General features: G+C 42.3%; 1 protein-coding gene across 2 annotated transcripts; it reads right to left on the bottom strand.

Moving 5' to 3' along the window:
- Positions 1-6,881: 6,881 nt before the first annotated feature.
- Positions 6,882-52,973, bottom strand: PELI1 (pellino E3 ubiquitin protein ligase 1). Of its 2 annotated transcripts, XM_062571431.1 has the most exons (8): positions 52,708-52,793; positions 40,109-40,272; positions 15,539-15,680; positions 14,424-14,553; positions 12,727-12,828; positions 10,632-10,829; positions 10,337-10,525; positions 6,882-9,296 (listed from the first exon to the last, which is right to left on the bottom strand). In XM_062571431.1, the coding sequence occupies exons 2-8, from the start codon at positions 40,161-40,163 to the stop codon at positions 8,730-8,732; spliced, it is 1,383 nt and encodes a 460-aa protein (XP_062427415.1). In that variant the 5' UTR covers positions 40,164-40,272; positions 52,708-52,793; the 3' UTR covers positions 6,882-8,729. The 2 variants fall into 2 exon arrangements, with proteins under 2 accessions (XP_062427415.1, XP_062427416.1); XM_062571432.1 differs by lacking the exon at positions 40,109-40,272 and having other exon boundaries at positions 52,708-52,973.
- Positions 52,974-60,948: the final 7,975 nt, after the last annotated feature.

Below are 60,948 nucleotides of genomic sequence, written 5' to 3'. Positions count from 1 at the left end.
CAAAGGGCTGCCAGAAAGAGGGAGGAAAAAAAAGCTACTGCCTTCACATCATCTGGGGAGGAACCAAGTACTCAAGTGCTAAATCTCTCCTGAAGATCCAGGTTCAAGACGAAGAGCAATGTTGTACTCCAAGGGTGGTTGAACAGAGGAACAGATGGCCTGGAGAGGTTGGAGAGCATCCATTGTTGCAGAGTTTGAAAGGATGAGGTAGATGAATGCTTGCAAGCAGAGTATGGGTAGAGCTGACCCTGCCACAGGGCAGACTAATGCTGTGGAGGATCCACGATTACCTTCTGAACAATGTATTTTTAAATCAGCTGATGCAAAGAAACTTGCATTTAAAATCTAACAGTTGGCTGATAAGATCTGGAAACCATTTTTTTTCTCCCCTTCCCTTGAGGTTGCAGGGAAATTCCCGATATCATAAAAGCCAGTACTCAAAGGAGAGTCAGAATTATCATTGTGGAGTAGCTCATCTAGCATCCATACTGGGCAAAGTAACAGGAAAGCTGATCTGAGCTTCATGTGATGAAGGACAGCAACATACTGCCAATCAACATGGGTTTTTTCCAAAGAGGAGAAACTCCCTTGTGAGAAACCTGCTTTCCTTTTCTGAGATAACAAGGCTGGCTGAAAAATGGCAGTTCTAATTGAGTTTCGCAAGACATTTGACTCAGTACAGGGTGACAAGATGACTGAAAGCTTCTAGCAGGGCACGTGATCCATCAAGCCCACATTGCAGGGTTCAGAGGTGCCCAGCCAGCAGCTCTGCTGCGGAGGTGATTGCTGACAGTGCCTATGCACCGTGGAAGGACCAGCTCTGGCAAACCGGAGCAAGGACAGCAAAGTCATTCAGAAACAGCTTCTACAGCAAACATGCTGTGTGCATTACCATTTTTTGGAGTACCAAAAAATCAAAGGAGCATGGAGGAAGTAGGGTCCTGGGTTAAACACCTCCAGGATTGGAGTCTTCCATAGCTGCTCTTCCTTCCTGGAGGAACAGGCTTTACACAAGTGTCCTGGAGGGGCCATCTCTGGCATCCTACCTTGAAACGCCTATAATTTGAACCAATTCCTAAACCACCCCCTGGAAGATGTTTGGAGCCAGCATTGCCTGAGCCACTTGCATGATAGTATTCAACATACTTTCATGGCATGAACGTAAATACAGCCTGGCTTTATTAACCAGTAGCCTAAAAAGATAAAAATATAACAAAATGCAGACGTGCACGCTCTATAAATATATTCACACTGTCACGAGGAGCACTAATCCCAAGCCTCTACGGCATGAAAAACACTCCCCTGTATAAACACTGTGCATTTGGCAGCGTTGTTTTAAGGATGCAGGGGCTGCGGTGTTTTGTTGGTTGGTTTTTTAGGGCTAGCACCATCCCCGTTCGGTGCCTTTTGCCGCGGCGCTTGCGGCTGCTCAGGCGGCCGCTCTGCCAGCTCGGCAGCCGCCCAGGAGTGCGACACGCGCCCTGACTCATCGCCGCCCAACGCGCTCACACACCTCCTGCTTCCCAGGCGGGGTGAGATTTCCAAGCGATATAGAGTGACACGTGCCGAGCAACGCCGTGAAAACACCCGGGGTGACAGCGGAGCTGAGGTCTCGGGGATGGGTAACCCTCCCTCTCCAGAAAGCTGCCCTGAATCTGTTTTTCCTGTGTCCCACAAGATGGTATTTCATGGTTTTGGTGAAATTGGCTTGCTCAGGGAAACCTGGGCCATCCCCCGCTGAAGCAGGCACGGCTGCTTCTCCATCCCACCGAGCCCCGTGCCAGCCGCGGAGCTGGTGGGAAGCACGGGACAGAGACAGGCCAGCTGAAAAATCAAGTTTTCTCCCCATTCCCCAGGGCTAGCAGAACAGATGATGGCATTGCTGGAAGCTGCGTTTGCTTTTAATTGTCCTCGCTCCACTGAATAGCTAATTCTCCCTCCTCCCACACAACAGAAAAAAAAAAGCATGCTTTTTTGGAAAGGATGAGTTGACTCGATTCCTCTTCTACAGCGCATGACAGCAAATTGCAGTTTTTAGCCTTGCATCTAAGCAAGTTTAGAATACTGGTGCATGCTTTTTCTTTCCTTTTATTTTTTATTTTTTTTAAAAAAAAAGTCTTCTCAGATCAGCTAAAAAATGTTATTCTGAAGAGAAGAGAGAATGGAAGCACTACAGGCTTTGTGTCGATTCTGGTCCTAAACCAACCCAGTGGAACAGCACCAGTAAAATTCATTTGTAGGGTGGTATATAAAGAAGTTATTTTAAAGCTCTCACAGCACTGAGGCGTGGGAGGTGCTGAGACTTGGTGGCTTTTGAGCAAGATCTGGAGAGAGAAACAGATCACCTCAGCCCAGAGGTGAAACGCTAGGTTTATGTACCCAGGCAAGGCTGATCCTTCACGTGGCTGTTCCCCAGGAGCACAGGAGAGCAATTTGTCCTACCTTGCTCTTTCCAGCTTACATTATCCAGGAGAGACTGAAGAGAAACCCTGCTCGGCTTGAAGCATAAATGGCGCATGCAAAAGCAAACAAAAATAAAGTTTTGAGAAGCTTAAGTCCAGCTAGCATGTTTCTCTGCATTAAAATACATGTCAATGGAAACACTTAAAAATCACAGTGAACATGGCTGAGAAACTGTCAAATGAAAGAAGCACGGAGAAAAGTGAAACTGGCTTATTTTTTTTTCAGACAAAGCAGAGACAAGCGCAAGGATAAAGACACTTTAAATAAGACACGCAGACAAGATGGGATCTTGGGTGTTGTTAGTGAAGAATATCCATGAGGAAGCTATTCCCCAAGTGATTTAACCATGCTCTGCACTTCTGCCTCCTGTCCAAGTACGTGAAATAGCACTTCCCACCTACCTTTCCCATGCCACGCGTGCCAGCACAACACCCGGGGACTCCTTAGGAGAACATCACATGCAAATGCTTCGCTTGGAAGGGGATGTCTTTTGTGTCATCCTAGTGGAAAGGTCTCATAAAAACAGGTGACCCCAGCATGAATTAAAGGTGTAACTCTGAAGGACTCCACTGCTGCCATATATCTGAGACAGCAGCTCTCCCTCGCGATCTCAGTTCGGAGCTGGTTATTATACATGCAGACATGGCAGAGGAAGGAAATCAGCAGACTAATAATTTACTCTTGCCCCATTCTTGCTTCTCCCAAGTGCATGCTTACATTCACTGCTGGAAACCAAACAGCGGGCTGGGTGGACCTCGCTCTACCTAAGAGCGGTTACTCTGGATTTGAACGCCGTAATACATGAGGCAAGACCCAGAGGACGACAGCGCCAGCTCTCCCAGCTCTGCCGTTCAGCTGCCCCGGGCAGCAGTGCTGCACCCACGTGCGACAAAGCATGCCGCAGCGGCGGCACGCACCCCGCGGCCGGCACAGCTGGCACAGCTACTCGGGAGCAGCAGCACTGCAGGAAGCGCCACGCCAGCTGCTTTTCCAGCTGACAGGCGGCAAAGCCCATTTCCCTGCTTTCCTCTGACCCAACCGGCTTCTGTTCCCATTCTCACTTCGCTTTTTAACGCCGGCCGTGGTTTCCAAGCACTCTCCTCCACTGGATCACTCTCATACTGCTTCCAGCATCTGTATTTGCCCCACATTTCCTCCCCCGCCAGCCCCACGGCTGTTTCCCTGCTGCTGTGTGTGACAGGGCCGTGATGGACAGAGATCCCGGGGGAGGGCTGGAGCCAGGGAGCAGACAGGGAGCTCCTCACTGCTGGAGCTGGCACTTTGCCTCTAGTTACTCATCCGCCCCCGAGCTCATTCTCAGGTGCTGCAGCCTCATCAGATGCCTCCTGCGATCCCACACAAGCCAGCACTGGGCAAGACAAAAAGACAAAAGCCAGCGACCGGCTTTTCCTGCAAAGTTGCCTGCTTGCCGTGGCAGGACGGTGGCTGCCAAGGGCCGAAGAGGGGCCGAGGCGGAAAAAAGGGAGCAGCAGCTGCCCCTGGAGGGATGGAGGCAGGAAAGTGAAGGTTTAGGTGCTGCGGACAATGACTAACACTGCTGCAGAGCCACACGCTGATGTCCAGCCTGGGCCCTGGGGCTTCCCCGCAGCCATCCAGCACACCTGCAGGCCCCGGAGGTCGCTAACAGGTATCGTGGGGGAACACACTCACTTCCTACAGCTCCATGAAGCTGCTGCCCCTTTTCTTTAAGGGAGGCGACAGAGCCAGACGAACAGCCAGCAGAAGCACCCCCTCATTTCCAGTGCAACAGCATGCCCAGGTGTTTCCCCCTCCCCGGCTCGCAGCTGAGGTTCGTCACCACAGGGTAGCATACCCCATGCAAGGTCAGTGTGGCACTGCAAACACACCCAGTGCTGAGCTGCAGCTGGCACCCCAGAAGCAGGCCTGCTCGCTCCTCCCTTGGGCACAGGCCATGGCAGCACTGGTGTTAACCATCACAGCTTGACAGGTCCTTCGCCACACTTCTTCCCAGGATGCACAGTTGTGCAGGCATCTCCTCTCCTGTACCCACAGAAAATCCTCAGAAGCTGCATTTCCAGGAAGATCACAGCCTTTGTGTTAAAGCCTATTACTATGATTAAAAACAGACCAGCTTTGCTAGTGTTTTTACAGAAAAGGAAGGCAAGACTAGGAACAGGAATCAGCCCTAAATCAGCAGCAGCCAGGCTTAACCCAATTCAGAAAACACCGTGCAGGCAGGTAACTGCAGGCACCACAGTAGCTTTATATTGCAGAACACTCTACACATTTTTACAATTGGACCTGGAAAGCATCTCTTCAGAAAGACAAAATAAGCAAGAGCAGAGTCACTATGGGATTTGCAGAGCACCTCAAACACAGGACTGCCTGGGTTACTTCACAAGGGTCATGCCATCAAACCTGCCAGGAGACAGGCGTCATTCCCACAAGTATAACAAGTCTAGCAGAGATAGGATTTAAAAACTCTCTTCCGCAGCCTCCATGGCTGGGCCAAGATTCACACGTCTCGGAGCGCCAGCACACGCGCACTCACCGATGGCTGAGTCAGCAGAGGGAAGGAGCGCTCCGCAGAGGCTGAGCTTCCCTGGCAAGGCTGCGGGTAAGTCCCCAACACCCTCCCCGTCAAAATGCTCCTGACCTCCTGCCAGTCAGCACACCAACAGCCACCCTGCTTCTGCTCTGGAAACCAAAGGGCTTCATTAGCTAGCTGCCGTGCCAAACTGCTGCCTTTTACCAATATTAAATCCATGCAATTTCCTACAGCTGAAAGGCAAATTAGCTCATTAAATAAACTGCATAAAAACATCACACAGAACTGTGCAGAACACAACAATGATGCACAAGTTGATCGCAAAAAGCTACTTGATTTTCAGTTGTCTCTATGTTATGTAGCCTGGCTAAAGGACACTGCATTTCTGCTGATCTTCACAAAACCAAGGCTAGAAAGCAGCCTATGTTTGCCTCACTTCCACATGGATTTCTGCAGCAATTCCACATACCTGCAGCCATCTCCCAGGGAACAGTCACATGCCATTTGCCACTTGCATCATCAATGCCTCTTCCCATTTGAACAAGCCTTTACAAGCAGGTTAAGGCCACAGATCTCATTTGTGTCTGTTATTGCAGGTACAAGGGACTGATTTAGGCTAAACACTGTAAGTGGAATTCATAATCATCTTAAGGCCAGCAAGACTCCACCTCTTGCTAACAAATGCACTTCCCCAGCTCCAAATTTGTTGTGTTCAGAATCAAAGGCCTTCAGGCTTTAGTCAGTTGCTTAAGTAAGAGAGATCATTTTTCTCGTCATTTGACATTTATATGTTACAGAGCACGAGACCCTCCGTTTGAATTGTTTATTGACAAACAGAAGCCTAGGGAACTCGAAAAGGAAACCAAAGTTGCTGCTTTTTGTTAAGTTTGTGTGTTTTACAGGTGGTGTTCCTCAATCTACTGAACAGCTGCTATCCTCCTGCCTTTGATAGGGGGATTTCCAGTGGCTCAGGCTCTCCAATGTCCACTTAAAAACAGGATTAGCAAGCCCATCTTGGATCAAGAAAAGCATGCAACAGGCAGCCACAGTATATAGCAAAGTATAGGGCTCTGTGAAAGTTACCTGAACATAATACTACCCCGAGAAACAGCTGAGTCTGCTGAGACTACACCTTCTTCTGTAGTGAGGCTTTCTTTTGGGGTAGGGAATGGGGGGAAGGATGGAGCATCAGGGAAGCATAAACTATCATCAGAAGGGGCAGAAGCTTGGAGACACTCCAGTGCTGCGCACGAGCCCCTCTGCTCCTTCCCCTCTACAGCTGGATGTCTGTGTGCCCAACTCCACTCCTGAGTTCAGCTATGCCCCCAGTACAGGGCAAGTACATTGCTTTCTGTGCTTACTCCAGCACAGGTCTCAGACCGTTTCCACAATTCCTCTTTGTATTACAAATATTGCTGTGTGGCTTTCATCATTTCCTTTTCTGATTTTTCATATCCCCATGGTCAAGAAGATCAGGACCAGAGAAGAAATACCGTTCTGACTTTGTGGAATATGAAATCAAGAGCTCTCTTTAACTTTTATAAGCCAAAACTTTAAGCTAATGACACTTGCATTTCATTCTTTGAAGCTTTCCCAGGGAGGAAATCAGTTAACGATCTCTTCTGAACAAGAATCTTACCTTAATGTAGGGTTAAGTATAAGACAAATTAACAAGCCATATCTGAAAGGAGCTATTCCAATCTAGAACCAGGGTGACATGCGAACTCTTTACAATTACTTGTTACCTTTATCTACACACAAACCAGACACCTTCAGTGACAGCAGAAGTGTCATCTCCAGTCAGATTTCCGATCTCTTGAAAACAACAGCAACAAAGCAACAATCCCAGAACTTCTATTTTTGAAAAGTGTTTACTCACGTAATTTGAATAAATTAATTTGCAAATAAAAATTAAACTACAGTATAATAGAGTCTGAATTAAATGATTAGAACAACTACAATACAGGGGTTTCTTGCTGCATAAGTTTCATTACTTACTGCATATAATATGGAAAATGTCAAAATCAGTTATATTTCTATGAAAAGGGAGTAACAGCAGTTACTTGTACATGACAGCTAACTGAACTTATAATACAGGTTTCCTGACACATGCATTTCCTGAGTGAACCAAACAATATATATAATTTTTTTTAATGGAGAAACAATTGAGAGTCAAAGTAAATAATTCATGACATCTAAGCAACACAGGTCTCTAAACCAAGAAAACAGCTTTGAAAAAAATTAAAGTTATGCTATAAAGTACAGAAATTTACTACTGTCAATTATACAGTACATATTTGGAAAAAAAGTATGAAGCGGGCTAAAAAAATGTTCAACTCAATCCTGGAAAGATCAGGTTGTGTATTTGCCATGAAGCATGGTGGCTTAACAGCAAAGCTGGATGTAGTGCACTGGCCTTTTCTGGTGGATACAGAAGGGAAAGGAAGGGTACAGAAAGGGGAACATTTCTGTGGTGCTGAGCAAGACCTGCTAGAGCCCACCACAGCGTGGATGGTCTTTATGCAGGCTTCTCAAACTAAGGTCTACAAGTTCTACTCGGTCCCAGCTCAAGCTCTTCTCTAACAGACTGCTGGTTGTGCCAAGTAACACGGTGATGCTAGGACACAGGCAAACACCCATTAAGTGCCAGGCTTCAACCAGGTTCTGTCTGGGGCCTAAGTGAGTATGTGTCCCTGGCTCCTTAAGGCAGACAGGCGAGCGTATGACGCCGGTTACCCATGTGCCCGAGCCTTCCAGGCTGCAATGGGCCACACTAAATGCAGAACACCCAACAGACAAGTCCCCTTTCTGGCTGCTTCTCAAGCTGGTCCCTGCTCCCTACACATGCACCTTCTCTCCCCCCAAACAGCAAGGAAAAAAAAAAAGGAGCCTTATCTTTCAGGTTTGCCAATGCTGAAGAATGAAAAACCCCTCACAAATGTTACTAATGTTAAATGAAAACATATGTTAGCATGAAGGGAGAAAAAATCCTTAATCTAGACTAAGTTGCATATTCTAAGAGTCTGGTAAATATTTTCTCACAACCAGATCTTACAGTCCTACCAAAAAGACATTTTAAGAAGTCCTTCTTAGCTACCTTTCACATGGTTAAAGCACATCTTTATGCCAACATAACTTGCATTAACTTTAAAAAGCATTTTAGCTATTCTAAGAACTCAGTATTTCAGATTAAAAAAGATTTTTCTACCATTTCTGTCTCATATCCATCTCCATCCAGAACTACTCTACACATCCAATTGCTGAATGTAACACACTATGACCATGCTACTCTAAATGCTCTAGATATTTTCAATAATAAAGATAAATAGAAAAGAGTTAATATACATGTTATATTTTACAATGTTTGCATCCAAGCTGTAAACTAATGTTCTTTGAATTATTTACCTTCCATATACAAAAAGAATGAAACAACTTTCAAACATCATGGGCATATAATTCAAAACTATTAAACTGAAGGCATTGAATTTCACTCAAGAACACTTTCTTCACCTCTTCAGAAACAGTGAATAACTAAAGCAGCAAGAGTTCTCCCCCTTCACCTTCCATTTCTTCCATTTCCAAACTTTTCTTGATAGAGAGGGATTTAGCTGTTGTAACAAAAACAAAAATTCTTCATCTTACTGCAAACCAACAAAACCCAGAGAATAAGAAAGACAGTTTAAAAATCAGAATCGCTTAGCTTATCAGTTTACTGTAGTCCTTGATAACACATGTGTTAGTCAAGAGGTCCTTGGAAAATGAGTCTGATGTAACCTTGCTCACCAGCCAGCTGATGCGCACAGAATGGACAGGCTGCATGAAACGTGTGAGTACCATGAGGAAGAGGAATTTGGGACCAGTATGCAGTTGTCTTTTCTGAGCATACATGTCCGCATGGGCTGAATGCATGAGTTGGAGGTCCTGCATCCACATAAAATCCTGCTTCACATCCAAGCCACAGAGGCACATAGGGGCCAACAGAGCGGCACATGGGACACTCTCGATCCTTGCCGTCTCTCTCTTCTTTGTTTCCCCAGTTGTGATAACCGTGAACATGGCCACAGTTCAGATACACCCATGGTTGCTTCTCATCTACAACATCTTTTCTCTTCATGCTAGGAAATGCCAAAGTATTAAATCCTACAGGACACTGAGGTCTTGCTGCATTTATTTCTTGTCTTAGTGCCTCCAGGTGTTTGACAGTAGGAGTACGTGACAGGCCTTCTGCAGTGCGCCACAGCAAGGTTGCTCCACAGAGGTCAATTAAAGAGCCATCTTGGAGTTGGTTCGTTTCGTTCTCTACCTTTTGAAGGACAGAGAGGGAGGGAGAGAAATAGCAAGAGGTCACCTAATATTATAAGAGTAACATGAGACACTTTTATTAAAAAAACACACCTGCCTGGAAGGTCTAGACAAAAAGTATGAAGCATCTACTGATGCTTAATGTCCTATACAACATACCTATATAAAACCCAGTGTCAGCTCCTGCCCACCTTTAATTTTTTTCTTCAAAACAATCCTCTTAAACAGAAAATTATCTCAAGGTGCATACAAAATTAAGGCCACAAAAAGCTCCTATCTATCCTTTATTATTCCTTTCAACTCCTTCCCAGGAGGACTCCCAACTATGCTATATGAACTGCATCAAGGAAGAATGGCACAAAGCCAGTCTTGTTTAGTCCTCCATCATATTTTAAACTGTTTTCTTCACATACATCTGTACATGTGCCCACCTAAGCCTTCTCTCCCTAAAGAAAAAAGCAGCCACCAGCATTCCTAAATGCATCACTTAGCAAAAATACATACAACACTAACATTTAAATAAGAGATCAAGTCATAGAAGTGCAGTCATCTCTCCCAGGAGGATACGCCCTGCTTTAAAAATAAGGAGAAAGCTCGGAACACCAAGGTGGAGATGGATAACCAGGTATAAAGGCATGTGTCAATAAAACTATAATTGTTCTTTATTATAGATTCTTAATTACTCTATAATAACAGGAAAAATGGGAAAACTGAAAAAGCCTAAGCTTAAGAAGGAGAGTCAGGAAAATACTCTTTAAGCACAGGACTGTCACAGCTTGCAGAAGAGCATACTAGACTACTCAGTCAACGTAGGAGAGCAGTCTAGATTTGCAGTTAAGTTTAGAGTCAAATTCTGCTAGTTATTCAGGTTAAGCAACACGTATGAAGACTCACACATACACACACACACAGAGTCAGTGCAACTAACTGCACAGGCAGTATAGGCATAGAATGAAGCACTTCTGTCTTGGCCCAAGCTACCTAGCTTGTGGCTGTATCCATTTTAAACATGCTGCATAAAACATTGGTTACTGCTCTTACCATTTTACCCCTCTGCTGAGCTGATCTGGTTTCACGGAGGCTGAACACATTCCCACACACAGATATCTCTCTCCACACCCCTGGCTTGGAGTCTTCAGTAAATCCATTACGGGGATGCATAACAAGAACTCCATTTGTGGTTAGTCCATCCATCTGCCCATCTGATGTCTTCCACTTTGCAGCTTTCTCCTAAGAGAAATGGTATCAATGAAAATTTTGATTCGTCTGAAGTTGAGTTACAAAATAGTTGAAGACTGAACCTGCATCGACCTGGGAAAAGAACGTGTTTTCTTACCCCAAGAAAGATGTTTTTTGAGGAGTCAAATCCTGCAGCATATATTCTTGCTGTAAAGGGAGGGTTCCGCTCACATATGATTCTGCAAGCAAACCTTGATATAGTGCTCTGCACGGACTGCGTATCGGAATTACTTTGACTTCCAGGAACTGTATCTGTCACAACAAAGTCTATAGGACTCTCTGTTGACCGACCAATCTGGCAAGGAGTAAAAACCACAGTGTTAGAAGTTTGACTTTGGGTGTAGTAACATTCAAACCCCAAACATTTAAGTGACCAAGAAAAAAAAAACAAAAAACATGACATTCCATTTTGAAGCATCCTCCCCTCCCAGTCTAAATTCGGGGGTCTGAAGCTTAACTGAATGAGTTATTCTACCTCCATCTGACCAAAGCTATTGTGAAGCCTAAGTACAGTCAATTGAAGGAAGGAGAAATCAAAAAATGTAATTAAGTCAAATTCAAAGGAATTTTTCATTGGAAATCTTCTCATCACAAAGGTTACTCAGGTCAGCTGACCTGGCCATAGCAGTACCAAAACAGCTAGTTAGATGGAAGAAGTGGTGTTCAGTCACTTTGCAAGCCCAGAATATTCTGAACAAAACCAAACCAGGTGGAGGCACAGATGTAGGAAAAGACTGCCCAGATCATGTCTGCTGATTCTCCAGCTCCAGTGGGGCTGGAAAGCGATTAATCTGCCAGGAAGACCAGGTACCAAATGTTTGTGGCAGAGGGTTTTACATTAATATGCATAGAACAGGAATATAATATACAACTAACACCCATATAACATTTAAGAATTAGCAGGCTGCAGAGTTGCTATGCCTTCTTTTCTGGTTGTATGGAAGGATGTCAGTTTTGCAGTCCCATACAAGTCTACCAATTTTAATAGAATTGCATAGGTTCAACTGTTCTTCCAGTTAGCTTATATTGCCATTTTCCTTTAAAAGCATAACGGGAAGTTTTATTCCTGTCCTAAATGTCCACATAGGCAGGTTTAAAGCCAACTCATTCAGGAGACCTTAAGCCCAAGGTGCTTTGTGATGAAGGCTGGAGAGCTTTCATTGAGACAAACTGCATTGTCAGAATGTATTTTTCTATTACTTTTTAGGCAGAATAACCCATCAGCACATATGGATTGCCACTGGCAATTTCTGGGCAGCATACAAGCCACAACATGCCTGGACAAAGAACATTTAGGATTCAAACAGTAGCTTATGCTGTGGCTAGTTTGTTACAGCCCTTTTGCTCTGCTGTAGGGTATGTGCAACTGCACAGCAACTTCCTCAGCCATACACAAACACCTCCTACCTTAGATCCTGCAATGTCGTCACAACTAAACGCTGCGACAGCAAACTTTCTTGTCATAAATTGGCAACAACAACAACAAAAATCAATGCTAGATCAGCCCAGGTATCAGAATGAACAACTCACACTAAGAAAACCCCCAAAACAAAACCCTTCCTTTTGAGAAAAACAGGAAACAATTGTAAGATATGAGTACATCACAGCTGCAAACATGTGCGGTTCTTGTTATACATACAGGAACTGCAGCAAAGTTCTTCTGAACTGATAGCACATCAGAATGGGGCCTCCTCTCTCAACACTTCCCAGCACTTCAGATTTAAAGACTCAGTGACTATTTATCATACTAGTTGTGGTAAAAGCTATTTTCTAATTTCACTTTACATTTCTACCCCACCTCCTACTCATTGATTCTGAATTCCTTTATAAGCATTTGTAGCTTGGCTTTGAACATTTATGAATATTGTGCACTTTATTCTTCATTTTACAAGAATGGAATAGAGACAGGTTAAGTGACTTGCACAGTAGCAACCAAAGGCAGAACCACAATCGTGTGCATTAGTCATAAAAACAACTTTCACCTCTAACCAGAGAAGCTAAAGGAGATGCATAGATACATAGTTTTATTCATGAGATGGCCTTTGGAATGAATAGAATCAAACACCTCTTCAGAGTGAAGTGCAGAAAGTGACATATGCAAATCTTCAGGTCTAAGGGAGAAAGCCTGTTGAGAGAATGTCAACACAAACAGCACAGAGAATACATTTAAGTACATTGTTTATTTCACATACCTGGAACATATCTGTGTTGCTGTCATGTGTATATTCAACTACTACTGTCTGGGCCCGAGACAAAGTGTAAGATATGCTGTGTTGGTCCTTGTTACTTATTGCCTGTGCAAAAACACCAGATATTATTGAATCCATTAACAACTACTATCAAATAAAGCAGCAAAGTAGACAATATAACCAGATTCTTGCTATGCTCAATTAATGTATTAAGTCACACGCTCATTAGTGACACACCTGTAGTTAGAACTTCACAAAAAACAATCCTACCCATTAAAGAAAACTGCAGGATTGATTCAGCAACAGACCAAACTGGTCTCTACCACATGCTGCAACAAAATCCCTGTAACCAAGTCAGGTGTTAGTCATGCTTAGCATTAAAGCAGTGTTTGCCTTGACACAAAAGACAAACAAAACAATTGAGTGCAAAGACCGAAACTGAATGCAACCACCTCTACAGCCTTTTTGGCCCCAACTTTTGCAACGTTAAAGCGAGGATTCTCTTCTAGAGAAGCAATCTGAATTCATACTAAAACTCAGTCATGGTTAATAAGCTATGTGGCCAAAATCTAACAAGCATTGCTGGAAAAACAGGGAAAAACAAACCTAGCACAGGATATAAAAGTTGTACCAAAGCAAATTTAAATTTCAGTTTGTTAGGCTAGACTTCAGTTCTAGAGATTTGTGCTGTACTTCATATGTGAAACCCCAATTAGTTCCTAGTAAATGAGCAAACACCCTCTTATAAAGTGCTTCTAAATAGCACTTGTCACTTGCAGGCCTGAAGAATTAGCAAAAAATATTTCTTCATAGATCTCTTAAAAATGTAATTTTGTCTCAGTAACTCCATTTAGCTACAGGATTTTAATTTTAGAATATTTTATGCCATTCCCTAATTTTTAAGAATTAATATTGCTAAACATCAAGGTAGTTAGAGTCAAAAGACTCAACATCATGGTATTCGTTCAAGGACCTGATCTCAATCACACTGAAGAGCTCTAAACAGCAACTAAAAGCACCCTCAAACTCCCAACAATTCTAGTGAGTTGAAACACTCCTTTTCCATGCGCCTGAATCATCACAATATAGCAAGAATTATCTTCTTTGATAATAGCTTAGTTAGAATTTTCTTAGTTTTGACATTAAATATAATTTCCCCTCAAGACTTCACTTTTGTTTGTTACTGAGAACTATAAACTTAATTATGAGCCATTTAAAAGCATGCAAAACCCACCTATCCTCATTTCTGGGGATCTCCCACCCATTTGGGTAGCATGTGTATGCAGAGCTTTGCTGAGGGACCATTCTAAAGTCAGCTGCACATGAACAAAGCTAGCCCTAAAATATGAATGAATGAAAACAAGAAGTCTAAAATATGTATTTATAGCAAGTTTGGAAAAAAAATAAAATAGAAAGTGTTTTATGTGACTAGCCTATGCCCTGAACACTCATGTTTTAAAAGTAAACATCCTTTCTCTTTCTGGACATAGCAAGGGCTGGGCACCGGACTTGTTTTGCCAAATGACTTCCTTTAACCCTGAAAGGTATCAAAAACCTGGGATAAATACCAATCATTTTTTTCACAGCCAGAGGACTTCATGTTTTTCACATCATTTCATCTCAGCTTAACTGTATTCATTCCACTAAATTCTTTAGACTGCACTAGAAGAACTAGACTTAACCAGACAAATCAAGCTTACCTTTGCTGCTTGAGGGGTACAGGCAATATGCACAGTGCTAGGTTTCACCCCATTTGCCTTGGGTCTTTTAAATAATGCAAATCTACTTTTTCTTCTTCCTCTATCTCCATTTGGGAGAGACCCATTGTACCTATGAAAAAGATACAGATAAGAAAAATGAAGTCTATCTTCACACTGGGCATCTGCAGCTTCTCATGAGCTGCAGACCTGCAAGAACTTCTGTTCTAAGCACAAAACTTCCTTAATTGGCATGCTTTTGAAAAAAAAAAAAAAAGATTTCCAATTACTTACTCTGAAGATGAAAACAAGTAAGCCAACATGTTTACTTGTTTGTAGCTTTATCTTTAAATTATTTGTTCACACCATAAATTAAAGATCCTAAATACTTACCAAGCCTGCTGAACAGTTATTATTATTTCATAGAATTTTGATAAAAAGCCTGTGAGATATACAGAGGGTTTCAGAGGAAACTTAGCTGAATCCAACAGAAAACTCACTTTGAGCATGCCAGTATCACAACAACAGATCACTTAGTATGCTTTATAAAAATTTCGTTTGCCTTTTGGTGTTAGCAATGTTACTATGGCTTTATAAGAATCCTTTCATTTTATAGTTCTAGTGATCCTCTTTCTACACTATCATATTATCCATCTGTCTAGCCCCAACTAGAAATCACTTTGGAAACCCCTCACAAATTGGCTGCCCTTGTCATGAAAGGCTTACCTGGAAAGAATATAAGAGCTGAAAATAAACCTAAAGGTACTCAACAGTTCGAGCCCTTCCTCTACGCTCGCTTTGTCACAAAGAAAAGTCTGCATGGCACAGTGCAGTTTTCCAGCAGATCATATTGTGTGTAACACTGGTTACCACTGAAAATGGCAGCCTTCTCTGGGCCACGCATTCCAGCTCCCTTCCTGGCATGAAATCAGCTACCAAAAAAAGCTGATCAACTCACCATCTGCTTGCACACTCACTAGTTACAATTCAGAAGAAGGGGTTTAAGGGAGAGGTAGTAGGACTGCCTCTCACAGCAGCCTGCAGTTCAATTGCTTTAAGTACACCCTGACACTCTTGCACTTATACCTTCATTCCTTAGTTCCAGGCAAGTCACTTACCCCAATACAATCAATTCACCATATTTTACTGGTGCTTTTGATGGATGATTTTCTTGATCAGGAGAAAACATGAGCTTAGTTAATGACTTCTCAAATTTCAGGTCTCTGATCAAGAGCTGTGGCACACTTTTTTCATTATTTCCTGTAAAAACAAGAGGTAAAGCAAAATGAAACAGAGAAGATTCAAATTATCTGTTTCACAAATCTCTAAACCTATTTTTTAGTTTTTCTGACCTGATAAAATAGCTACATTTTGTGCTTGCTATTTTCTCTAGTCCTGAAATCATTAAAAATGCTACATATGAAAACATGGTAATTCAGATTGAATTGCCTGGAACAACAATAAGAGCACAAAAATACAAGTGCATTTAGAAAATTCCAATATGGCCTTGATAAAACATCCACATTGTTTTCATTCATGATAATTGTTTAGTATAAATGGTATATGGCTTAATTCAGCATGTTGGTGCAATTACCAAGAGAGCCAAAGATTAGATTTAAAGAAAAAACACAAAACCAATCCATTAGCCAAAGAGGTAGAACTTTTCATGAAAGTGTCTTATTCAGAGCCTTCTAAAAAGTTCTGGATTTGCAAATTGTAGGAATTTGCATGAAAACTTGATAGTGAGTCAACCATAGAAGTTTGATTAAGCACAGAGACACTGCACAGTCCAGGGACTGAACTGACACAAACAACTCTTTAAACTAGATTTCCATGGGGAATTCCAAGAGCCAAATTTCAGTATTGGTTGGCCAGAAACTCTTCAGGGTCTTTCCTTTGTGATCCCACAAAGAAGGGCAAAACAGAAAAGACAAAAAGCTCTTTTTAATTGAAAGATATCCCAAGTTATTCTTCTGGATTTCTTAATGAGAATGGTTCCTTAAACCAAAAAGATAATAAAAATTGAGCTTCAAGAGACCATTCACACTAGAATCTTTTATCAATTCCCTCATTAGCAACTTTTCTGACCTTCCCACAGAGGAAACCTACCCAACACAAAACTCACTTGATAAAGCATTAGGCTGATTCTAGCCTGTTTGAAGCTTTCCTTTAAAAGGAACAAGAACAGTCCCCTGATTCTTCCATACAAGCTTTCACATCACCCCCCAAAAAACTATTAAACTTTAATTCAGCACTTTCAGAATTGATCATTAATATGCTGCCTTCTGTTCAAATAAACACATTGGTCCACATGCTATTTCTTGTATCCTGTCAACTTACACAGATATCACCATTTTCTCCAGACTCACCTAGGCCTTAGATACTAGCAGGAAAGACACCACACAGACTTTACCTACTCACATCTCAAGTCTTAATAATAGATAAAACGATGTGGCAGTGCTTGACAAAAGAAATCCTACCCTGCTTACATTCATTCAGAAGCTGATGCAAATATTGCCTTTTCTGACCCAATCTCTATCTTCCCCCCGCCTTTCCTCCATCAGACAGAAGCTAGGCCCTCGTCTTCTCTCGACCTACCCATCATTTCTAATTCAGCATAGATATGTTCATTCCCACTTGCAAAGCAGCTCATGATGCTATCTGAAAATGTGGTATGGTCTTTCATGCTTTCTTGCATGCTATCCCATGTATTTGAGGACTTCACACAAATACCCCCGAAGACATGTTACTGTCCTCCAGACTTGCTGTGATGCCTGCAGAACACAGCTGGGATGCTAAACCAAAGTCTGCATGTTTTTGCCTTACATATCTCATTGTTTTCTAAAATTCCTCTTTTGCTCTCAATTTTGGGTTCTGCATATTTCATACTGCTTGAAATAGTAAATTAACTGAAGACTATCTTTTTTGTTCTACTTATGCATAACATTACCACAACAGCATTCTGATCCACTGTTAGAAGTAAAGTACATAGTAATAAGCCTCATCTGCACCACGCTACTGTGGAGTGGCTGTATGCTGGTCTACATGATAGTTACACTAGTATATCTCCACTACTCAGGAGGCCAGGCACATTTTCATTGGACAGTTCAGCTAAATCAAGCCTTAGCGTAATTATCATTTGGCAGGTGCACAGAAATGCGCTGTACTGGTACAATTGTCCCCATTTGTTGCTCAGGAATAGCAACAACATCGCAGAAGAGTGTAAATGGATATAGTTTGCTCTAAAGTATTTCTAGATTGCTGGCCTATATGTAGCAGTAAATTAACTCATGTGGTCCATGAGCGAAAGGTTTTAAAAAAGTAGCAGCCCCCAAGTCCATTACTATACGGCCAGCTTATTAACATTGTTCAGCAAAATTTCCCTTTAAAGTTCTAAATTGGAAAATCTAAAGCAAACTGGTCAGATAAAAATTTGGTAATGAAACTCCTACTCATGTCAGTAGACACAACACGAAGCGGAGAAGGTCCCACCTGATAAACAGAGCCCCAGGACATTACCTGTGTTCACAGACAGTTCTCCCCTAGCTCTGGTCATCTGGGGGCTTGTTTGTTCCCTGGCAAGGCAACTCTCTTGGAGCATCACAGGAACAATTCCCTGAAACCACGTGTGTGTCTTTCAAAAAAAAAAAAAAAAAACTACAGGGAAAGTATTCTGACAGTGATACTAGACCATCTAGCTTTGAGTGTTTAAGGAAATTTGGTGCTTTAACAACATCTCCTCTGCCTATAAACATAAGGATATACTGTAAAAATATATTATTAATTTCTATTTTTCCACAACTAACCTAAGCATTTCTTGTTTTGATTTAAAACATTCTTGCAAATATGTACCAGCAATACTAGCACAAAACATATCTTAATATAGATATATTAATGTGCAAGTTGCTTACATACCGCCTTAAAAAAAAGAGATGTTTTAATCTCCTCCCCAATTAATCTATTTCTACTTTCATATAGATCTCCTCAGCAGCCTCCCCCTCACTTCACTCTTCTCCACATACAGCTAAATTAATCTTAGCCATCGCATTTCATATGCTACACTTCACATTTCTTTACTAACGTAGACAATGATTGCCCTTTGACTTGACACCTAAGAAATGAGAAAAAAAACTGCTATTAGATCTACAGTACTACCCCTTAGGAAACAGCATAGGACAAGTAAATGCTATCACAAGTTAAGAGATTTGAATAACATCCACCATAACTGATACTGCTCAAAATAGAACTAATCAACTCACATCAAGCAGATGGCAAGACAAACATTAAAAAAATAACTTAATCTTTGCCACTGGTAGGAGAAAGGTCTGTCATAACCTCCCCTCTGTTCGCTCAGGGGATAAATTTCATGGAAAGCTAAAAAGATATCTCCAATCACAGAGTCAGCTAAGTCTCATTAAGAGTAATTACGCACAAGCAATTATAGGACACTCCTTTAATGAATCACTTGAACAGGCAGCCAGTAGCCTTCTTGAAGAGCATGACTGAGCAGAAACCAAAAAAGAAGCCAACAGACTCATGTAACACACTTCAGCAGTGCAAATAGTTAACTAGAAAAAATCTTAATCCAAGGAAAAAGTGTCTGACTGCTAACGCTCAACTCCTCTGTAATACTTTTTTGTTGTTTCACAGTTAAAGAAATCCAGCCAACTTTGTTTTGGGGCCAGCGTAAATGATGGAAAACCACTTGTTATTTGACCCAAGGAAGGTTCAAGAATAAGAAATCCAGAGCTGTCATTACTAGCAAAATTTGTTTCACCCTCAAAAGCATGACTTGAATGTTTGAATTTTGTTTTTTTATGCCCTAGAACCTTTGAGCCGCATACACCACACTCACAAATAATAAGAATCTGTAACTTGAACTCAAACACAATAAAAAAAAATTCAGTCCCTAAAAAAAAAAAAGCGTAACATATATGCTAATATACATGTGATCTGCTTGACATATTATACCCAAAGACTCATTTTGTTCTCAGAGCTAACAAATATTCATCATATTGTTCCAATGACGTTCCAAAAACTAGTACAACTGAAATCTGATGCCAATCAATAAAACCCAAATCTTCTTCCATTCTTCCACTGAAGAAAAGTCTAAACAAGCCACAGGATAACATCGTCACTCTTGAATTGGAAAAAAAAGCTGGATAAAAAAACGTTTAAGAACATACAAGAGGGAACCCTCCTGAGATGTCAGGAAAGATGCACCAAGTTACACAATGGGTCTTCTGTTATTGGTATAGAAAAAGATCTGTCCACACAGTATGTTTTTATTTTTAGAACTACTGAAAACTCTGAGTTTGGAAAGGCTAATTAAGTAAGTTAAAAAAGACCGAACCTGGCACTGTAAGGCCAACAGACAACTAAGCCACTGACTGCTTGAACAAAATATGTGCAAGTTAGCTTTTTGTCATGACCATTAATTTCGTAGCAGCATCTCAGGCCACAGCTGGATTAGGCTTCATTGAAGTACGCTCTGAACAACGCAGACTGCTCTAAAACTCCTTCAAGGCTCTTTTCGCCATTGATGAGGAATAAGGTGTTAATTACAGGATCCCAACCTTGTCCTACATTCTTCCTAACTTGTAGCAGCAGACCAAGTTTTCACCTCAAGCTCTCTCCTGCCTAGTTGGAAAAAGAGACAAAAGCATGAAAAACCCTATCTGTGCATAGTCTTGCACTACAGAAGTGAACAGCTTTGGAGAGTAAAGGAACTTGCAAACAGAATAGTTTTTGAAAGCCACTACTGGATCATTTGGTAAAGGTACTGTTCAGTGAGCACAACTGCCTGCAGTGAACACACACTATGATGGGTACCAATTAGCATCCTTCAATTGCAAAATAAGAAGCTAGAATAGGAAGAGAACATGAACAAGTAATACCTTGTCACTCTGAAAACTGGTTCCTTTGGAGCCAAGAGAAAAATCATGGAAGGTAACTTGCACAGTACTGTCATGCATAACTGAGGGAATGGAAACAGATGACATCTAAACTCAAAAGTTTTAAATTCATTTAGAAAGGGCAACACAAGTTTCTTACAAGCCTTTTTTCTTCTTCTTAAATAGTCTCTTGAGTCACAGCAGAAAGCAAGCCACATTTCTTATTACCTTCAAAGAGGGAGGAACAGCCATATATATCACTGGCCTCTCTCCTGTCACATCTGAAAACCAGTCTCCAGATCTGGAGACACTATTTTCTGGGAAGAGCTAGCAAACCACATGTTGTTACAGCATGTAGTAACAAAAGGACTAATACTCATTGAGCACTGCAGATCTGACATGCTTTTAGTTACTTAGTGATTTAAGTTAGATCATGTCCAGTTCAACATCAGGATCTGACCTATTTGTCTTCATTCACTACCTGAAGCTTTAAGTCTTTGGGCACAGGAAAACAATGTTTGCATGCTTCAGAGTAGATTCAAATGAAGCTTAAAGGTCTGTACACTTTTGCTGAACATGCCATTTTCAGTGGAGTACCCAGAGATATATTGAGGTTTGGTTGTTTCTGAACCATAAGCTTGAGCTTACCATTTGTTCTCAATCATTCAACTGTCTTTTCTGATCATGAGATAGCATTTATGATTAATCTCTAGTGGCTTCTATGAAGAGTATTTAGATCTTGTTCACACAGGGGCACAAGACCGAGCTAACTAATAAGTTAGCTATTTAGCAGACTAAGTGCAGCTTTCAAAAATGCAACTAGAATAGCAGTATCTTAATGGTTAAAATGGTGTAGGGGGAAGGGAAACGTTAAATTCAATGAGCTCAAGCAGAGATTCATTAAACACTCTGCTGTGAGCTAAAAATACTAGAATAAAAGTCTCTTTGTAATAAATTACCATCATTTTCTAAACACAGAGCCAGCATTATAGGCTGTTAGCAACTGTAGCTAGCGCCAGACTAGCCCTTTTCTAAAATACTGCATTAAAAACACTTCCACAGTATAAAAAGAAGTCCTCTGTCAATGAGTAAATTAAAGATACACTGATTCAAATGCAAAGAAAAGTACATTTTCCCATTTTTACTATCTTTTGTATATTCCCTATCTGCATATTTTAGGGTTCAGGGGTGTTTTGGTTTATAGAAATAAAGCATAGGACAGTTTCTCTACTTTTTTTAAAAAAACACAATTTGCTATTTGCAGTTCTCTATTTACAACCCTTGCAGTTTTCATATCCAGCTCCTTCACTTAGTAATTCTGTATTAAGTCAGGGAGGGTACAGACAACATAGATGCTGACTCTTGTCAGAAGTATGGAGTGACAGGACCAGAGGTAACAGACAAGCTACAACACAGAAAATTCTGTTTAGCCATTAGGAAAGCAGAATTCAAAGAGGCTGTGGGATCCCTATCCTTGGAGATGCTCAAACCTTGCCTGAACACGGCCATGAACAACCCGATCTAAGGCAGCCAGGCTTTCAGTGCAGGGCGAGACCAGAAGACCTCCGAGATTCCCTCTCAGTCTAAATTATTCTAGGCCTATAATTCATTTTAGGAACTCAAGACATTTTTAAGGAACAAATCCAAAGAACTGTTAAATACGTACCTTAAGCACATTCTTAGTCAGAGACAAACAAAGAGCAACTTCATTAGTGTTAAAGAAACAAAATGTTACCCCTCTCCTCCACAGAGTTGCGTGTTGTTACAAACTAAAGCTGTACTTGAATGCAAAAGCCTAAACTGTTCTTTGATCGTGTACAAAGAATTCACATTCAATAGTGCGATTACCTGACTAAACACAACAGGGACCCAAGTTCGCCAGTCTCCATTCACACACTTAAGCTCCTTAGTAATCCAACCAACTTTTACTAGGCAATCTTCTAACTGCAAGATCAGAAACCAAAGTCTTCTTAATGCATGTGCAGTATTTCAGTATGTGTTTCCTCTTCTATGGCTATGTCTTGCCTCTTCAAAAAAAAAAAATCTGATTTCCCAATTTAAAGGACTGGAACATCAAAGCTAAAGTAACTGAGAGACAAAGCAGCCTCGTGGAATACTCATCTCTCAAGCTGAAAATATTTGCAAGTCTAGAAGAAGGAAGAGATGATAAGCAGTCAGAGGGAAGTAAAAAACAAAGTCATTCCCAAGAGACAGCCTTCTTGCTTGATAAGGAGTCCCTCAAGTCCAAGTTGCCAGATCGGACAGACACAGTCGGAAGGTAGGAGCATGGGAGTTTACAGACACATTACTAGACACATTTGAAATAACGTGACTGTGGTAGCACATTTTGGCAGGCAGACCACCGTGTATGAACCACTCATGGAAAGGTATTCTTCCTTAGTCTTGAAACACCAGTATCTTTGTAGGATGCTGTGCTTCACCAGAATGACTGTTTTGTACATAGATTTGCTCATATTTCATATTAATGTCACTGCATTGATACAGATAACATTACTGCTGATCTACACTGATGTCAGAAATTAACTCCTTACATCACTGTTTTTGAAAGCAGAGACAAAGATTTGGAAATCATCTCCTTACTATATGATGCTTAAATAGCCATTGGAAAGTCATTCAGCAATAGCAGACTTTCTCCTAGGTTCCCTTTCATCTGAGTAAAAGAGCATACAAACACACAATAGTCTTCTGTGATTTACCAGCCATAGTTCTCATATTTTTCTCAGTTTTCAATTAACAAACAGCTCATGTTCACCCTTCATAAGCATACCTGGAGCTTTAGGCTCTGCAGGTTTTATATTCCACCTGTGAGATTAAGGCAGATTCTGTCTATAGCTTGCATCCTTCTCAGCAGATGTATACAGAAGGTGTAATGATGCAGCTGTTAAATATTCAGATTGTACTGTCAGTTTGTATCAGTAGAGCTAGTTTACCTTCCTAAGGAATGATCATTCATTTTCCCCTCCTGTCTAGGGAAGTTTCTTTAGTACCTAAAATGATACAAAACAGGTCTTGGAGCACGGAAGAGCAGCCCAGCCTTTTGCCTTTGTATGGATTATTTTTTCCTTAGTTTGTAACACTTGACCTTTTCTTTAAAATCTAAATAAGCTTAGTCATCCACTATATACAAACAAATTGCATTTTATTTTTCAGTGCTTTCATATCTTTAAACTGGGGGGGGTTGACACAGAAAACTACAACCCCCACAAGGCCAAACTCAGAACCAGGCAAACAGTCTTTCCTGCATAGGACACCAAACATTAAACAATGTAAGCAGAACTGTCTGCTTCTGCGCCTTGAAAACATCTCTAAAATCCCTAACAGAAGGGAAACAAAATGAAGCATCTTTTTGCTAAGGACACCTGCCACTAGTAGTTAGCAATCTTGGGAATGTGGCGTGCAAGAGTCACAGCATGAAAAGGGCACTTTGTCTGCGGACTGTTCAAAGGTGTGTAACTTGAGACACAAGAGCCTACTGCTTTGCTCCAAGACTCCAGCTAACTTTCTCCAGTCTCAGAAACCACACTTTCATTTGGGCTGGCATTCAGTGTTCCACTTCAAGTTTTATTTGAATAAAGTGAATCGAACAGTTCTCAGCAATTTTATGAAACTTGGGAACTGTGCCATGAAGACAGGTATTTTCATCCAATGAACAGGGCAAACCTTTCAGACCAAGGCTTCTATTATAGGCTTATGTATGAAAATCTGTACGTGCTGACAGTACTCAAAAATACCATTCCTTCCATGAAAATGGAAAAAATCACCTAAGTACCTGGGCCAGATTCAGTTCAGGGTCCTCCAAACTTTAGTAGTGTTATTCTCAATTGCCGTTGATGAGATCAGAAGGTGGCTAAGCATATTAAAGCTAAAGGGAAGCAGTTACGTAACATAATGATCCATTTTAACAGATTGACAAAAATCAATTCTGAAAATACGCTCTTGAAAAAATCCAGCATTTTTCTTCAGTTATGAAAAGTAACAGCTGATCCTCCCCTGAGGAAACCATGATATCCTCCTACAGATTATAAATGATGTAATTCAGACTGTGTGGGGGAAGCTGAAAACATTTGTCTTTTAGCACAAGGTGGCTATTTTAAAGCTGTCACTGCAATATTATCTATAATCTTAATTAGCTGAGAAAAAAACCTCTTCACCAGTTACAATCTGCTACATTTGCATGCAGTTTACATCTCCTTAATGCCCATGCCCACCAAGTCAGCTTTCAGATAAGCCTGTGACAGAACATAACCTCACATAACACAAAGCTTATCAGTTGGCTACTTCTGCAGCACCAGGGCCAAATGAAAGCTATACTTGCTGAATCAGCTGAGATACCAGGCTTGTGAAAGCTATTCATGTGAGTTACTTAGGAAGCTTAATTTGCAGCTTTCTGCACAAGTTTTTGGTCAAACTTGTGCCTTGACTGTTGCTTCAAACCATGTTGAACAAGGATAGTTTTTATTTCTTACTCAGATTTTCAAGTGAAGATTATTTATATATGCTGTAACTATGAAGCCATAAAATGACATGAGGTGTGAAAGGATAATGCCATGTGTTCATTAATCATAACTCTACCTACCTAAATCCTCATAGTGTGTGTTACAAAAGCAGCAACAGGAAAGCTAAAAACTTTGTATATTTGTACCAAGTAGTAGAAATAAGGACTAATTTTCCTGACACAGCGAACTTTGCAGAGTCCTTTAACATTATTATGGACTTTACTGCCTTCAGACCAACTACACAATGTTACCCTAAAAACAAGCAGTCCCTACTTTCATTTCAAGTCAATGACAGAAGCACAACTTCCACATATATATTGATTAGGAGCTCATGTCAAAATACAGACATTCTATTTTGAAAAGGACAATTTAGCAAATAGATGGAGTTTTTTATGCTTTGATGACTAAGCACAGCGAGATCTGCTGTATGATGCATCTGAACTAGAATATATAGCAAAGAACCCCATCCTTGCACAAAAACACAATGACTTCCTGTTCTACAAACCTGAATATCAGTTTAGCTTTTTCTGAGCTTCTGATTTCCCGACAAGGCAGTTTATGTACCAGATTATTATCTGCTCAATAAGTGTTTTTAATCAGAATAAAGCCTGTAACATAGCATATCATCTTGCAAAAAGACCAGATATATTTAATTCATTCTTGGTCTGGAGAGCACAAATATTTAACAGCTTTGTGAGAAATTTTCCTTGGTATGACTTCATTAAAGTTAACGGTTTCAGGGCACCTTGCTCTGCACCCTAAAAATAAGAAGCAACTGACACTTGTTACAGAACACAAGCATTCAGTAAAATACACACTCTGAATGACTTCCTAATTCAGGTGGGAGGGCAGCAAGCATATTGCCTGTTCTCACATTTCACATTGAGACTACCAACTTCTCACTGAAAAAAAATACTGCAATGGAAGAGGCTTTTATTAAAAAAAAAAAAAAAAAAAAAAAGAGCAGCAACACATTCGAACAACAACAAAAATAGATGGCATACAGGCACTTACCAGTATCCTTCTGTGCTTTCAATACTTCTACACAGCAGAGAAGAAACAAACCTTTGGTCTTGCTTAAAAACCACTCGAAATCCCCTAACTCTTTTAAAACCCAGCAACTGCCAGACTGAGTGCCTCTGCTGTGTGTGCTTTTACTTAAGCAGTTGGTAATGCAGTCTGACTAAACAGGGGCCGGCTCTGCCTTACTTAAGCTAGGTAAACAGCACCACGCAGCACACCATTGGCTGAAGTCAGAGCTTGCATCCTGCTTACCATCCTATAAATTCATCAATCTCAGGCCCCAAAATGGAAAAAAGGAAGTAGAGGGTGTGTTGAAAACTCTATTCTACAGCCCAATTCCCCAGCAGTTCTCTGGATTAGGTTCGCAGAGAAACACTGTTCTATTTCCTTCTCTGCTTGTCTTACATAACTGTACCCATGCACGCTATACTATTTTTTTTAATTATCACTTATTAGCCCAGCCAGCTTTCCTCACCTCCCCCACAAAAAGTGATTTCTTAATACAATAAGAATTAAAACAGCAGAAATTTCAGGCATTGGCAGCCCTGTTTTGACTAAGACTATACAACTTGACACAATCAAAAACACCTGCAGTTGCCACCTGTGTGTAGCTACTTTCAGCCACTGGCCTCCCATGGCCAGTGATTTCATAACTGTTCGTTCCTATAGGATGCACACGTAGAAAGACGGACAAATCTGCACGTGCCAGGTCAGACTGAGCTCATCTTGTTCCACTAAAACTGAAATCACTGTACCAAGCCAGTGGGTTGGATCATTTAAATGCATGAGTCATAAAACAGTGATCAAGTTACCACATCTTCTGAGTTACAGCCTGATAGAACTGATCACACAAACCCTCTCAGGCTGCAGCAAACAGGTTATAACACAGTAGTTTAGCCTTCTCACCAAGTTTTACATCATACCTGTGGCGGGCCAAGGAGGCACACACAGTTACCCTGGCTCAAACGAGGCATATTCAGGCTGCAATTTGACATAACCAAGTTCTACAGCTGACTGTACTGCTGTCACTTCTGCTGCTTTTTTCTGTGCAGCAAATACAGTTCATATTTCTATGAACTGCGGCTCACCACCTCAATTCTGCAAGCACAACTGCACAGATAGGTTTTCTTGATCTAGTTCACGGTGAAGGCATCCGCATTCTACGAGTTGGTTTATCCACTCAGTTATTTTTTAGCTGGATCGGCTTCCCTGTTCAGCTCACAGCACAGCTATGCAAACAGTTGTACCAGCCGAACATAAGGAGGGAGGGGAGGTGCATTACACAGCACCACGCAAAGCTAGTACTCTCAAACTTTTTTGTTCATAATGCTTACTATAGCATAAATTGCAAATCCACAAACCAAGCTTCATTGCTAAGGACAAGGTTAAAACATGTATTTTCCTCTCTTCTCAATCTGTACACCAATGTTAATCTCTTCCAAGCTATACTGTGAGGTTGTGCTGTTACATGAACCTGTCCTGTCCCATGCAAGGAAAAATAAACTATAAGATATTCTGAAAAATAAAAATGAACAGAGGCTCAAAGGCATTGCACTATTTTTTATTAAATACTACTAAGCACAAAAATACCACTTTTGTTTCAGAAGTCACTGAGCCACAAACTGCTGAACACTGGGAAGAGCTTTGGAGAAGCATCAACACATGCATGTTCTTTATTTTGCTCTTCTCTGGGCTTCTGCTTCTTGCCACAGATGACACTCCACTGAATACAGATTCTAAATAGGATGGTCATTCTCATAGGAGAGAGATCACTGAACTGATAAAACCAAACCAAACCACCTTCCTACCTCAACCCTTCCCCTCAGACCTCAACTATTTTAACCCAAATCATCTTCCTTTCTAAGCATTTGTGGGGTTATTCTGCAAGTCAGCTGTGCCAATACAATTGAGAAGACAACCTCCTGAATCAGTTACATCATTAAAGCTGGAAACTCATCAAGCCACATGAAGATTAAAGTTTAGCTCTCTTCCCTGCCACAATCAACTACCTCGCTGTATACTAGCACATAAAGCTAGTTTATCCACTGATAACTATTAGAACCTTAAAATGCCACCTTTCACAGTGCTGGAAGTGTGGTCTCATCTCATCTTCCCCATCACCCTCAAATATTTTTCTTCTTAGCCCTACCTACAAAGGTTTATAGTTTTCATTCTGTTTCAGTCAAGGCTAAGAGTGGCTTTTAGTACCAGGACTGCATAAGTATCATTTAAAACAGATATGATCACACAGATAAAAAAGTTGCTCTATACTGGAGTAAGTTATAGTGATAAAGTTACATTGATATGAACGCTGTTAAGTCGAATTATTTTTGTCACACAAATTATATTACTTGAACTGTATCATTTTGAGAATGTTCAGTCTGAAAAGCAGGATTTGGATTAATTTGCTTTTAATAGCTCATTTATTTTTATTGTATACACGTGTTTCAGGTGCCACTGTTCAGAGCCCAGATTAATACACCTGTAGATAGTTTTACATTGCAATCACAGAGGCAGTTACAGGGTCAAAATACCCCAAGATAACTTAGGTTCTTGCAGCACTCTAGATGGAGCAGCAGGATTTGCTGCAGACGCATTTATCCTATACCATGTAATTCCCTTTTCATAGCTGATCATGCCCCATCTTAAAGTAGGGTTTATTTGGGTTTATTTTGCCACAGTTGCATTGTTAAGTGGCCATTTTGGAATCACCCTGCTGAGGGGCTGAACACTGTTTTCCAGCTTATGCCTATTCGCAGCCATGTTCTAGTCATCTGTTCTCGTGCCAACTTTGTTGTCCTTTAATTTCAAAGGAAAGGTTTAATGATTTCCACTCCACCTGCAAGGCCCACACAAGAACTGTGCTCCGGGTTGGACACTGGAAGCAAGGGCCTCAAGTGTGCTGTCACCAGCCAGGTGCTCAACTGTACCCTGAGCAGAGATGCTGCTGACCACGTCAGACTTCAAAACACTTGAATCTGTAGCCCAAGATATCACTAATAATTTCACGAAGCAATGCTTAACTGCAGGGGAGGTTCCTTCCTTGAAATTGTTAAAGAAAGAACACGATGATACACCCCTTTATATCTGACTCACAAGCAGATGCTGTACAGTTTGATATAATTACATGATTTCACATGACATTCAAAATGAGCTTGAGAGGAATGCACTTCTAGTCATGTCAACTAAAGGACAGCCTTGCAGGTAGGTGCTCTAAAGTACAGATTCCTAAGAAGCCTGAGTACCAAACTCTTCATCCTAGCATTAAACTGATCAGTATATTAATGCTAAAGGCCAAGATGGAAATCTTGAAATTAGCAAAGACATGTTTAATAAACCAGGCAGGGAATGGAGTAAAAAAATCCTACACAGAATAAGCACGTGAAGTTATTGTACACAAGAGACTGAGGAAAAGAGACTGAAGGAAACACAGAAAAGAGGGCAAGAAAACTGGAAGAGTAGGATCTGTAATGGCCCAAAGGGGAAGCATTCAATACTGAATGCTGTATATACCCAGTTTGTGAAAAAAGCCATCTATGTTTTTCAATCCATAGCCCGCTTATACTCTATACATCACCTTAACTCCATTACCAGTGAATCAGTGGTTGAACTCTGCTCAAAGCCAGCAATATCAAAAACAGACAAACATTTCATGCTCTTGAAAGTATTAAGTCTGTTACAGGGTCCTCACGAACCTAATAAAAGGTGCATGGGGGGGAAAAGGGAAGATTGCTGACTGGGCAACCCCGCTCTCTAATTAATCTTTCATTGTGTTATGTCACATGCAATCACTGTGCAAGGAGTTCCCATCTTATATAGTTAAAGACATACTACAGTGTTTTAAGGAGATTATAAATGGGGGAAAGCGGCCTGAAGCCAAGAACATGCTAATTAGTGTATACAATAGAAATGTTAATCAAGTAATCTGCAGGAAGAGGAGGAGGGAAGGAAATGACCTAATCCCTTGCACTACTGTGTGGTGCCTAATGAGAAGAACTGTAATTCTTTTAAGGGCCAAGCAAACAAAGGTCCATTGTTATATGTACAGCTTCCAGGGAAGAAGGTTTTTGCTGTGTATCAAGCTACCGCCAACAAGTAAAAGGTTCAACTTCATATCCTCCATACACTACCAGCTCTGGAATTGGCAGGAGAGGCTGATAAGATAAATTTACAGGAAGGCTGAGAAAAAAATCTTTAAGATGAATCCTAATTTCTGCAGACACAGCAAATTCTCCCTCAAACTGGATTTGCCACCTTTAAAACATCCATCATCCAATGATCACCGTGATCCAGGCATGACTGTGGAGCTTGTTAAACATTTGAAAGTGTAAGAGCCATAGCATACCCTATGTTTTACAAAAGCTTCACAAGAGAAGTGCTTTCTAATAAGCAGTTCAGTGCTATCACTACAGAGCTCTATTTACAAGGATAGGCCAAATAAGATACTCCACAATCAAAGTAGAGACAGTCCTTCATTCAGCTTTGATGCTTCTGATTGTTAGGCTTCTAATATCCAAGACTGAAAGGATGATAAGTGAGGCATCATTGGAAGAAAACACATTCAGAAACACGCAAGTATAATTGCATCAGTCTTCTTCTCAAGACAGTAAACTTTGACTTTCCCCCTTCCCACATACCTGGAAAGAGCTACCTAAAAGATTTTTTTTTCCTTCTTCTTCTTCTTTTCGTGTTCTCTGGGAACATTTCTGGATCTTGTAAAACTTTCCAAGCCAAATACCATATCCGCAAATTCAATTAACAAATTCTTTGAGGTAGTATTAGTGCAAAGTTTATTAGCTGTAGTTCTCCTGACTTCTTCATCCAAACTCATAGATTCACTAAGTTTCAAGCTGTTCTATTTTTCCTAAAATTAAGAAAAAGAGGCCCAATTCAAATTAATTTCCAAGATTATTTTTTTTTTACTGCTAGCAAAACTTCTAAGGTACCTGCTAGCAGAACTAGCCAAACCAGCATTACCTGCAAGTTTTCATTCCTACAAAGTCAGATCGTTTGGCCAAGGACTTCTTCAGAGAAAGTTAAGGCAGTAACTAGCAGTGTTACACATCTTTGTGTCATAATTAAGCCAAAACCTTTCACAGATTAGGAAAAAAAAAGCTCAGAAATGTACTAAGTTTTAGAAATTTAGCAATAGAAATTCAGCTACAACATACTGATAGTTCCCTTCTCCCTGCACTCTCTAGGAAATGAAGTCTGAAGAGGAACAAGATTTAAGAACCATTCAATATAGTTTTTATTCTCAACTTCCACACCACACAAATGGATATCCTTAAAAGAGGCAATTACCTTTTAATCTAGAAATGTCTTGAAGCATGAAAACAAAGCTTACCCATTAGAAAATTTCCCTCTGATTTATCCTAAATTCCTCACTATCCAGTTACTACTCTTAACACTCACCATTTCAACTGTAGTTAATTTGCATTTCCAACAAAAAAAAAGTATGCTGGGCAGCCTCCACCCTGCTCTCCTAACCCCTGCATATGAGCCTTCCATGTATGAACTACTAACCTGGATATTTTGAAAGTCACACAACCCTCCTGCAATTCACTGTTCTTTTAGAAGACAACTAAAAAGTACACCATCTTATTGTATGGATTCCTCCTAACTTCAAAACTTTTTCTAACCTTTATGTAAGGTCCAAAATCTGGGTCTTTCTAGACATATCATCGGCAACATTTACACATAAAAGCATATGACCTACATAACTCTGGATAGCTGTCAGAAGTTTGTCTACTCTCTGCAAGCCAAGTATCAGTTCTTTATAAGGGCCTGACACGCTAAGTTATAGCTCCAGACATAAATTCAATGGCTAGTTCAGTACTTAATTTTTTTTCAATATATTTTTGACATTCAAGCATCTTTTTTTGAGGGCTATTTTAAATAGTGCTGTGTGAGCGCAGGTAAAGGACAAAGCTTACTTTAGGCAACAATGCAAAAGGACAGGAACTGATTATGTCGCAAGATGCACTTTCTAAGAAAGGTATATTAAAATATCTCCAAATACATTGAAAATTGTCTCTAAATGAAAAAGGTTAGCAAGTTATGTTTATTAATACACTGAAGATTACATTAGCACAACTTAACTTTTGGTATGCTTATGTTTCCATGTCAGTAGCCTTCTACAGCCACCAACTCAAACCAAAAAGTTCAAACAGGCCTCCCTCCTAACCTCATGTTTCCTTAGATCACTTACCGGTTCCTAGCCAGTTATTGTTCAGAGAGAAAAATCCCATAATATTTGATATCATCTTTTGTTTTCCTTTAAAATCCCATGGGAAATGCATGACTTAGCATATCTAAAGAGCAGCAATATTTTACCTCCTACACTTCTAATCCAATTTGGATAAGAGGTTTGCTGCTTATAAAAACAAACAGGCAGTTGCACTTCAGAGGATGCAGCAACCATTCACTTACCTCTGTGTGGGCACTAACACCCAATAACACACAGGTCACTCTCAAACAGTAGCAAAAGATCAGTGCTAGGGATTCTATCCCTAAATTTTATTCTTTGGTCCACACAGGAATCCTACTTCTTATGCATAGGCGCAAACAGAGCTGGTGGATACTGCTGGTTCTTTCCACAACTCAAAGTGCAGTCAAGCTTCAAAAATTCAAATACAACCTTTCTTTCTTTCTTTCTTTTTTTTCGGGGGGGGGTGGGGGTGGGGGGGGCAAGAAGAGAGAAGGACAAAATCTTCGAGCTCTTCCTGAAATCATTTGTAATTAAATATCAGAAAATCAAGCAGATACACTACAGTAATGTTGACACAAACATGCAGGCAGAACAGTGGCCCAGTCAAACTCAGTAAAAACTACCATGTGTAATCTTTCTGTGGGTAACATTCAGCATCATAATGGGTATTATCACCAAGAAAACCCAAGGACAGAGTCCCTCAACCACAGAGACTGAGATTAGATGCTCTATCTCTTCTACAGAGACTCAAGAGACTTTGGTCTGACCATACAAGCCAGTTTTATTTAAGAGCTAAGCAAATTGTTACATGTTTAACATTTGACTTAAGAGTTGGAAAGCTTTCAAATCTACAATGTTAGGCACACACAGAGAAATGATATTCACTTCAAACAAGAGAAACTACCCAGCTGAATATAACAACTGTTTTTATTTATAAGAGTTATAGTCTCCAGTTACAACCATAAGAACTTTGAAGGTATTTTCATGTGTGGTTCACAAAATTCATCTTTAAAAACAGGTATTTTTGAACCGTGATAGTGGCATGCCTGTTTTTCTTTAAAAAAATAATGCTCTCCAGAATCTCTGTTGTCTGTAAGAGTATGTGGCTGAGGAAAGCAGCAGACAAATCTAACATATGCAGGCACAAAGAATTTTAAATTGGTAGTGTTTGCAGAGACTGAAGGTCACTGTAGTGAAACACTCTTTTCCAGCAACAGCCAAAGCCTGTACTCACTTCCAGATAGCATTAAAAACACACAGCAAAGAGTTTCAGGGGGCACCCCCACATTTGCAACGATGGTAAGCAATGCCAGTAACCCTAATGAAGTTGCATTAGCAAGACAGCAAGTTCGACTCATCTCAGTATTTCTATCAGTAACAAAAGCGTTCCTAAATTCAAAAAGAATTACGCTCTTCCTTGATCAACTAAGGACAGCAGAATTTTGTCTGAATGCAAACCTTCATGATTTAGCCTAGAATTTGATAACATTTCTAAAATTGAAGGGGTTTGGACATAAATGCAGAACTGTGATGTTTTCTTCCCTTCAATTCTGCTTCTTAAAAGTTTAAGATGAACCAAACAGCTTTCCAGGGAGATCAAACACAATACATTGCTCATCATCCAATGCAGGTTTACCTATTTCCTATATAATGTTCTTAAGCAAAATACTTTGAGGACAGCTCAATAATTTTGTCTGAAAAAACACATGCTTAAAGCTGCATCATAGCTAGGATCCTTTTCCTCTGTGGATAACAGCTTGTATTTCCAAGTTACCAGGAAGTCTCAAACCAAGTGCAGATGAGTTGTAACAGATTAGAATAGATATGAATTAGCATCTGCATTAAATAACCCCCCCCCATCTTTCCCATATCATGAATTTCTCAGACACGCAAAGATAAATGCAGAAGTCCTACACCAGCAGACTCACTTCTAGCTTGGTGTTGTAGGGTACACCTATTAATTGAAAGGCAGGGTTCAATAAGCAGTGAAGAATTATGATTTGCTCTCAGATAAAAAGCTTTCTAGTCAGGGAATGGTAAACACAATTGGGCAAGTATACCAATAAGAGCATACAGCCACAGTAACATGACTAAATAATTTTAAAATAACAGACAATTCAGAATATCTGGAATATAAAGTAATACTTTACATGGTTTTAAAATTAATTTTGTGTGATTTTCAACTTGCACCTTTTATTAGCCAAAGTGACTGTCTGCTACCATGCAGACATCTTCCTTCACGAACCTTGAGAAAGAGCTTGACCAAAGTCACTAGTCTACACTGCACACGCTGCAGATATCCATAGAGGCCTCTAAAAGATTACTGTTTGCACGTCATTGCCCAGTGCATCTCAGTGTATCACAGAAATTTGAGCTTTCATTTTTCTATAGCAGCAAAGTTAACAGTAATCTAGTATGGTGGAGCTATTTCACTTGCTCTAGTTTTAGTCTGCCTCTCAGGGCAGATTCATTCGAAGAAACCTGGCTCTTGTGAAATAATCTTTACAAATTTTTAGGGATAGATTGCCCCTCTCAGGGCTGATACTGTTTATGAGCATTTAAAATTACTAACAGCTGTTCATATTAAGCACATTTGTGCCTCACTCATGCATTCATACAGATTTGCAGAAAGCTGCTCGCTCACATTCATTTTGTTATTTGTCATTACTGCTATGCTTAAGGAAATCTCACATCATTTGCAGAGAAGAAAACATCATGCAGTGGGTATGAACAGTCATAAGCAATCAAGTTAGCACACGTTAAGAAGTTACTACGCAGACTCAGCAGAGATGTCTGACCACTTTCAAGCTCCTAGACCAATGCAAATTCAGAGTAAAAAGAAAAAAACATTTAAACAAGCTCATTCAAGTAATCAGCCATACAAGCACATACAACGAAGAGATTAAAGAACTACCAATACAGTAAAGCCAATGTAGCCAGTCTCGGCACTAAAATCAGAATGAGTTTATAAAATATTGGGCAAGTCGGACAAAGTCTGAGACAACTAATAGGACAAGTTGCTGCTTTCACAATAACTAGCATGAGAGCATTCTTCAATGCAATTCAGCAACAGGGTCTTTAGTTAGAAGCTCATAAAAATCTTCCAGCACACACTGTCTGACTTTGGCAAGTTCAACATCAGTTATAAAAATAATACATATTCACTAAGTATAAAGGAAAGAAAATACTCTCTCTGGCTTCACAGCCACTGATGTACTTTGAACTCTGAAGTCATTCTGTACTTTTAGCATTTCATAAACAGGAGCACGTGAATTTTGTGTGTTCCCAAAATAAACTCTGAACTACATAAATATTGCAAACAGACCAGATGAATTTTGCCTCCAATTTGCTTTTTGGATCTAGCTTTCAGGTAACAATTTCATAATTTCTTGCAGGTTGTAGGGGAGACACAATGGAAATTTGGCATGAAGACTTCTTCCAGCTCTAACACAATGCAGGACAGCAGATTAAAGGGCTTTTTCTTAGTTGCCTGGGGACATATGTAAAGCATCTGCCTTCATTTAAGAAGCTGTGCTTGCACCAGAGCAGTGTTTTTCAATTTTTGTTTCCACTACACTGGTGAAAAAAAAAAAACTTCTTGATCAGAGAAAATAAACTGAAAAAAATGAAACAGCTATAAGGAAAAGAGCAGCAGATAAGCATGTCTACCCCTATTAAAGACTGTCTACCCGTTAAAACAATAGCCAGAGTTACAGTGCCTTACTTCAAAACTGGTGTATTATAAAGAACACACTGCTTCATCCCTTGCATTGGAATGTGAGTATAGCTTATTAAGCCCACAGTAGTCATTCCTCTATTGTGATACAGTACACTCCTTAGCTGTGAGTAGTAGTTTGTAAGTGAACATCCATTGCTGCAAGCCAGTAAGACTTCACATGAATGATGTTTGTAAGTCTTTCCCAATCAACAAGAACACTACCAAGGAATGTTCAAAAGGCTCCAAAACAGACAGCTCAAACATTTCATAAAGATAGGAACAGCCCAGTTAACCAGGAAAGCACAGTACCATTATATGTAGACTCCAAGAATCTTGGCAAAAAAATGGAAGCAACAGGAAAACAAGCAAAAGAAATAAGCAAAGTTGGTGCTGTCATAAGCTTACCCTCCTGCGGTCTCTCTTTTATAATACATCTCGGTTTTTTTGTAAATATCACCAGCTGGGCAGAAAGCTGCAAAGTCAGTATGGCACTCAACAAATCTATGAAATACTGTGCACAATATGGAATACTACAGAATCAACATAATGGCTAGATCGCATCAAATAATTTTGTTTCACAAGTGTGATTTTCCTGTAGTAGCCAGTTCCAAACTGAGGCTTTTTTTCTTTTTAGAAGAGGAAAGCATTTCATATTTACAGCAGAAAACTAAAAGATTTTTTATATTTGTCCATTTTTTTTTTAAAAAAAGAAAGTCTTCAATTTAAAAGCAAATACTCAAGTCACAGATTGGTTTATTTTGAAAGTATGGTATAATAATAGGGTAGGAAAGAATTTTGTATCAGTAACATCAGATTTACACATATATTATCACACCCAAAATCTAATGAAGTTAGAGTATCCGGCTCATATTAGAAATATCAGAAATACAGTTGTCATAAAAATCTTGAAGATTTTTTTTAAAAATACTTAAGAGTAAGATATAAACATCATAGCCAAATTGCACAAATGAAACTGTTTACACAAAGCTTCAGTCACAAAACTCATCCAACCACAACAGTCAGCTAGCTACCGCTTAACTCTGGAGCAAAGCACCTACAGAGTTAAGTGCTAACTCTGGGAATAACTGCACATTCTTAGTTTTGCTACTGAAAACTATTTTTACAGTTTATAATAGTTACACTAAGCATGTCCGTAACTTACAGGATGGGGATTTTCAGAAGTCACTGAAAATAAAGGTGTGCATGTACTTGCTCTAGGTCCTTATTGTAAGGATAGGATCAAGCTAGACATTAAAGAGTAAAAGTTAAAGAGTTACTGGCTTTCTTTTTATTTCTAGATTTGTCTTTTGCACATCACCCTCTATCATTCAGCAAAATAAAAAGATCAATACGGTCACAATAACTGATTTTCATCTGAAACATCCTCACATTATTTAATTTTTTTAAAAACTAATAGATGTAAATTGTCTGGGTTTCCCCCAAATTACCATATGTTGACTTCTGACAGACATCTGCATAAAAATACAAGTTGGATCAAAAAAGGCTAAAACTCTCAGCCCCAAAGAATACAACTATGGCTGTATGCATTAAAAAACCAAGACTCATCTTCACCTACAGTACACACAAAGGACTAGAATCTAGAAATTAAGTAAAGGTAGCAGAAGACTTAGCACAAAGGAGTATCAAAACATTAAAATCAAAAATGCCCACTGAATTGCTGGTCAAGAGAAATCAAAGATCGCAGGAAAAACTTCCATGAACTGGAAGTGACACGCAATCTCTTTCCTACTAATAAGGCACGATAATCTAAAACAACTCCTATGTACAGGAGACAGCATCCTTTGACAAAACTTCAGCTTTATAAGTAATTATTTGCAAGCTCAACACGCTCCAAATATGTTTAAAGTTAAAGTTTAGAAAGTACTTGCAACCTAAAAGTTCAGCCCAGAGTGGAATACTGCAACAGGATCTCCTTCCTTAAGTGACTTTTTAGAGTGTGCCAAAGCCATTAGTTGAAAGAATTCTAAATAAAGCCATTGTTAAAAAAGCTACATCATACTATGACTGGAACAGCTAAGGAACTGGTCAGCAAGGAAGGATCATTTCCTGGCACAGCAATGCAGCAAAGAACTGACTTCTCTCTCTTTTAATTGTTTTAAGCCTTAACAATTTTGCAAAAATAAAACTGAGGTTTTTCATTCATCTGTTTAACAGACGATCAATTCTAATCAGTAGCAGGCTTTGTTTCTAGATGTACTGTCAATCCCCCCTCCCACACCCCCTAAGTAAAGGGTTATTTAGCAAGAAGAAGGAATTTACAGTCAGAATTCTGTTCCTCTACTGTGCCACCTCACCAAATCCAATACCTGAGCTCCATCATGCAGGTTCAAGTAAGGATTCAGCTCTGCTGAAAGCAACCAAATTAACCAGCTTAAGCAAGATAACTATCAGCCTACCTAGGCAAGACTGTACTAGAGCAGATCTGGGCTGAATGTGTAATTTAAATCATTGTTCTGATTTTGGATAAGCCCCAGACATTCAAAATAATTACAGTGCAGCCAGAGACAACGTTGTTATACTATTTAATTTTTGTGTACTGTTTGTCTAAAGAGATGAAGCCTCTCAAGCCATCAGCTAACAGCCATGTTCCACACCTTTCACAGAACAACAACTCTCTTGCTAATACTAAAATCTGTTATGACTATTCTGGCTTGTAGACAAGCACTTCAGCATTACAAGATCTCTCTGGCTCATCATAGCTCATTAGGTAGAAACTTATTCACTGCAAGATGGGACTCTTCAGTAGATAAAACAAAGTTCCCAGCTACAGTACTTTAAAGCTCTAAACCATATTCTATCATCTCAAGATTCCTCCTGAAATTTAGTGGCACAGTTAAGTAATTTTGAAATGAAAATTCACTCAGGATAGAAACTTGACAGGCAAGTGAGAGGCACAATAGAATCCACAGCTGCTCAGACACTAAAACAAACATGCAACGAATTCAAATCAACCAGCTTATCCAAAATAAGATGAAGTGGGGTTTTCTGTACTTAAAATGCTTCAGGCTGTTAATCACCAATACTGACTGCTCATAGGCAATTTTAAGACTTTGGCAGTTTAAACAAAAATAGCAGCCACTGAAGCAGTGATATCTTTGATCATGGAAAAACACTGTGATTAGCATCTCCAGCCTACTGGCGTCAATCCAGCAAGATTTAAAATAAAATTGCAAACATGTTCAAAGTTGCATGCCTAAACTCTTTTCAGTGTTAACCGTATATACATTGTGTTTGAGGTGATCTCAGTTTCATCAGCACCAAGTTGATATGAAAACTGGTCCAAGCAAGGAAAAGTTGGGGCTCTCACAACATTATTACTTTGGTTGAAAGCAAGTAATTATGAGAGGAGACAGCAGCTGCTACTTCTGAACAAGAGGACTAAGAAAAAAAGAACAAGCTCTAGATAGACTCACTGACAAAGCTACTGAAAGCAAAGGAAGAATTTTATGCCTATCAACTAGGCTAGAACAAAGGTAGTCAGTCTGATGACAAAACTTAAGATTCAGTTCTTTGCACCTCTTAGAAAACTCCTGCAATTCAATTAGTTTCTCTCAGATCAGTGAGAGGAGTCAGCGCGCAGAAAAATTCTGGTCAGCAGATTTGAAGCAAAGAAGGCCACAGGACTGCACAAATTGGATCTAGGGAGCAGGGCCATGTGCCTACACAGGCCAGGGAGATGAGAAGGAGGAGCAAGACATCTCTTTCAGCAACAGTGAAATATTATACTAGCTCAGCAGCCCCTAGAAACACAACCTGCAGCAGAAATCCTACATTAGGGCATAAGAGATTACAATTTGGTACAGCTTAACAGGCATCTCTTTTTAACATATTTAACCAAGCTCATTTGCGGACATGGTTTTATAAAAGCTGTGAGTTATTTTTGGAGAGAGATATCCAATGCCAGAGAGATATATCCATTTAAAAACTTAAAATACACTCTCCACCTATTTTAAAACACAACAGGTTTACATGTTTGCATAAATACAGTTAAAGATAATAAAAGCAAGACAACACTAATATCATTTGTATTGTTTTACACTTATGGCAACACTAATATCACTAATATCATTTGTATTGTTTTACACATGCTTCAACTAATCTCAACCAAAATATTAAGATGTAAAAAACTTCTAAAGGAATTCTAGAAGTAGGCACCGAATTGGACAGTTACAATAGATGCTTAGAGTGCACCCATCAGTCACAGCTATTGCCTTTAGATACAAATGTCACTTAAAACTTTTTCACTGAGAGAAGTTCAAATGCAAATAGAAACGTTTGCTCTAAGCATGTAAATGTAAACTCACCAGGTCCAAGAACCGCAAGATTGTAACCGCACTTCCACTTGGATTTACGATACATTATCAAAAGCTGTGCTCACAGTGAGAAAATGACCTGTTGATGGTGGTGCTGTCAACAATGGGTTCAGATCAGTTAGCTGCTAGTGTAGACAGGACAACATTTTTCAACACTGTGAGAAAAAGCGAGAGCAAGACCATATGGTTAAGTCCCAACCACATTAGCACCAAATGGCTAGCATCACCAATTGTGAATTGTCATCTGGGAGAGGCAGAGGAGGGAAAGATACCTGTTGGTCACAGCCCCTGCAAAGGACTGTTTCTCATGAATTTATCAATGTTGGCTCAGTGTATAGTAGAAAAAACACTCTGAGAAGAGCAATTCTTCTGTTAATAATACATCTCAGCACAGCATGTGCTTTGTGTTCCATCAATATTTCTAGTGCAGAGCAAATCAAGTATTCGGTTCTCCAAAATTATTTGATGAGTACAATTACCAGTCAGTTCATTTGAGCATAGTCTACTAAAACTTGGAAACTATATTCTGTAATTATACTAGGTAAGCATAAGTTTTATATTTACAAAAGATTGACAACTACAGATATGCATCGTCAGCAGACATCCTGGCCTTACGATACTCAAGATCACACAAAAAGGAATGAAATGATCGGACTGAGCTTGAAACTCCTTTTAATACTGGGGAAGAAGGGGAAGGGATGGGCCTGGACCAAATGACCTCCAGAGGTGCCTTACAAACTATGTTATTCTATGATTTCATCGACAAACCTGGCCACCAGCACAAAGGCAGCAGGTTTGAGTGCAAAGAAAGGAGCACAGCACCAGAGAACTATTATTTATCATCTGTTCTGGTGAGCTGTACAAATGCCTGCACTTAGCTGTACCACTACCGTAACAGGATCTCATACCATCGTTAAACAATCTGAAGGCAGCATAAAATACCACTGCCCCCCAAAGCAGCGGTTCTGCCCATGGTTCTGCATTCAGGTGACACAAGGCATTGCACAACCATGGTGTCTCCAGGTTCACACTCTGATCTAATTCCTTAGTTTGATTCATTAGGTCCCATGCAAGCATCTTTGAGCAGAAACCAGGAAGACACAGTTGGGGCCATCTTCCAAGTAGCAGATGTGGTTTTTTTTTTTTTTTTTTTATTTTATTTTTTTTTTTTTTTGTATTTTTCTGAAATTCATGGAGTAACAAAGAGTAATAGAATTAACACCTACTTGCTATTATCTAGCAGCATTTAAAAGCAGCTTAATTTTGAAAAAAACAGGGGAGCATAATCACCTATATTCTTCAGTTTGGAGTAAATTTTGTTTTCTTTACATTCACTCTTCTATTCAACCTTTGTATTTTATTATGTTCTGCTAGGTAATAAAAGTTAAAAAAAACAACCAAACAAAAAAAACAAGCATTGTCAGTCTGCTCAGTTCTGAAGCATGATAGCAGCAATTCCTGCTACGAAAAGGGACAACAAAATAATAATTACCAAAACACTTTGCAGAATAAAAAAAATGATGAATAGTTTGTTCACCAACATCAATGCAAGTTAATTCCCTAGCACGCTGCTATAATAAAACTTTCTGGTGAGATATACTGATGTTAATATGTATTACCATCCAGCTGCAAGAACTGTTCTATTAGTAATTCTTGCAAACTAGTCATTTCACTGCATGCTGAGAAGGCATCTTCTAGCACTGTATGGCAAATAAGCTGCAGAAATGGAACAGGTCACAACAGATTCCAGCACATAGGCATTAAGATGGGAAGACAAGAGGAAGACAGAAAAATACAGTTTCTGAAGACTTTGGGATGCTATGTGAATATTAAAACATAAGTCATGCTTCCAAAGACTTACCGTTATTCTTAAAACTAAATAAAATCTGAACTATGTCCAAGACTGGACAATTGAAATTAGATGTAAAGATATGCTCAATCCTTAGACATAAGAACTGGGCCAAACAAAAACCACTCAGAGCCCACACTGAGCCTACAATGAAGGCTAACTGGAAATTCCCATATACTTCAATTGCAATAACCACTATTAATAGGGACTGTAGAACTCCTTAGGATTTTTAAGTCTCTCTGTATCAAGAGACTCCTTTACTCTCCATTTAGGTGCATCTTTGAAGAGCTGAGCAACTTTATTCTAATATCACTAGCAGAAGGTGACAGTGCAAAGAAGAAACCAGAACAGACTAACATTTAATGAAAAGAGGACAGTTGAACTCGCAAAAAGAGAAGGGGAAGAAGGAAAAAACAGGCTCCTTCGAGCACCATGCTCATCCACAACAGCATCCTGGAAGGGAATCCTGCTCTGCTTTTATGGCTATGAGCCACCTGGCCTGAAATCATGCTCATGCACAGCTACTTGGCCCCGAGGGTTGAAAATAAGAGATGAACAGTCCAAATATGAAGCCAGCAGATACAGCTGTCAGGCAGGGATCACCAGACCTGATGACTGTAGTGTTATGAACAATCCATCCCATGCTGAATGGCTGCTTGCACTATACCTGTTCTTTCTCTTAGTCACTTCCTTCCTCTCTTTGTCTACCTACCGTAACTTCTACTTGCACTCCATTTCTTTCCCTTATCTTTTCCTCTTTTTGTCTATTCAGAGTTCAGAGTCTTACAGATATTTATACACTGTACATGCACTGCATAATGGAAGCTTGTAGAGTTTTTAGCACTGTAGGGACTACAACTAGCTGATCCTAATGGTCCCTTCCTGTCTCAAATATTTACAAGAGTCAAGCTTCCCAGAAGGTATTTGATGGACTTTGTCTGTAAAGCCAAGCTTAGTCACAGCATATTCATCAGTATGAAAGACAGGAGTTCACAAATAATTGTGTGCTGATTTAGCTCCTACAAATTGAGAGTCTAGCCATCGCAGGTCTGATCTATAGCTCTCACATAAACAGTCCCTAGCAACACAAATAAGGACTGTCAAGATCATTCCTCGCAAAACCTGCAAGGAAAAGAAATTAAAATGATAGCTGTTTGGATGGAACAGCTTTAAGAAAAATCAATAATGGTAGCCGTAAAATCTAAAATTAAAGCAAGCCTGGTTTTGATGCTTTCAGTACACACAGTACATTAAATTTGGCATAAGCCCAATGGAACATGAAGTACTTGTGGACAATGTCTGCCAAGAGCTAGAAATACAGCAATTGGTCTTTAAAGAACAAACAGAGAAGACAGACCATTTCTACTTTGTGCATCTGAAAAAAAATTAAATCAAGGTGATCTTTCCAAGGGTATGTTTGTAGTAAATCTGATTGGCATGCCTTCTGAAATACTGAATTGAGCATATGCTGACTGGCAGTGAATCAACTTTTATAATCCATTCCACTTGTGACAAAGATTATGAACAGACCTAATACCTCTCCACATTAGAAAACACTGTGCTGTCTTCCTAATCATCAGGCTCGTGTCTCAGAAAAGTTCTGTAACATGACTAGTTCCTTGGTCACCTTAAGATAGACTTCTAAACAACTGACACTATTGAAGAGAGAAATGTAAAGTCTGAACTTAAAGAACTCACACTAGCTGCACTATCAATTTATTCACCCAGCTTCACATTTGTTCGTGCTTCCTTAGTTTACATATACTAAACAACTCTTCTGCTTTAAGAACTAAATACTGTTTTGCATTTCTTTAGCAGCCTCCAAAAGTCAGCAAATTCAGCTTCAACACACCTGTGAACACCTGGGAGTTCCTTACTATTACTAAAATGAAGAGGAAAAAAAGTCTAAGACCAAACTGGGGCTTTTAAGATGCCATCCAACATCCCTGTATATAGGTGTCACCCCTCTCCCCCACCATACAAAGTAAAATAAAAACTTATTTTTTTCTCCTCATTGGATAGGGTAGTGGAGAACTGTTCCATCTCCATGAGGTTTTCCGTAATTATGTATGGGAAGGCTTACCCCTCCTTCCCCCAGATCTCCCAGGAATTCTGGATGAAACATATCCATCCCATCTTAAAGGCCAGTCTAACATGTTGGCACAGAAAGATCAGAGCCCCACCCATGCCTTGGAAAACATGCTTTGGGGAGCAAAATAAGAAAACTGGCTACACTATAGTTGACATCTGTTTAGAGCAAGACAAGGAGACAAGAAACTGCTTTTGCCATCTTGCTTCATTTGTAAGCTAAGAACTATATGGACCTTTAAAACTGCTATAACATCAATGAAAGGGCCAGATAAATTGCTCATTACTCCTCATTAATAGCCATAGAATAATAGCGACAGGCTTATAATACTTGCTGCTATGGACTCTAAGAGACTGAAAAATATCAGGCACTTGCTACATACGCCTATGATTGGGATAAGCTCTTCCCTTCTCCCCTCAATTGATCCCTCCTGGCTGTAAGGTAAAAGTTAACTCCTCCTTTATCCTCTGGATCAGGCTCCTATCTCTGCTTCTGTTCAGACACTACCAACTTAAACGAGCTCCTCTCCAAAGTCACACAAATGAAAGATTACAAGAAAAGTACCTGTAACACTTTCCCTCTATAGAAGGGAATTTCCCTTGCTGACTGTGCGTATCTCACAAAACAGTCGAAGATGAATAGTTATTTAAATGAGAAAAGAAATTAAACAGTATAGATATTGGAGGAGAAATTCTAAAGCAGATGCTATAACAAAGTCACTTACAACCCACCCCCCTCTCCATGTTATTGCAACATCCTCATGGTCTTTGTCAGCTAACAGTGACATTTACAAGTATCTGTACTGCGTTCACATCTGCTGCTCACAGAGCCTCAAAGTTAGTGAAACTGGCTGCTACACTGATGTACAAATATACAGCTCTACAAGAAAAAAACGCATAAAAATAAAGCTAATCATGCAATTATCTGTTTTTAAGATCAAGTTCAGTTCCTCAACTTTATCAGGTGACTGATCAGCTCAGCAGAATGCTGCTCATTTTTTAACACGCAGCTACCCTCAGCACAGAACAACTCCTGCCCTCTGCAAAAAATTGATTTTTTAAAAAAACTAACAGTAATACCATCTTAACCTTAAGCAGCTGCCAACAGTTCATGTTGCACCAAAAGGGAAAGTTCTATCCTAAAGGTATTTTACATCTATCACATACAGCACCAAATGAATGCTAAAATAACTGACGTGGACTATCAGTAGTGTAGTAATTACCATATTAAAAAAAGATCAAAGACCTAGTATGATGATTCCTCCTACCACAGGAATCAAAAGGAGGCAACTGCACCATGAAAGCCAGAGCAGAAAGGAGTGATAACTGGCTTCAGACTAATACACACGACAACAGAGCTTACATTGACTGGCTCTGCCAACCCCAGAGCGTGAAGTGCACAGTTACATAACTGCTCACTATTTAAGAGAGGGAGGGATAGCAAATTGGACCTGAAGTGCAATCCTTACCTAAAGTGTCAGCACCACCATCACAAATTTGCTTAAATGTTATCACATGAGAAAGGAAAAAGAACTAACAAAACACCTAAGGGCCTACTTTGCAGCCTTCTGATTCTCTGCACTACATATCTGAGTAAGAATGATTTTTTGATCTTATTTTCCTGTTTAGAAGCAATCTTTACTGACTGTCCCTACAAATTTCAGGGAATTTGACCTGAATCTCTCCCAGGCCCTTGCTGAAGGTACATTAAACAAATCCCCCCTGCAAACTTCCACTCATGCAAATAGCAGGTGTTAAAGTTGTGTGTTAACAAGATGACACATCTTACAGTTTTTTTTGACTGCGATCTTCTTCCTTCTATCTATTCAACTTCTGGTCCTCATTATCGATGTTAAAAATCTTTCTTCAATGACCCACAAACAACACTGATTACATAAAACCTACTTCCACTGCAAGAATAAGCTGAAAACATTTTCTGGGTAAAAACTAGAACTGAATTACCAAAAGTTTGATTATGAACATGGAAATAGTGAGAATAGTGAATAACAGTTTCCTCTATATGAGGAAATCTTCCTGTTTCAGTCAGAAGTAAGGGTTTGACATCATTAGTAGCATGTTACATTCTCTTTTCTGAACTCAAATATAAAGCACTGGTCTACTGGAGATGAGGCATATAACAGAAAGAACATATCCTACTTGAGATACTAACTAAGTGTTGAGGTTGCCACACTCTCCATTGCTTTACAAAGTTTAAAGTAATCTTCCATTAGCCATTAAAATACAGCAGTGATCCATTACACAAACTCAAATACCTAGATGCATGTATTTTCTTCCATTTTAAGCATTCCTCAGTACTTTAAGTAGCTCAGGGAAAAAGCAAACTACAGCCAAACGAAGAAAAAAATACTAGTGGGAAATAGTGGAATTGACATATTTTTAGAATTAGCAGTTTATCCCAAGAGGTGCATTACAGAAGGAAAATGAGCAACAAGTTCTTTAAAAGGAAGTGAATTACTTGATAGTAAGCCTCCATGTGTAACGCATTTCAGATTTTTTCCTCTAACCTCATAACAAAAAAATACTTCAGCTGCATGATAGGACAAAAAGAAACATTACTTATTTTCCCAGTTGAACTTTGTGTTAAACCACTATTAAGGCAATATTTATTCTTGTAAAAAAATATTGTAGTGAAATGTAACTGCTTCAGATTAGTGGAAAGGGTATCAAGGTAGCATCAGACAAACTTGCAGTATACGTATTAATACTGAGGAGAAGCCTTGAGATTTCTCAGGAGTTCTTCAGAGACCATTTGTATCATTTAACATGAAAATTTTTTCTTAGAACAAAGAAAACATAGATGAAGTACTCAAGTTCACAAAATTTTAAAATAAAGACTTTACTATTTATTACTACTTGTGATCTTTAAAAGCAGAGGCAACTCAGAGCAGAGGAAAGTATAACACTCCTGAAGGGATTTACAACTGGTATGATCTTAACACAAGAAAAGGACTGATAAACTCATATATTCCTAATCCTACTTTTGCCACCAGTTTAATGTCCCACAGTATCCCAATGGACTTGAGGGTTGCTGATCACTTCTCAGGCAAAGGCAACCAGCTGGATGGAAGTCTCTTAAGCTGGATCTAAACCAGAGATGCCAGTTCAACTGCTCCAACCCAAAGTATAATTAAGAAAGAGTCCTCCCAGATGCTGCTGACCCAGGTTAAGGGATTAGCACCCTCAGCTGTCTGCCACCACTCCTGCTCTCAGATGGAGGTCTGTCAGGACAACCTGGCAGAAATTCAGGAGAAACTGTCTTAACAGCTGCTGCTCCCAGTCGCTCACTACTCCATTCTCTACCTCTCGCACTGGATATTATTACCCTCTCAGTTTTACCAACTAAGTCTTTCTCATTCCTTTATTATTTTTGCAGAACTAGATTAGACAGCAGTCAGAAAATTAAGCAGGAGCATTGAAAAGGCAAGCAGGTCAGGGGGAGACTCTTGAATCAGATCAAAGTTTACTTTCACCATGCCTCCAGAACACTCTTAAAGGCCTCGAGCTCCACCATTGTTAATGGCAAAGCTTATATTGCTCTTAAAAAGAAAGCAAGTCAATCTCTTCAGATTTGATTTCTATTCTTGATCTTGCCCATGAAGTGAGCTACCCCAGCTCACTTAAAAAGTATTTTAAAATGTTACATAATTACAGAAATATTACATACTTGGAAAGACAACTGGCTAAGTACATCCAAAAAGATGAAACAATTGGCAGTGGAAGCAATAATCCATTTATCATGGTCTATTTAAAGGAAATTTTGGCTAAGCAGATTCTGAGTCCTATCTCCAGTAAACTCTCATCTAAAGACCCTTATTCAAGTTTACTCCAATCACATATCTTGCAAGCTTTCAGGAAGCTTTTGATGCATCTAATTTGCTTTAAAAAAAGAAAAATAAAAATCAGCCAATACACAAAGCACAGTCCCCTCTAGTAGGCTACTTCTATTATCAACTATCCTAATAATAAAAAATACTGCAGATCTATTACAGTTTATCTAACTTCAATTTCTTCTTATGGGATCTTGCTGTTCATCCGTATGCTACACTTCAGGCTTGTCTACAACACAGAGCCTCAGCCACTATAGCTAACATTACAGAACCACAAACAGAAATGCAGCATTTAGTGACAGAGGTTCTTTTGCCTGAATAGCCACGCTATCTCCTTGAACACTGAAAATGTAAACTAACAGGCTTGGCAAAAAGCACTCTATCAGCAAAAGCTTGCCTGCATCAGGAACCTGTTTAACTTTGTCAATTAGACCGTGCAATTGCTCCCACGAACACATGCCCACCCTAACTAGCAGAGCCAGACCAGCACCTCTCTCACCTAAGTACTCCGGTAAAATTAAAAGCCTTCTCCCAAAAGGAGTGCTTCCCCCCACCCCTTTCTGACATGTTCATTCAATTAAGCTGCTGCAAACAGAGTCAGCACAGAAAAAACATCTGGTTGACATAACTGTATAGCTAACATCAAGGAAGATCAAACCAAGAGCTTTTGAGCCAGCATGATGCACAGAGTTCTTCTACAACACTGCCGGTGAACACAGAAATACTGCAACCCAAGCGTGAACCGAACAAACCCTCTTCCCAACAAGAATGGGAAAAGGGGACAGAGTAAGAAGTTTTGATAATTCCTATTCTGACAGCTGCCATTTACCTTGAATCAGAACACTGAGTGACTTCCAGCCACAAGTTCCTGGAATGGTGGCCAGAAATAAACTGCAAGGTCCAGTCCATTCCACTCTCAACTACAACATAAGATACGAACTTTATCATTTATATAAATACTATGGGAACAGTCAAGTGACTATGATTGAATTCAGCAGCATGAATCAGGAAACAATGCCAGCTGTTTAATTTTTATTATCTATTCATGAGCTGATTCATGTTCTTACATGACAAAGACTATAGGACACCATCAATCTTTAACCAAATGCTTCCACTCAGGTGCCTATGCTCAGTCTGAATCAGGTGAACTGGGAATGCTGACCAGTTCACACTCGAGTATGTGTCATCAAACATTATCTCCTCACAAGAGTATTTTCCTAGCATGCCAGCCAGGCAGCACTGTTGAAGCAAGACCAGTATTGAGGACCACGACGGTTACTATCTTCAGCACAAAGTACCAGTGGGAGACAACAAATTTTCCCATGCAGCATCTTTAGGGTGGCCTAGACAGCTTGTCACACTGGACTCAATGAAACATTTTACATACACTCATAACCACAAGGTAATTCTCAGTCATTACAAGTAGCTAGCTACACCTGGTGCTCAAAGACACATGAAAATGGTCAGCAAAAGAGGCCCATAGCATAGTGGTCATGTAGGTAGCTGATAAGCTAAGCGTTCACTTGGACAAAGCAATAAAGCACTTCTGCCTACTTTAAGTAATACCTGCTTCCAAACCACTGTAAGTACAGGATATGTGGAAAAAGATATTCACTGTGCAAGGCTGTAATTTTTCTGCAAACCAAGTTATTGTGAATACAATCAAGTGACAATTCCATCTACTGGACAAAGAATTAACTTCTGTAGAAACATGCTACCATGTTGCCCCAGTCTATCCCCCAGCCTCCCATTATAGAGCCTAAAGCAAAACAGGCAAAAGAAACAAGAGCACAAATCAGTTCCACAAGCTGCTTCAACCTCCAGGGAAACACAGAACACCCTCAACTTTGCCTGACTGACCCGACTTGTGGGCAATCAACACCTCACAGATTCAGAACTACATTGCAAATTTATCTTCCTCACCATGAGTCTATCCACATAGGCTAACTGGGCCTAATCTGGGATGCAACATGAATTTCAGTAGAACTGGGGGACTACAGTAGGAGTATGAAATTTAATGGTGCATCCTGTAACCATAAATTGAAAGGAAACAAACTAGATCAGAGGGAAACATGCTTACTTTTTTTTCCACTGAAACTATCTCAGCAGTATTTAGCAGTGCTTGACCTACTTCCAACACCATCTCTTTGCTGTCACTTTCTTTGACAGTTTGTCAGTACACTTGTGAATCTTAAGATTAAGGAATAAATGTCTGGAAGCAAAAGAGCTGGACCTTCTTCATGCCACCTACAGTCAGAACTTTTACGATCTAATCAGCTAGACACAGTGACTAGCTAACAACAAGTAATTCAATTTTTAGCACCTTGCAAGAGTTCCAAATCACCTCTGCAACTTGCCTTACATGGATGTATTTGAAAGAAAGTTTGATTTTTGAAGAAACACCCTCATTCTTCCCTTTTTTAGATCAAGGCAAAGATTAGCATCTACAAACAGTTCCAGGTTTCTGCTTTTCTATGTTCTAAAGTTGTTGCCTAAGAAAGCATTTTAAATAAATAAATAAAAAAAAAAATACTTGTCAGTAGTTCACTCCATTTAAGAGTTTTAAATACCACTGGCTCCAAGCAGATTATATTCTATTTTACATCTACACATGTAGACACACAGTCACTAGATATAAATCCTGAAGTGAAATAATCCTGTTTTTCATTCTGGGCTTCTTAATAGAAACCAATACTGATCTTGAAACATACAACGGTTTTAAATAGATCGACTTTACATTAACCCTGGCATCTAAGTTCCACTTCAATGGAATTACTAGCAGTTGCTTAACTTTAACTTCAGAAATGAGCACTAGCTCGATGCCCAGCTGCAAAGGTATGTATGTATTTGTGAGTTTAGTAGGAACTAAAACACACATTAGGCAACTTCACAAAACTATACTCAGCATAATTTAGGTGCTCCTACAAGTTGGATTAATTAGACCTAGCAGACATTTAAACACATTAAGGTGTCCAGTAGATGCCGAAGTATCACTAAAACCTACTCCTAAAGCTGCCTGCCGAGCCATCCACACAACAGGGTTAAAAACTTCTAAAGTAATTAGTGATTTGGATACCCATCCTCTCTAGCACTGAAATGGTCTAATTTCAATTTTCAAGAACCAAGCTTTCCTGAGGGTGAGGACAGTGGGGAGAGGGAGGAGAGAAGTGTTCAGTGTTGAATTCTGAACTTTGGCACAGCATTAGGCACTTTGTAGCAGTCAGCCTAAAATATTACAAAGCCGCATGGACCACAGACACACATGCAAATGAAAATCTCGGCAGTCTCCTCGGGAAGCTTTCACTCTCCTACCTAGCAGTACTTTTTAGTATAAAAAGCTGACAAGAGACATCATCAAGTCATCTGTAAACGACCTTTTTCTTTGTAAAATAAGAAAAGCTGCTGAACAGAAACCGGAAACAGCCTTCTCCCCCGACTCTCCTCCTCTCTAACGCAGATTCAAAATGGAAACAAAAAGAAATCCATCATTTTTCAAAGGCAGAAGCTACAGCTCAGTCTAGCTGAAACACTTCGTAATTTTACTTGTGAGTTAGTGCATTTTAAAGTCAGAAGAGACCCAACAAAAAAAGAGTGAGTGGCCTCCAAAAGACAATGCTAGAAACATGAGCATTACAACGAAGCTACTTTATACTTGCATATATTCTAGAAGCTACATCCTGCAGAGGTCAAATAACTGCAGTTTTTGAGGGGGTAACTAAAATAAAAAATAGCAAGCCTTCTGTATAACGCATAACAGCTGCTTAAAAATATCATTCCCCCCTAAGAGGCAAAAAACAAAACAAGAATCTGCTGAAACACAACTAGCCCTCCTCTTCTCTGCCTTCTAAAGTCTTCTCCATGGTTTTTACACGCAAAACATCTCCCTATGCTATTAGTTCTTTCTAAAACCGCATTATTTAACTATGTGAAACAGAGTGAAAAGAGGGGGGGAAAAAAAGATTAAAGTTGCACTGCATCACAGGCTGTTCACAAAGCAGCTAAGAGGGAAGGGTGAGAGTACAAGAGAAACCGTACAAGACAGATTCTCCCAAGAAGCTTCCAAAATAAATATATATAAAAAAAATAAAACTTATCTGCTGGTTCTTCCAAAATAAATCAACACAAAATAATTCGGCACAGCAGCAAGAGGGGGAAAAAAACACCGCCCCCCCGCCCCCCATATTTGCAGGCTAACGCACCGGCAAAGCAAAAATCACCCTTTGTTTTGTTTTCACCCGCCTGCTCCCATTCAGTGCTTGAGCACAGGGGGCTGCGCTAAATGGAGGATAGAGTTGAGAGCACACTTTCCTCCCCTCTGAATAAGTAAATAAAAACACCAAGCACAAAACCCCACAACCAAGGCGGTCTTAAGAGTGCAAAGACTGAAAGAGCAAGTTTTTTTTTTTTTTCCGTTAGTATGTATCCCCGTATTTATTGCGAGGGCAGGCACCGAAGGCGAGAGCGCTCCGCAGCCTCTCCATGACAAAGAGCTCCCCCAGCACATCCAGCACGGGAAGGAAGGGGCTCGCTCAACTCCGCCGCCCGGGAAATTCTCCCCTCAGAGGAAGGGGGTGGGGGGAAGCAGAGAGAAAGGAAAAAACAAAAAAATCTCGCAAAACCCCCAGAAAAGACGGGGGGGGGGGGGGAACCAACCCCCTCCCCTGCAGCCGACGGCCCCGGGAGCACAAAGCCCTGCAAACACACCGAACAGCCCACGCAGAGAGCACGGGGGCGGGTGGCCCCGCTCCCTCCCCCCCGCACAGGCGCGCGGAGCTGCGCTCTGTCGCGACACTCGCGATACTCACCCCAGGCAGGAAGCAGGCGAAAGGGGCACCCCCGTCCGCAGCAGCTCGAGCGTGCGGCGGAGGGAGGAAAGAGGCAGGGAGGGAGGGGAGGAAGGGGTAGCCTCTCCCCGCGGCTCGTCAGCGGCTGGAGGCAGCGCGACAGCCCCGGCAGGCTGGAGGGAACCGCCACGGAGCTTCCGCCGCCCCCGCGGCTCCGGCGGGCCACAGGCCGCGAAGCGGCGGCTGCTTTCGCCTCGGCGGCCCCGCGCGCGCGGGCGCACGGAGGATGGGGGGGGGGGGGGGGGGGGGGGGGGGGCGCGATAATCCGCTGGGCGCCGGCTCCCGCCGCTCCAACGGCCGCGCCAACGGCCGCGCCAACCGCCGCCTCCCGCGAGCCGCCAGCCCTCTGGCGCGGCGGCCGCGGCACGCTCGCGCACCCAGCCGCCGGGGCGGGGGCGGGGGGGGCGGGGCGAGCTGCGTCACTCCCTCGCCCCGCCCCCTCCCCCGGGGCATGCTGGGAGCTGTAGTCTGCGGGCCCCCCCGGGCGGCCACGCCCCTTGCCGCCGTGCCGCGGGCGCGCGTGTGCGCGGGGCTCACGTATAGACGCATGTGCACGATTACGTGGCTATACACACATATATATACGTGTATCTGTGCGCGCATCTATCTGTATGTACACGTGTACGTGCACATGCTGGTATTTATGTGCATGCATATATGTATGCACGTGTACGTATATATGTGTGTGTGTATGTGTGCGTATATGTATATATAGATATTTTTATATGTAAGTCTATTCAGATATCTGTGTGCATGTATATAACACAATTACATGTATATATATAACACATATACATGTAGATATGCACCTATATGTGTACATAAAAATATCTGTGTGTGCATATATGTGTGTGTGTATTCATATACACGTACATACTCATATAGGTGTATGTTTTTACATGTACGCCTGCCGAGAGCTCGGAGAGCCGGAGGCCGTCGCGGGCCTCCCAGGACAGGAGGGAGCAGGGAGCCGGGCGGTGGTGGGGAGAGGGATGGGCGGGCGTCCGTGTGGTCCGTGTGGCTCTGCACAGCCCTAGGGATGGAGCGGATGTATCTCAGCCGACGGACCCGGCTGCGGCACGCCGACACCACCCCCGCTGCCCACGCGCGCGCAACGTGGGCGTTAAAACGTAAAACGGATGCCGCGCTGGACCTGGCACGGAGCAAGCCCCGGGCTGACCTAGGGAAGGACGGGAAAGGTGTGTGTTGGGGGGTGGTGGGCAGCCCAGGTCCGGGCAGCGGGAATTTTCCCAACCTAGCAACAGTTGTCATGTAGCAGGAGTAACACCCGGTAATTTTCAGAGCGCCTGAGAAATACTAATCAGTCTCCACATCAGCCTTGCCAAGTCGGCAGCTCAACCTGGCCGCACCAGGGAAAGGGGCCTGGTGCAAAGGAAAACTGAGGAAGAGCAGCAGCAGACAAACAAGCAATGCGCCAGGAGATTTTAAGAAAGTGCCTGCTTTCCAGTGAAGTGGGGGAAAAAAATCCCGTGGGGGGGCTTTTTGCTTGGACTGACGTTTCACAGCTCCATTTAATTACACTAATCCCCGGGATGATGCCTCCTGACAGTCACCTTCGTGAGCCGCACGCGGTCCGGCTCAGCTGCCTCGACTTCAGAGCTATCGGTGTCTTCCTTAAATAACCTCCGAGCAAAATCGCTCGGGAGACAGCGAGTCTGCGCTCGCTCCTGGCACCGGGGACGCAGCCTGCAGGTCCGTGGCCGGAGGCCAAGCCGCTGCTGAAGTCCATTGCAGGGGGGCACCGCGTTTCCCTGGATGTCCTGGGGAGCGGGCGGGCACCGAAGGCAAAGACGAAGCGAGGGGACGCTCACTTAAAGGAGGGGGAAAAAGAATTCCTGAGGTTGATCTGAGATTCAGGAGCAGCTGGGTGCATCCCAAACGCGGTGAAGGTGCTCCAGACCCCAGCAGCAAACCGCGACCGCCCGTCCTGCAGCCGTGACCAACCCGCCTCGCCTCACGCCAGCGGTGAAGCCATGCTGCAGAGGGCAAATGCTCGCCAAAGCACGGGCAGATCGCAAGGACTGTCAGGCGCTGGGGTGCAGCTGCTCTGTTTTTCCTTCCTTGTGGTTTAATGTGCTGTTTACCGCTTGCTATTCCCGGTTTATTGGTTACGCTGCGTGGAGAACATTGAAACAAGGCTTTCGATGATGCCATTTGTCAAAGCAGAGGAATATGCTTCAGGCTCTGTAAAATAAAAAAGGAAAGACAGGTGAGAGCCTGTCGCCTTGCCGCTGAAGGTGCTACAAGCACCGCTTGTCCCTTTTATCCGCGGGATCCCGACTGTTGAGCTGGAGAAGCTGAGGAGGACCGCGACTTCAGCGATTTCCCCGAAGGCTGACTGCGGTGAAAGGCCTTTCCTTGCAGTGCTCCTTTACGAACACGTCGTTTTGCAAATCAATGCCCACAATAAATCCACTTGTGCAGATTTTATTAGCAGGGACGAGTCACCCGTTAACTGCTGTGGCACGCGATTCGTTCAAAACGTAGGAAGACACATGTTTGTAATTAAATAAAAAGCACCAGGGCTTTTACTTTGTAGGAGGGGGATAATTTTAGCTTGAGTAGAGCTGGTCAAGATGACCGTGGCGCGTACTGTGCCTTGTGGCTGCACAGTGGACGAAGGCGCGCGAGAGGCTCTGCGAAGGCACCAGGGACGCGGAGCCGCCGGTCGTCTGGTTCCTACTGCATCTTTGCTACTTTGTGGTTAGATGATGGATTCAGCAAAAAAAAAAAAAAAAAAGAAAAGAAACTAAGGAATCGATGAGATAGTTTGGCTGTGGAGGATGCGATTTAAGCCTCGCCACGTTTCACTAGAGCTTTTGGTTGAATGCTGGCATGTTCTGCAGAAGTGCCGGGAAAAAAATGTACCCTAATTCAGCCCTTTGGGGTTGCTGAGTGGTCACGGCCGGGCAGGAAAACCGGCGCTCTGCCTTGCGCTAAGTTCCTCGGCGGCGGCGGCGGCGGCGGCGGCCGCGGTGCTCGGCCTCCGCTGCGGGTTTTGGCCGCGCGCCGCGGCGCGCAGCACGTTCTCCCGGGAGGTTTTGCGCCGGCGGCCAGCGCAGCAGCTCGCCCACCTCTCCCCGGGCTGCGGCGTTTGGGCACGGTGTCCTCCCCGGAGTCCCCTTCCAAGAAGAGGAAGCGGAGGGGGAAAGCGGGGGGGAAGGAAAGGAAAAAAAAAAAAAAAGCTGATGGAGGCTCACAAACTCTTGGTTTCTGTATGTCTGCCCAAATATGTATACAGATTTTGATGCAAGAGGCACACTATTTTTAGTTTCCTTTGGGGTATGTTTGGGAGCAAGCCCTTAACTGTTGCTCCGCTGCTATAGAAACCGTCTCCATGTGCACTGACATGTTTACAATTGTTTTAAACGCCGTAAACTTCCAAGGGCGAAGCCGAGCGGCGTTATTTCCATTAAAGTCGCTGCCCGCCGCGGCTCGCCTCCCCAGGCTGCGCGGAGCGCCCGCGCCTGCCCCGCGCCCGCGCGGCGCGGCGGAGCAGCTGCCTCACTGCGCGGGGATGTGGTTTCAGCGCACCCAGCTTCAGGTCTCTCCGTCCCTTCCGAACCGCTGAGGATCCCGCCGCGGACGCCACGGTGGAGTTTCTCCTGCGGCCCCCTAACGCGCGGGGCACCTCCGTGCGCATCCCCAAACACGTCCCCGGTGCGGGCGGGTGACGCGCACAGTCGCACCCCAGCCTCCTCGCACACCCCTTTAAATGGCAGCCCCAAGGGCGAGGTGGGTCGGGGCTGTGCATGGATCTTCCCCTGGGGCACCAGCCCCGAAAGAACCGTGCCAGGACAAGCAGGCTCCAGCTGCGGCCAAGGCCAGCCTGGTGGGGAGGGACAGACAGAGGACACGGTGCTAGAAGACACCGTGCTAGAAGATACCTGCTAGAAGACACTGTGCTAGAGGGCACCATGATAGCAGACACCTGCTAGAAGATACTATGCTGGAAGATACTATGCTGGAAGATACCTGCTAGAAGACACTGTGCTAGAGGGCACCATGATAACAGACATCTGCTAGAAGACACCTGCTAGAAGACACCATGCTAGAAGATACCTGCTAGAAGACACTGTGCTAGAGAGCACCATGATAGCAGACATCTGCTAGAAGACATCTGCTAGAAGATACTATGCTGGAAGATACCTGCTAGAAGACACCTGCTAGAAGGCACCATGCTAGAAGGCACTATGATAGCAGACACCTGCTAGAAGATACTATGCTAGAAAATAGAACCAACCTCCTCTTTTTCTATCATATGAAAATAGCTCATGCGATCTCCAGCAACTCAAGGGATGCCCCGTGTCCTGCTGGCTGCAGCTGTGTTGCAGAGGCTGCTCTGAAGGACTGGCAGAGCCGGTGGCTGGGCGGCTGGTCCTTCCCCAGCCAGCTCCTCACCCCACACAGAGCCGGGCGGGAGCCGCACAGAGCTGGTTTTCCCCGTCCAGGAGCACCTGTGGTGAAGCCTGGAGAAGGATTTGGCCTCCAGGGCCTGTGCCTGCACTGAGCGCGTGAAACCAGCATTTGCTAAAGCAGCATAAAGTGCCCTAAATGCTTTGCTGATTTTCAGCCTGGTTACACAGAGTTAGCCAAAATAGATAGCAGTCAGGGCTAGAGCAAAGTAAGGGAAACGAAGGGAGCTTCATGCTCTTTTATTAAACTTGCTGGTAAACCGCTTCAAAGCTGAACGGCCTTGGATGTAGGCAACACCTACTTTGTCTCTTTCTCGTGCAAATACCTGGTTATTGTCGGTAATTTCATCCCTGCCGCCGCAGATTATTTGTGTCTACTAGGTCATGCAATGGCCTAGCCCGAGCTCGGCGCTGCACCTCGTCGCCAGTAAAAACGCGCTCGCGCGCCGAGGGAAGGAGCCCGCTGGAAGCTGGAGGCGAGGTCGGTCCGCGGGCGCCGCGCTGCCTCGGCTCCGGCTCCCGAGAGGCTCCGCGAGCCGTTAATTCGCGGGGAAGTTTTGCGAGGGCGGGCGGGCCTTCCCTGGTGATTTTGGATGGCGCGTGAGCGCGCTCCCCTTGCCGAAGGGCACCTGAACGACGTAACTGGGGTCTTACCGAGCATTTCAGGCTTCGCTTTCGCAAGCGCTTGGGCGACGAAAGATGCACGTCGGAAAAAAAATGATGAAATGGATGAAATACTTCAAAGGTGCTGGGAACCGGGTGCTGCAGCCACTCGAATTCGGGGGGGGCAGAAAGCAGCCAAAATCCCCCGAACCGTGGAAAAACGCTCGGGACGGTACGGGGCTGCTGCTCGCGCCCTTTTCTTCGTTTGCGTTGCCCGCAGCCCCGCTTTGCTCCGCTCAGCAGCTCGGCCTCGCTCCGTGGTTTCCCTCGGGACAAGTCCCCAGGCCAAAGGTCTTCTGCTTCCTCGGTTCGGCAGCCGGGTTGAAAGCTGATGGCGGAGAAGCGAAGCCGCAGCGGGACCGCCCGCCACCCGCCGGGGCAGGCCGGCTCTCCCGCGCAACTGGTTTTCCACGCAGCAGAAACTCCCGGATTTTGGTTTTAGGTCAGCGCCGAATGTTTGGTTTGACTTGAAACCAAGCGCCTCACTCCATTTCCAAGGTATTTAACCCTTGAAAAACACCCCCTCCACACACACACACACACACACACCTTCTTTTCTCATGTATCAATGAAGTCGTTTTTGAAAGTAAAGATAACACCTTGAGACAAAAAAAAACACAAAAAAAAACAAACAAAAAAAACCCAGTATTTTGCTGTGGAAATGCAATGTAAGTCAGTCATTTAGTTTAAAAAAGATGGCAAAAATGACGCGCTTCAGTATTTGCAGATTTTTCATCCTTTGTACTGTTGTTGGCCGTGACCCGGTTTCGTATGCGGTTTTACGCCAGCGAGTTCAACAGCGTGTTGATTTTTCCCTGACTTTTTATTTATTTTATTTTTTTTTTTTTACTGGACTCTCCGGTACTGATGAAGGAGCTGGTGCCCACGGTCTGGTGGCACCGGCGGACCTTTCCCAAAGCACGGGGGAGCTAGGCTTGCAAGCAGAGCTCTCGTCTCTGCGGCTGCCGGCAGGCGGGATCGCACCGGCGGCGAGGCCGGATCGTGGTTCGGGGAGCGGGGGGGGGGGGGGGGACACACGAGGCCTTTTGGTCCCCACGTCCCCGCGAGCCAGCTGCGTCCGGCGCTGCGCCTCCTTCGCTCCGCCGCTCGCGGCTGCGAGCAGAGCCGCTCGCAGAAGGCACGCGCCCCCGTCCCCCGCCCCGAACGCTGCGATGCCCGAAAACGCGGGCGAGAGGGCAAAGCAGGCCGTGCTGCGCCGTCGCGCTGCCGCGGGCCGGGCCGTAAGGCCGGGTTGCAGCCCGCTGCATTATTTATTAGATACCGGGCTACTGATACCGGGCGCAGGCCCAAGAAAGAAGGGGAACAGAAGGCAAAGAGGGTTAAAAAAAATAAAGAAAAAGAAACAGAACCATTTCTTAACCGTTAGACTAAAAGGACAGGAGAAAAGGGGGACGAACAGAATTTAGGCCCGCAGGAAAGCCGTCGGTTGTAACTTTTTAAAGTGCTTTCCTACCTCTTGGTGAAGGAGGAGAGAAGGAGACCCCTCTGCGCGCTGCATTACACAGCATTTTATTTAGGATTTCCGAGTACATGTAGCATGCACTTCCTCGCTGCCGCACATCCCGAGCGTCCCCGCAGCCGCTCGCTCATCGGTAACGGTGGCTTTGCTCTCCCACTGCGCCCCGCCTGCTAATTCCCGGTGCCGGAGGCTTCAGCACGGCGCCCCACGCGTTTCCCCGCTGCCGCTGTGCGTTTTGCCGTCCTTTGCTCTTTCCTTCAAATCCCGGTCCCGCGTTTCGTGAAATACGTGCTTCAAACTACAGCCACGGGCGGATCTCATCAGCTTTGAAGGTCTGGTCTGGAGAAGCAGCTCCAACCCGCTTGCACCGAACTGCAATAAAACCTTCCTCCCAGAGACTTTCACTGGGAGGCTCCCAAGCCGGGGCGGGAGAGGAACCCCTTTGCTGCGGTTATCTATGGGTGATACCTGCCGTCAGTGGACCCCTCGATCCAAGGACGTTCTTCCAACGTGCTGACCCCACCATTGCCTGGAGGCTCCCCGCGGGCAGCGCAGACTCCTGTGTGCCCGGCACTGGAAAACACATTTGGAGTTTCTAGACCAAACTGATTTATTTTAAGTGCCTCTACCCACTCACAGAGCAAAACTGGGAGGGAGCGCGAAACAGCAGCCTCCAATCTCAAAACCTCAAAAAGCTTCCTCCTGGAGCCTCTGGGGTGCAGCGTGGCTGGGCCCTCCAGCTGGTGGGCTGGAGAAGGAGCCACTGGGCTCTCCATAAATGGGATTGTCCAGTAGCCTTCACAGGACTATTGAAGCCCCAAAACAGCAAAACTTTTAGGAATCCATGTGTTTCTTGATAAAAGCTGTGCTGTAAGCCTGCTATTAATGCTCACTAGCTTTGGGACCACATTAATCCAATTATGCTCTCTGCTCATTTGACTCTTCTCCTGCTGTTGGCCTTGGCAGGGTCACGAAAGGGATGATGCTCGTCCTACAAGGAGAATGAACCTTGTCTATCATGTGGTTTTATTTTTACCTTGCTAAGTTATCCCCAGAGTTTGGCACATCGCTTTCTTGACAGAGCCTGATCACAACCGTCCGCTTGCAAGGAGGATTCGCAGTTCTGTTTCACCACTGGCCTGGCCCCAGAGACCTCCTCCCGGCTCTCGATGGCCCTAGAGGTACCTTGGCACAGGTGAAGCTGCTATGCCAGCGGACCCCCGGGGCACCTCTTACCTCAAAAATCTTTCCCCAAAGCCTGCTGCAGGCCACGGGCCTCTCCTTGCTGCATGCTCTGTTGCCAGCTCTCCCACAAAGCAAGGTCTCCAAGGTAGGAGTGAGCTTCTCCCTCTGTCTCCCATCAGCTCCAGCTCTTCTTCCTTCCCACTCCTTCTTTTCTAGTCATTCAAGTTTTCCTTTTCCTCCCCGGAGCTATTCCCTTGCCACCTCCGTGACTCACTCCTTGGGAGGCTCAATCTCAGCTTTGCTCTCCGCATAGCTGTCGAGGCTGCTACTGCTTAAGGGTGGTTGCTGCAGCCCCCACCTCCTCACCCTGCCCCTGGACAGGGTCCTCCAAATGGGTGCTCACCACCCTGCTGGCAATGGCAATGGGTGACGTTGCTA

Source organism: Rhea pennata, chromosome 3 (assembly GCF_028389875.1).
Source record: "Rhea pennata isolate bPtePen1 chromosome 3, bPtePen1.pri, whole genome shotgun sequence".
NCBI classification, from domain to species: domain Eukaryota; kingdom Metazoa; phylum Chordata; class Aves; order Rheiformes; family Rheidae; genus Rhea; species Rhea pennata.
Note: the sequence above shows the minus strand (reverse complement) of the source record. Positions and strands in the feature narration are given on the sequence as shown.

What these genes read in the sequence shown, in the direction of transcription:
- PELI1 (XM_062571431.1), bottom strand. Translation starts at nt 40,163, where the DNA reads ATGTATCGTAAATCCAAGTGGAAGTGCGGTTACAATCTTGCGGTTCTT. An exon ending in GGTGAATTGATTGTATTGGG is followed by an intron (nt 14,554 to 15,538) that starts GTAAGTGACTTG and finishes TCTTTTTCATAG; the next exon opens with GTACAATGGGTCTCTCCCAA. An exon ending in GCAACACAGATATGTTCCAG is followed by an intron (nt 10,830 to 12,726) that starts GTATGTGAAATA and finishes ACTCCTTGCCAG; the next exon opens with ATTGGTCGGTCAACAGAGAG.